We start from the raw sequence: 60,948 nt of genomic DNA, 5'->3' as shown, positions 1-60,948 counted from the left end.
AAAATAGTTTTCTCTGACAGAGTCTCATTGGATAAACAAACACTTTTTTTTTTTTTTTGGTCATTGACATCTTGCAATGTTTTTTATTAAATGTTTTCATTTATTCTACATACTAACCACAGTTTCCCATCCCTTATCTCCTCTAGTTCCATCCCCCACCTCCTATTTACCCCTCCTCATCCACTCCTCTGTCTCCGAAATGAGCAGGCCCCCCCATAGGTGTCAACAAACCATTGCATATCAAGTTGAGGCAGGACCAAGCTCCTCCCCCTGCATCAAGGCTAGGCAAGGCATCCCAGCATTGGGGAATTGGTTCACAAAAAAACAGCTCAAGTTCCAGAGATAGTGTCTGATCTCACTGCTAGGAGCCCCACAAACACAAAAAGCTACACATTGTCACCCATATGCAGAGGGCTTCAGTCAGTCTCATGTCACTTCTCTAGCTCTTGGTCCAGAGTCTGTGAGCTCCCATGAACCCAAGTCAGCTGTCTCTGTGGGTTTCCCCATCATGATCTTAACCCCCCTGACTCATACAATTCCTCTTCCCTCTCTTCAGCAGGATTCCTAAAGCTCAGCTCAGTGCTTGGCTATGGATCTCTGCATCTGCTTTCATAAATTACTAAATGAAGTCTCTCTGAGAACAGTTAGGGTAGTTGCCAATCTACAGAACAGTTCAGGTACCCTTTCCACTATTGCTAGGAGTCTTTGCTGGGGTCATCCTTGTGGATTCCTGGCAGTTCCCCTGGTACCAGGTTTCCCCTAAACCTCCAAATGGCCCACCCTTTCAAGATATCTCTTTCATTACTCTCCCCTCTTGATCCCACACCCAACCTGCCCAACCTGATCCCTTATAGTCTCACCCTTCCATCTCTCCCAACCCCCTGTTTAACTGAGTTCTCATCTATCCCCCCTTCCCAGGGAAATCCATGTATCCATCTTTGGCCCCTCCTTGTTACCTAACTTCTCTGCAGCTATGGATCATAGTCTGGTTATCCTTTACTTAACAGCTAATATCCACTTATGAGTGTGTGCATACTGTGTTTTTCTTTCTAGGTCTGAGTTACCTCACTCAGGATATTTTTTTTTCTAGTTTTATCCATTAGCCTGCAAATTTCATGTCTTTTTTTCCACTACTAAGTAATACTTCATTGTATAAATATACCACATTTTCATTATCCATTCTTTGGTTTGTTAGGGTGCATAAGAAGTTCCATAAAAGACCACCAGTCATGTAGGCAATCATCAAGAGCATTTATTAAAAAATGCCAGTATTCTGGGTTAAGCCATCTGATGGAGTGGAAAACGGCAATCCCAAGAAAAGCTAGTTGGCTCATTTTAGGCAGGATTAGGAAACTTCCAGGGAGGAGAGGTTAGTCTGGGTTCTGGTTGGTGGGTTTAAACAAATGATTACAGGTTGTTATAGAATTGATACTTGGCTCTAGTGGTTAAGGGCTTTCCAGCAACAGGGTAAGGAAAGCTATCTTTAGCTAGCAGAAGACTGTGGCACATCTGCTGATTGGTTGGCCCTGAGTTGTGGTTTTCCTGAAAACCGCTTCCTCAGCTCCAGTCAGCTCTAGTAAATCAAAACTGAGGCTTGTCCTAGAAGACTTTGATGGGCCTAGTCTGGCTCTTTTCTCAGGTTGAGGGGCATCTATATTGTTTCCAGGTTCTGGCTATTATGAATAATGCTGTTATGAACATAGTTGAGCAAGTGGCTTGTGGTACAATTGACCATCCTTTGGGTATATGCCCAAGATTAGTATAGCTGGATATATAGGTAGATTGATTCCAAATTTCCTGAGAAACCATCATACCAATTTCCAAAGTGGCCGTACGAGTTTGCACTCCCACCAGAAATAGAGTAGTGTTTCCCCTAGTCCTTATCCTCTCCAGCATAGGCTGCCATTAGTGTTTGTGATCATAGCCATTCTGACAGATAAAATGGTATCTCAGAGTCATTTTGGTTTGCAATTCAAGGCAAAGGACACTGTCAATCAGACAAAATGCAGCCTACAGAATGGGAAAAGATCTTCACCAACCCCACATCTGATAGATGGCTGATCTTCAAAATATGTATAGAACTGGAGAGACAACAAAATACCAAATAATCCAAATTAAAAATGGAGTACAGATTGAAATAGAGAATCCTCAACAGAGGAATCTCCAAAGGCCTGGATGCCCTTAAAGATGTTTTCAGTGTCCTTAGCCATCAGGGAAATGCAAATTGAAAATACTCTCAGATACCACAAACCACTCTTATGGCCAGGCCCCATGGCCAGCAGTAGAAGATCAACACAAAATGACTTCTCTGGCATTTTTGGAGGTTCTTTGTCTCATAATGCTTTCTCAGAGCTTTTGTTTTTCTAACAGGTCCTTTGCATACATATTACTGTTTCCAGCTCTGTGCTGTTATGAGATTTCTGTGTGTGCAAATGTGTCTGTCTCTGTGTCTGTATGAGTTTCTTGTGTTTTTCTTTGGCTCTTTTTATTCTGTTTATTTTGCCCCATAGTGTTTTGTTCTTTAATTTTATCTAACTTGATTTTATTATTGTTATTATTTTTTAGATGCAAGTTTGTGTCCAAAATGGAGAGAGAAGGAAAAGTGTGGTTTTGGATAGGTGAGGGAATTAGAGAGGATCTGGGAGGAGATGAGGCAAGGGAAACCACAGACAGAATAAATTGTATTAAAAATATTTATTTCCATTAAAAATGTATTCAAAATGATATTCGGTTAAGCATATGTCTCCAAAGAGTAAAGTTGTTGTAAATGCCCAGTGCATTGATGTGTAAACAGGAAGTATAGAGTAAGTGTCTGTTGTTATGATTTTTAAAAGAGAGGCGAGAACATGCTACTTTTACAGAGGATATAAGCTCAGTTTTCATAACTGTGGTAGTCACAACCTCCTGAAAGAGCAGGTCCAGGGGACTCAATTACCTCTTCTGGTCTCTCAAGTACCCATATACACATAGTATATGATAACACAGACACAGGCACACACACACACACACACACACACATACACACACACACACACACACACAGATAGACACACACAGAAACACATAAATAAAAGATACAAATAAAAAGAAAAAACATTACTTTGAGCTAAATGTGTAAGTTGAAACTTTATATTATCTAGGAAAATAGCACTGTTAGAATCTATGTGAATTTGAAATAAAGTTTTCATAATAAAGCTTATTATAGAAGCATAAAAAGTGGCCGGGCGGTGGTGGCGCACGCCTTTAATCCCAGCACTCGGGAGGCAGAGGCAGGCGGATCTCTGTGAGTTCGAGGCCAGCCTGGTCTCCAAAGCGAGTTCCAGGAAAGGCGCAAAGCTACACAGAGAAACCCTGTCTCGAAAAACCAAAAAAAAAAAAGAAAAAAAAAAAAGAAGAAGCATAAAAAGTAATAAGTCAAGCTTGAATAAAATGCCAAATTTAATACTATTGAATATCTTATTTCAGAATATGAAGACTAGACAGTAGAAAATATTTAACATATAATTTATTAAATGCCACATATACATATTATGTTGATACACAAACCTCTTACAATATTATAATTAGAGGACATCAAATCCAATAGAAGGTGAGAAAATATAAACAGACATTTGAAAAAGGAAAACATATGAGTGGCCAATAAGCACTTGATAAAAGATGGTTACTATCACTAGTTCTTAGAGAAATGTGAATTCCTTTATTCATCACAATAGTAAAAGCCCAAAGCATTGATAATATCAAGTGTTGGTGCAGATGAAGGGGCAAAGGGAGCTCTCTCATATTGCAGAGAAAGTAAGATGATATAAGCCATGTGAAACATACCAGATGTTTCTTGTTAAATGAAACTGTACTTAACACAAAGATTATAGTATCAGAGTTCCAGATGTATACAAAAAGAATTAAACATATGTTCACACAGTGACTAGCACAATTAGCATAAGAACATTTTTTAATTGTTAAAACAGATCATCTATTCACATGTGAATGCCAAAATACTATGAAACATTTGAGTAATAGAAAAGTGCTTTGTAACAAAAACAGTGAACCACTGATCTGTGAAAAAAGCTTGGGTTAGCTAAAAATGATAATGATAGTAATAATAGTAAGAGATGCAAAGAAATATGGAGTTAATCACAAATCTCTATTTAGTATATGAAACTATGGAATGTTCCTTATTAATTGACAGTAGAAGAGCATGCCGGCTTACCTGGGCTCAGGTGGGGAGTCAAAGGGGCAGAAAAGAACTTTGGAAAATTAAAAAATAATGTCTCTCAGGGTTTTATTGTTCTCTTAGTGTGTCTATTGCTGTGATGAAACACCATGATAAAACAACTTGGAGAGAAAAGTGATTGTTTTGCTAACATTCCAAATTACAGCCCATCACTGAAAGAAGTCAAGACAGGCACTAAAACCTGGCAGGAACCAGGAGGCAGAAGCTGATTCAGAGACCATGTAGGAGTACTGGTTACTGGAAGATTCCCGTGGTTTGCTCAGGCTCATTTCTTATAGAATCCAAGAACACCAGCCCAGGGATTACTCCACCCACAATAATCCAGGTCCACCCAATCAATTGTTAATTGATAAAATTCCCTATACGCTTGCCTACAGCCAGATCTTATTGATGCACTTTCTCAATTGAGGTTTCCCCTCTCAGATATATCTACCTTGTGTCAAGTTGACATAAAAATAGTCTGCACACGGTTCTTGAAGAAATGTACATAATTTTTAAAACTCATATTGCTGATGACTTAGAGTAGGTACATTTTGTTACCAACATACTACAAGGTAAAATTTTATTTTTTTAATATCAAGGTCTAAAAACAGACATCATAAGTCAATAATAATTTTAGATCTAAAGGACATTACAAGTGAATTCACTGACACTAGTGAATATGAGGAAATATTGACAGTGATATGATGCAGAAAACAAATATGAATATGGGTTATGAAATAGAGCATATTACTTAGTCAATACTAAATTTCTCAAGTTTTATAGTTTTAGTATTATACTATAAAAGAAACTGCTTGTCCCTAGGAAATATCTATAGACAGTTTAATTATTGTCATTATCATTATTATCATGCTTAATGAGATAGTATCACTCTAGCCCGCAATAACCTCAAAGTTATTATGTAGATTAGGCTACATCACAACTCATATACCTATAAGATTATAAGTTTGAGCCAAGACATCCATCTGGCTTCAAATAATATTACTGTATCTATGTGGTCTCAACTTAACAGCAAATCAATGAGACAATGGGGTATGAGAACACATATGGACTATGGATGGTTGTATGAGTTCCTTGAATTAGCCTAGGAACTATTCATCAAATCTAGAAATATATTTTATAGCAAAAGAATGCTTCTTAAAAATAAATTTCTCTACATACAAAAAATAATGAACACTAACCAAGCAACTAACAAACAGAAACCTACAGCTGTACCTTAGTCCTTAATTGTGAAGTCAGAGCAGTGGAGTACAGAAATGGCTTACTATTGAGAAGGAGATGGGTGTGCTGTTTTTTATGGTTCTGTGTTTGGATCTGTGTGTCATCCAGGAAACAAAGAGAATGATACTGCAGGCTTGGAACAAATGGCATCCATTAGCCAGACATAAGCTGCTGTGTTCACAAGAAGTAAGATGACTTCTGCTGTTTTAAGACAGGTTTCAGAAGAACATTTCTTCCCTTTGCCATTCCTTACCCTGTTTGCTTGGCTGATGGAGTCCTGTGGTTAAGACATTCAGTCATTAAGTAGACACAAATCATCCCAGGAAACCAACAAAGATGAGAAAATGTTCCATTTTTACTTTTCCTTCTTACTGCACACTGAATGAGAGAATTTATCCATTCTCTTTTCACAGATACAGGGGTGGGCTCTACCACAGTCCTCATGATGTATACCTGTAAACCTGAGATATGCACAGCCTCCAATTTCCTTCATTGATTTCACTGTCATCAAATTACTATAAAACAAAACATATAATGGACAGTTATTAAAATTTGAAGCTTATATTGATGCAAACCATGATATTAAAAAAAAGTTTATTTGCCAAAATATACAGAATATAGAACCAATTGTGTTTACTAAAGGGTTTTGTTTTCTGAACTCAAAGAAAATGATCTTTGGCCAGTGACATGGTTCAGTGGATGGAAGCCACTGCCATGAAACCTGCCAACCTGAATTTAACTCTCAGATATCACACAGTAGAAGGAGTGAAATGACTCTTTCAACTGCCCTCTAGCTACAGATATGCTGTAACATGGTCACACAAATGAGCATACATTCACAGAAAATTTTTTAAAGTAATAAAAAATAAACAGAAAAATTATTTCTTGATCACAATTTATCACTTGATAAGTTTCTTGATTAATATTTATTCCACACTGTTAATTTTTCATCATTAGGTAAAGTTTTGAGATTACTAAGGAATATTTTTACACTAAAGTTGATTTCCTATGATAATTTCTCTATAAAGACCTTAAAAAAACAAAAAAAAATGAATGTATGTGGAATACAGGGTAAGGTATCATGGCTTGGGCAATATAGAGAGTTTTAACCTGCCTAGCCTGATGAAAATCTGCATCAAAGAATAGCAGAAAGAGAATAGAATCCACAGAACTCCATGGAGCTGAGAGTACAAACAGATAAATCTTCAACAAAATATAACCTACTTTGAGCCCTGAATTTAAGTTATATGGAAATAGAGTATTCAGATTTACCCTAGGAACAGAAATGAAAGTACATGGCCCATGGATCACAGACAGATCATATAAGGTACAGCAGAAATGAGTGTACACATTGGCTAGCCATGAGATAGGATTATGAATACAAACAATAAAGCATGTGTGTTGAACATGGGCAAAGAGGAAAGCAACTGGCAGTTGGCAGCATCTCCTGACTCAGCCTTCTTGTTCCTAGAATTCTCCTCTCTGCTTGTGCAGCCTATACTATACTTCCTGCCTGGCTACTGGTCAATCAGCATTTTATTTATCAACCAAATCAAAGCAACACATTCACAGCACACAGAGCAATATCCACAGCAATTAACTATTCACAAAATATACATGAAACTCATATTCTGCATCATGAGCTCTTATCTTTACCTCCATGTTGATGCCCATCGAGTCCTCTAACCAAGAAACACAAGTTAATCTCACAGCATCTCACTAGGTTCATTAGACCCGAACATTATAAGCAAGTGTTCAAACTACTGCATTTTCCCACTGGAGAATATGCTTGTTGAATCCACAGAAAACTTCTGACTCACTTATTAAATCCTAATATCTGGCTCTAGTAATCACACCACCATTAGGAAATAGTTCTGCAGCATAGTCAAGGTCTACAAAGATCACTTAACCTGGATACAGGCATCCTCTCAGCCCTGCACCTCACTTTAAATATCACCACCTGCCTATTTCACTCTGTATATTGCTGCAGGATACAAAAAAATTTATTAACTCTGTGGTCATTCATGGTGAACACCATCAATTCCAGCCCTTGAGAGGTAGAGGCAGGAGTAGTTGAGCAAATCATTATGAAGTCATAGTACATAGAGAAAACACAGAATTAATCAGAATAATGTGTGTGCTTTGAACATATAGATATAACCCATAAGGCCTTCTGTTTTCTGACCACTTCTGTTACTGCTTGTCCACCTCTGTGACAGCCTTCTTGAGAGTGTCCTTGGACAAGAGAAAGGAAGTTATTTTCCTCAATATTTGGTACCTAGATGTCATCCTCCTGGGGCCACATTTAGAACTGAAGTGAGCCAGAATTGCATTGTTCCCAGACAGAGAATGAAAGGTTCCTGAGAAAGTTGCTACTGTAGATACTATGCTACAGATAGCTTCTGTAGCTGCTGAAGAAGAAATTCAGGAAATACCATGAAGAAAATGGCATCATGAGCAACATCCACAGAAACAGTACATTAAATCACAGAACTTCAGACATTAGGATAACCACCTAATGTGTATAAAATAAGTGTGGCTGATACCTTTCAATATAAAAGGGACAGGAGAGACTGGCCCCCAGCTCCCATCCTGCCCCAGACTTCCCTTCTGGACAAGAGGGGAGTGCCTGGGCTCAACCTAGATCCCATTCCTGGGCACCAGCCACTGCAGGAAAGATCTGCCCAACTTGGCCCCAGATTCTGGACACCGGGCAGGATCCCTTCTACCCCCACCCCTACCGGGAAGGCTCCCCTTCTCCAAGACCCCCAGCAGACCCTGCAATCTCTACGATCTGCCCCCATGCCCATCATCACCCGAGACCCACCCACTTCCTGAGACTTAAAGACCGGCCCCAAGCTCTCATACTGCCTTGGACTTCCCTTCTCGACAAGAGGTGCGTGCCTGAGCTCAGCCTAGATCCCATCCCTGGGCACCAGTGACTCCGGGGAAGACCTGCCCAACTTGGCCCCAGATTCTGGCCACCTCTCAAAGTGAGAGCTGAAATCAATAAAATAGAAACAAAGAGAACAATACAAAAAATTAATGAAACAAAGGGTTGGTTCTTTGAGAAAATCAACAAGATAGACAAGCCCTTATCCAAACTAACCAAAAGACAGAGAGAGAGAGCATCCAAATCAACAAAATCAGAAATGAAAATGGGGACATAACAACAGACATTGAGGAAATCCAGAGAATCCAGAGAATCATAAGGTCTTACTTCAAAAACCTCTACTCCACAAAATTGGAAAATCTAACAGAAATGGATAATTTTCTGGATAGGTACCACATACCTAAGTTAAATCAAGACCAGATTTAACTATTTAAATAGTCTAATAATCCCTAAGGAAATAGAAACAGTCATTAAAATTCTCCCAAGCAAAAAAAGCCCAGGACCAGATGGTTTCAGCGCAGAATTCTACCAGATCTTCAAAGAAGACTTAATAACAATACTCTCTAAATTGTTCCAAATTCCTTCTATGAGGCTACAATTATCTTGATTCCTAAACCAAACAAGAACACAACAAAGAAAGAGAACTACAGACCTATCTCCCTTATTAACATTGATGCAAAAATACTCAATAAAGTACTGGCAAACAGACTCCAAGAACACATCAAAACTATTATCCATCATGATCAAGTAGGCTTAATCCTAGGGATGCAAGGGTGGTTCAACATACGAGAGTCTGTCAATGTAATACACCATATAAACAAACTCAAAGAAAAAAAAACAACATGATCATCTCACTAGATGCAGAAAAGGCATTTGACAAAATCCAACACCCCTTCATGATAAAGGTCTTGGAGTGATCAGGAATACAGGTAACATACCTAAACATAATAAAGGCAATTTACAGCAAGCCAACAGCCAACATCAAATTAAATAGAGAGAAACTCAAATCAATTCCACTAAAATCAGGAACGAGGCAAGGCTGTCCACTTTCCCCATACTTATTCAATATAGTACTTGAAGTTCTAGCCAGAGCAATAAGACAACAAAGGGAGATTAAGGGGATACAATTTGGAAAGGAAGAAGTCAAGCTTTCCCTATTTGCAGATGACATGATAGTATACTTGCGTGACCCCAAAGATTCAACCAAGGAACTGATACAGCTTATAAACACCTTCAGCAACATAGCAGGATACAAGATCAACTCAAAAAATCAGTAGCCATCCTATATACAATTGACAAACAGGCTGAGAAGGAAATCAGAGATACATCACCCTTTACAATAGCCACAAATAACATAAAATACCTTGGGGTAACACTAACCAAGCAAGTGAAGGACCTATATGACAAGAACTTTAAGTCCCTGAAAAAAGAAATTGAAGATGTCAGAAAATGGGAAGAACTCCCATGCTCATCGATAGGCAGGACTAATATAGTAAAAATGGCAATTTTACCAAAAGCAATCTACAGATTCAATGCAATCCCCATCAAAATACTAACACAATTCTTCACAGACCTGGAAAGAATAATACTCAACTTCGTATGGAAAAACAAAAAACCAAGGATAGCCAAAAGAATCTTGTACAATAAAACAACCTCTGGAGGTATCACAATCCCTGACTTCAAGCTCTATTATAGAGCTACAGTAGTAAAAACAGCTTGGTACTGGCATAAAAACCAACATGTGGACCAATGGAATAGAATTGAAGACCCTGACATTAATCCGCACACCAATGAACATATAATTTTTGACAAAGATGCCAAAAGTGTACAAGGGAAAAAAGAAAGCATATTCAACAAATGGTGCTGGCATAACTGGATACCAACATGTAGAAGGCTGCAAATAGATTCATATCTATCACCGAGCACAAAACTTAAGTCCAAGTTGATCAAGGACCTCAACATAAATCCAGCTACTCTGAACCAGCTAGAAGAGAAAGAAGGAAGTAGTCTTGAACGCATTGGCATAGGAGATCACTTCCTAAATAGAACACCAGTCGCACAGACACTGAGGGAAACAATCAATCAATGGGACCTCTTGAAACTGAGAAGCTTTTCTAGAGCAAAGGATACGGTCAACAAGGCAAATTGACAGCCTACAGAATGGGAAAAGGTCTTCACCAACCCCACATCTGGCAGAGGACTGATATTCAGAATATATAAGGAACTCAAGAAATTAGATATCAAAATGCCCAACAGTCCAATAAAGAAATGGGCATGCCGGGCGGTGGTGGCAGAGGCAGGCGGATCTCTGTGAGTTCGAGGCCAGCCTGGTCTACCAAGTGAGTTCCAGGAAAGGCGCAAAGCTACACAGAGAAACCCTGTCTTGAAAAAAAAAAAGCAAGAAAGAAAGAAAGAAAGAAAGAAAGAAAGAAAGAAAGAAAGAAAGAAAGAAAGAAAGAAAGAGAGAGAGAGAAATGGGCTATAGAACTAAACAGAGAATTCTCAACAGAGGAAACTCAAATGGCTGAAAGACATTTAAGGAATTGCTCAACATCCCTAATCATCAGGGAAATGCAAATCAAAACAACTCTGAGATACCACCGTATGCCTGTCAGAATGGCTAAGATCAAAAACACTGAAAACACTTTATGCTGGAGAGGATGTGGAGCTAGGGTAACTCTCCTCCACTGCTGGTGGGAATGCAAGCTTGTACAACCACTTTGGAAATCAATATGGCACTTTCTTAGAAAATTAGGAATCAATCTCCCCCAAGATCCAGCTATACCACAATTGGGCATATACCCAAGGAATGTTCAATCATACCACAAGAGCACTTGCTCAGCTATGTTTATATCAGCATTGTTTGTAATAGCCAGAACCTGGAAACAACCTAGATGCCCTTCAACTGACGAATGGATAAATAAAATGTGGTATATATATACAATGGAATACTACTCAGCAGAGAAAAACAATGACATCATGAGGTTTGCAGGCAATGGATGGATCTAGAAAAAATCATCCTGAGTGAGATAACCCAGACTCAGAAAGACAAACAAGGTATGTACTCACTCATGGGAGGATACTAGATGTGGAACAAGGATGACTGGACTACTACTGATATCACCAGGGAGGCTACCTGGAAAACAGGACCCCAAGAAAGACAAGGGGATTGCCCAATGACGGAGAAACGGATGATATCTATATGAACAGCCTGGACATGAGTGGGGGTAATGAGGTGCGAGGGGCAAGGGAAAGAGAACTTGGGGTACCGGCAGATCCCAGCTGGATCAAAAACAGAGAGGGAGAACAAGGAATAGGAGACCATGGTAAATGAAGACCACATGAGAATAGGAAGAAGCAAAGTGCTAGAGAGGCCCACAGAAATCCACAAAGATACCCCCACAATAGACTGCTGGCAATGGTGGAGAGACAGCCCGAACTGACCTACTCTGGTGATGGGATGGCCAAATACACTAATTGTCGTGCTAGAAACCCCATCCAATGACTGAGGGATCTGGATGCAGAGATCCATGGCTAAGCATCCGGGTGGAGTTCCGGGAGTCCAATTAGCAAGAAAGAGGAGGGTTTATATGAGTGAGAATTGTTGAGACCAAGGTTGGATAAAGTACTGGGACAAATAGCCAAATGAATGGAAACACATGAACTATGAACCATGAGAGCCCCCCCCCCCCCCCCACTGAATCAGGCCCTCTGAATGGGTGAGACAGTTGATTGGCTTGATCTGTTTGGGAGGCATCTAGGCAGTGGGACCAGGTCCTGTGCTCATTGCATGATTTGCCTGTTTGAAACCTGGAGCTTATGCAGGGACGCTAGCCGGTCTGGGAGGAGGGGACTGGACTTGCCTGGACTAAGTCTACCAGGTTGATCCAGGTCCTCGGAGGAGGCTTTGCCCTGGAGGAGGTGGGAATGAGGGGGTGGGCTGCGGTGAAGGGGAGGGAAACAGAGGGGGGAGAACAAGGGAATCCGTGGCTGATATGTAGAACTGAATTATATTGTAAAATAAAATAAAATAAAATAAAATAAGATTGTAAGCCATGTAACAAAAAAATGATTACAAAAACCTTTAGCAATTATTATAGTTTTAAAAAGCAATCTTTAAGAAATTAAAGTAAACTAGAGAATAACCATAAAACATCTTCATTCAAATGAAGTCTCTCAAGATTTTAACTTGAAAATCAAATAAAGTACTTAAAAATGTCTACAAAAAAAAAAAGGAAAAGAAATATCAACAGTGACATGTTTCAGAAAACTGACAAAAGTTACTGATAGAACTATGTATTATGAATTAAAACATATTAATAAATCATCTACATTTATTGAGTTTAATTTTTTCATTATAATGTAAAAGAAAATGCTTGTCACTCCGAAATATTTATGGATGGCTTATTATTATTATTGTTATTGTTATTACTACCATTATTATTATTAGGCTTCATGAGACAAAATCTTACGCTGTAGCACACAATGACCTCAAACATACTATGTAGCCTAAGGTTACCCTCAGACTCATTTACTTCTGAGATTATAAGTCTTTTTTAAATTTTATTTTATAATTTAATTTACATATCAGTCACAGATTCTCTTGTGGTTCCCCCCCCGCCCCCCCCATTCCCTGCCTTCCCAGATGGGAATGGGGGGTGGACTAGAATATTATATGTCTTAGCCAAACCAAACTAGTGGGAACTCCTGTATCTGAGCTGTGGTTCAATAGCTTTGGATCCTCTGTGGGACTAGACTAGCTCCTCTGCATAGGCAAGACAGTTATGTAACTTGATGTGCTTAAGAGGCCCCCTGGCAATGGGATCAGGATCCATCCCTAGGGCATGAGTGGGTTTTTTTGGAGCCCACTGCCTATGGTGGGACACCTTACACAGCCTTGGTCCAGGGGTTGAGGCTTGGACCTGCCTCAACTGAGTATATCAGGATCTGCTGACTCCCCATGGGAGACCTTGCCTTGGAGGAGATGGAAATGGGGCTTGGGAGGTGGGGAAGACTGGGTTGTGGAATGAGGGAGGGGAGGGGATCTGTGGTTGGTATGTAAAATGAATACAAAACTTCTTAGTAAAAAAGAAAAGAAAAAAAAATTATAAGTCTTGAACATTCACATGCACCTGGCCTCAATGAAAATTAGTATATCTATGGAGGTTCAACTCATCATCAAATGGATCAAAGAGAGTGAGAGACTGAGAATACATATGGATTGTGGAAGGTTGTATGAGTGTCTTAAACTAGTCTGAAAACTATTCACTAAGTCTGAAATTATTTTTTGTAGAAATAAGTTCATTCTAAAGATGATAAGTTGATAAGTTCTTCTGTGTACAAAAAGTGTCAAACAGTAGCTAACCAACTAACAAACAAACAGAAACCCACAACTGCACCCTAGTTCTTAATTGTGCTGTCAACACCATGGATATTGAAATGGTTTGTTCTAGTAATGGTGAAATATGTGTGCTATTTATTAGAGTTCTGTATTAAGTTCCATGTGTCATTCAGGTAAAAAAGAGAGTGATTCCTCAGGGCCCTGGACCAAAGGCATCCATTCTACAGACACAAGCTGCTGTGATGTGCAAGGAAGGAAAATGGCTTCTGCTCTGTTTAGTCAGATTTCAGAAGAATGTTTCTTCCCTTTCCAGCTCATCACCCTGTTTGCACAGCCGACTGAGACCTGTGGTTAAAACATTTGGTCGTTAAGTAGTCACAAATCACCACAGGAAACCAACAAAGATGACCACATTCCATTTTTAACTTTCCTATGCACTGCACACTGAATTAGATAATTTATCCACTTTCTGTCCTCAGATACAGGAGTGAGTTCTAACACAGTCATCATCATCTACACCCGTTGAACTAAAAAATGCACTGCCTCCTGTCTTACGTGGTGATCCCATTATTGTCAAATCACTATTAAGTGAAAAATATAATGGAAAGTTATTTAAATTCAAATCTTATATTGATTCAGGCCAAAGTCTTCAAAACAAGATTTATTTACCAAAATGTACAGAATATGGCATTAATCATAAGAATATCAATAAAAGATTTCCATTTTCTCTAAATGCATACAATTGGTCTTAGGCCAATGACATGGCTCAGTGGGTGGAGGCCATTGGCATCAGACCAGGCAACCAGAGTTCAGACCTCAGATCCCACACAATAGGAGAGAAGTGATGTAGCTGGAGTTTTCTCTCTGGGTCCCGCCAATTCTCACCAGTCCAGGAGCCCACTTATAAAATAATCATACAGACACTTATATTATTTAAACTGCATGGCCATTAGCTCAGGCATATCATTGTCCAGCTCTTACTCTTATATTTAGTTCATTTCTATTAATCTGTATTTTGCCACGTGGCTCATGGGGTATTGGTACCTTACATCTTCCTTATCCTGGCAGTGGCTCTAGCAGTCTCCCCCTCTGCCTTCCTGTTCCCTCAATTCTCCTCTCTGTTAGTCCTGCCTATATTTCCTGTCTGGCTACTGACCAATCATTGTTTTATTTATATGAAGCGATATCCACAGCAAAGTGACTCTTTCAACACTCGTCTCACTGCACCTGTGCTGTGACCTGTGTGTCACAGTACATGTGAATACATGCACAAAAATAAGTGGAATGAAATGAAAAATAAAAATGGTCTTTTGATCACAACTCAGGTTCTTATCAACTTCACACTGTTAATTTTTTTGTGAGCAAGTTAAATTAATTTTCAGTATTTCCATAGAACAATTTTACACTAAAATTATTGTCCTATGATACATATTACAAAAAAGACAGTTTAAAAAGAAAAAAAAATAAATGCATGTGACACACAGGACAAGGTCTTATATGCATGCATTTTGAGGAGAAAGGGACATTTGTAAAATAGTCACAGAAGAGGGATTGTGACTGTTGTTTTGGTTGATTTTCCTTTTTCCTCCCCCTCCTCAGAGATATTGAGACTTCCCTGAAATATGGAGATCGACTGACTCCCCTGTGTCCAACACAGCTGCCATCTCTTATGGACAATGAATACTAAATCTACAACTACCTTCCTGTGAAAGATAATTCAAAATGTTAAATAAAAACTAAAACACAGTGCTGGCAGTGGTGGCACATGCCATTAATCCCAGCACTTAGGAGGCAGAGGCAGGTGGATATCTGTGATTTTGAGGCCAGCCTGATCTACAGAGTGAGTTCCAGAACAGCCAAGATTACACAGAGAAACCCTATTGAAAAATCAAAAGAAAAAAAAAAAGATGATACATGATTGTAACCTCACACTGGGGAGGCTGATTTAGAGGATTATAAACCAGAATAGAGTGGGCTATGGAGCAAGACCCTGATCAACTAAAACCAAATTCAGTTCATTTATGAACAGGCAGAAAGCAGATTCCTATACAGTCTGAGGCTTCAGTAAAGCTGAGACTCCCAAAACATCATTAAACATGACAGCCAGTCTTTCTACTACTAGGCAGGGCAAAATAAATAGTGAATCTACAGAAAATGATCATTCAAATACCAAAGAATCAGTCCAGAAGTATCAAGAGTTGGAGGCCAGTTAGGGAAATACAGTGAGTTTGAACCAGGCTAGCCTAATGAGAATCTATGTCACAGAATACCAGACAGAGAATGAAATCTACCAAAATCCATGGGACTAAAATGGCAATGGAATAAAACTTTAACAAAAGATCCCCTTCATTTAACATTGGATTTAAGCCTTGTGGAAAGAGAGGATTTAGATTTACAATAGGAACAGAAAAGGAAGATAAATAAAACTAGTGACCCATGGATCATATAAAGAAGAGGTAAGGTACAGTAGGGATGAGTATATACGTTAGTCAGCCATAAGATATGATTATGGTACAATCAGCAATGCAGGTGTATTGAACATGGGCAAAGAGGGAAAAACACAGGAGACAATAACTATCCACAAGATGCACATGGAGCACACATTCTGCATCATGAGCTCTTGACTTTCCCTCCATGGTGATGCCTTCCTAGACTTCTAACAAGAAACACAAGCTCATAGTTTCTCGCTAGGTTCCTTAGAAGCTGGCATTGTAAGCAGGTGTATAAGCTTCTGCACCTTCCCACTGGAGAAAATACTTGTGGTGGCCACAGAAACCTTCTGACCACTGGACTTCTTGACAGAAGCCTCATGTTTAGGCTCAGTAATCATACCATAATCAGGCAACAGTTCTGTAACATAGTCAAGGTCTACAAAGTTCACTTAATCTGGATGCAGACATCTTTTCAGCCACTAGAACCTCACTCTAAATGTTACCACATGCTCATTTCACTCTGTATGGTTCTGTAGGATACAAACAAGTTTATTAACTCTGTGGCCTTTCACAGTGGCAAACACCCAATTCTAGTGCTTGGGAGGTGGATGTAAAGGAGCAGAGCTAGCCTGTATGAAATAATACTTCCTATAGAAAAATCAAAATTAATAACAATAGTGATATCTGTATGATTTGTACATATTAATACATCATGTAAGGTCTTCTGTCCTCTGGCCACCTCTGTGACAGCCTGGCTGCCTCTGTGACAGCCTGCTTGAGAGTTCCCTTGGACTAAAGAGGAAGTTATCTTTCTGCAGATTTGGAATCTAACTTTTCACACTGGCAGGACCACGTTTAAATAGAAATGAGCCAGACCTGCCGTGTTCTCAGGCACCGAATGAAAGGTTCCTGAGAAAGTTACCACTGTTGATGCCTCAGATAGTTTTTATATCAGCTGAAGAAGAAATTCACTGAATACCACAAAGATAATTGCATTATGAACAAAATCCAGCAGAAAGAGTACGTTAAGCCCACAAAAGTACAGACAATAGGATTACCAACTAACACATGTAAAATAAGTCCGGTTGATATCTTTAATGGGATAAAAGATAGTCACACCTACCAGTAGTCTCAGCACTTGAGAGATGGAAATACAAGGATCAAGAGTTCAAGACCAGCCTGGGGACACAAATCTCTTTCAAAACAACAACAAAACAAAAAAAAATTAAATTTATTTTTAAATAATGATGAAAGTCAACTTGAAATGTAACTAGCTAAGAAAGTTTTTAAAGGACAAACACAGAATTATTAGGGGATTTTTTAAAATTTGTATTTCTAGAAAGATCAATAATCAGGAAAAATGATGAATATGTGATATGAAGGCAGAGAAGGGGTTCTGAGGATTAAAGGATAAAATTGGATGAGTACTGGAAAATAATGGACAGGAGAAGATAAAGGAAGGGTCAACCAAAACTAAGGATGTATAAAAGGCCTATGGAGACACACTAGCTGACCTACACAAAACAGACTCCTTTGTGTGTGTGTGTGTGTGTGTGTGTGTGTGTGTGTGTGAGTTTTGGGAACTTTTGTGTGTTGCTTTTTTTTATTATTTATTTTACAATACTATTCAGTTCCACATAATAGCCACAGATTCCCTTGCTCTCCCCCCCACCCCCGCCCCTCCCCTTCCCCCCAGCACACCCCCCACTCCCACCTCCTCCAGATCAAGGTCTCCCCCGAGGACTCAGATCGACCTGACAGACTCAGTCCAGGCAGGTCCAGCCCCTCCTCCCAGATTGAGCAAGTGTCCCTGCATTATGTGTGTTGCTTTTTTGTTTGTTTTAGCCAATTTTTGTCTTGCTGTATTTTTTTTTAGTTTGATATTATTTTCCCTTTTTTGTTTTGTTTTTGTTTTGGGGAGAGAGAGAGAAAAATAACAAAAAATTGAGTGCATAGGAAGGGAGATGGGGAGGAACTGGGTATTAAGGGGGAGAGGAAAACCTGATCAAAATATATTCTATGGAAACATAATTTAAAATATCAAAATATAATTTAAAAAAAGTTAGATCCACAGAAAATATGAATTATTAAGTGAAAATCAAAGTGCAAGGCAAAGGATACCTCCAAAGGAATCACCAGTCAGGGAGACCACAGATGCCTCCAAACAACCAGGCTGCTGCTGTGCCCTTGGTTTTCCACCATAACTACATGGAAACACCCTTTTTCTGAAGACACCACACATTTGGTGTGAGGACATAGAGAAATCAATCTCAAACCAATGAGGAAATATCTTCCCTTGGGCTATCTTTCAATTGGTCAGAAGGTCCTGTGCAGGTTACTAGGGGAGTGCCTTAGCTAGGGTTTTTACTGCTGTGAAAAGACACTATGATCTCAGCAACTCTTATGAAGAAAACATCTAACTGGGGTGCCTCCCTTACAGTTTCAGAGCTTCAGTCCATTATCATCATGGTGGGGAACATGGCAGTGTGCTGGCAGACTTGGTGCTGGCTACCTCTTGATATGCAGGCTACAGGAATTCTGCTGACACACTCAGTGGTCTCCAGAGCACAGGAAACCTCAAAACCCACTCCCACAGTGACACATTTCTTCCAATACACTCCCACAGTGACATATTTCCTCCAATAAGACCCCACCCACTCCAACAAAGCCACACCTACTAATAGTTCCACTCCCTATGAGATCATGTGGGCCAATTACATTCACAGTTCCAAAGGGAGAAAAGATTTGAATGGTCTTACTCAGCACTGAACCCTGCATGCCCCAATACTGACCTGCTGGGCAATATGTCATGTTTGATATTATAATCCAAATCAAAAGCCCACGATTGCAGAGGTCATGGGCTCTAGTATGGAACCTACTACTCTCATTTTGCTAAGTGGTCACATGGTCAAGTTTCATTTTTTTTTTTTTTTTTTTTTTTTTTTTTTTTGGTTTTTCGAGACAGGGTTTCTCTGGGTAGCTTTGCGCCTTTCCTGGAGCTCACTTGGTAGCCCAGGCTGGCCTCGAACTCACAGAGATCCGCCTGCCTCTGCCTCCCGAGTGCTGGGATTAAAGGCGTGCGCCACCAACGCCCGGCTCAAGTTTCATTTTTAATATTTATGTTTATGGTCTGTACCTGCATTGCTCCCAACCTCCATCAGAGAAGTTTTTTTGGCAGTAGTCAGTGGTCATTGCAGAGAAGCAGAACTGGTCAAAGTGCTTAGGAGAAGTGCATATGTGCTCAGCCTTAAAGGGGTCATCTTCATAAACCCCTTTTCCCCCAAACCACCACTACCATGCAGGAAATAGGAAGGAAGAGGAAACAGAAAGGATGTAAGAACCAGAGAAAGAAAAAATACTGTGAAAAGCATGTTCTGGACATGACAAAATTCCTGCACAGATGAGGAGGCATATACTACCACATAAGGAAGGACTATTGTTAGGTGATGGCAGCTGGAAAAGGGAGATTCACTCTTTTGGGGGTGTGTGGCCACCGGTATGTATCCTTGCTGCAGTGGATGCCCTACCATGCACCTAGGGACAGCAGCAATTAAGAAAACAGGAGTTAGAGAGGCACATGTTAAACAGAATCAGAGGAAGCTTGGGGGTTTAGGGAAGGATATGATCATATTTTATTTTGTGTATATGAGATATATTCAAGAAAAAGGAATATTTTAATAAAAATAATCAATGAATAGTTTTCTACCAGAGTATAAATTAACATAAAACTTGGAGTTTACAATATGACAACTTGAAATGGAAGGTAGATATACATATATACATATAGATATGCAAAAATGTTCTATTTATACATAAGAAGCAATTTATATAAACTAACTCCTGAAACAAATGAACTGAATGTTTCAAATATTCATACTTATACTACCTATCAGGATGATCTAGTCTCTTTCAAATGATCTTAAAATGTTGATTTGCTTGTGTTCTCTGCATCTTAGAACACACAACCCTTAGCTGTGTTCATTATTACATCACTAGCAGTCAGCTTCTAGGCTGTTCCTCTTCCCTGTCTAATGCTTGCTCACACACTGCCTTGTGCATCTTATCCTTAGCTGTGAGTTCCATTGACAAAGAAAAGCATTTTGAAATGAGAACAAAGCCTTTGCACACAATCCTCCCAATTCTGCACCAAGTTAGAGTGTGAGGACTCAGGAAACTCACAGTTTAGATGGGCCATTGTCACTCCATTGCCATTTCTTTGTTCTTGTGTCATATGATAACCCAATCCAGTAAGTGTTCGGCTTAATTTGGAGCTGAAGGAACTTCTGTAAGAGAAAAAAAAAAAAAAAAAAGAACTCATCTGATGATAAAATTTCCCTGTGGCTGATGAAAAAAGAACAATATAACAGGTCTCTGCTATTCTGTGTCAGTTCTCTGCTGTCCGGTCCTCCAGTGCTTCCTTCCCTCCAAGCTCTTTTTTTTTTTTTTTTTTTTTTTTTTTTTTGGTTTTTCGAGACAAGGTTTGTCTGTGTAGCTTTGCACCTTTCCTGGGACTCACTTGGTAGTCCAGGCTGACCTCGAACTCACAGAGATCCTCCTGCCTCTGCCTCCGGAGTGCTGGGATTAAAGGCGTGTGCCACTACCGCCCGGCCCAATCTCATTTTTAAAGTTATTTCCCAGGAGTAGCTCATTTATGTCAAAACCAATGTCTGTTATATAAGTTATTTAAAACCTCAGGTGTCTAGGGATACTAGGTTCATGAAATGATTTAGGTCTTTAGACCAAGTCTCACTATATAACCAAGGTTGACCCTGAATTCACAATATTACTGCTGTGACTCCTATAAACCAGCACACTGCATACATGGCTCATTAAATAATTTCTGACACTCTATGAAATTATTCAAATGTGCATTCCCAAAGACCACAGAGGCATGTGGGAAGTGTTCATATGGTAAGTAACACTCTGTCTTAATAGCAAAATCATTAAGATGAAAAGTACTGTGTGAAAAGCTGTACATTAAGTTCCATGCTCCAGAGAGGAAGTCATTCTGAAGTTCAGACCTGGAAGTGACAGAAATTGAGGAGGAAAGGGACAGATATTTGGAAAACCTTAATGCCTTACATGAGACATCCAAGTGGCATGATGTCTACTTAAATTTTTGAACATATTTAAAATATGGGTTAAATTTAATTATAAATTTAATTATGATTAATATATCAAATGGCAAATCACATTATTTGACATTAAAAATTATTTGTTGTAATTTTTATATATGTATTAAATTGGTGTACAAATTTTGTAAAATGTTCTAAATGACAAAGTTTTCAAGCTGATCCTGCAAGCATTTCTCTAGAAAAATATTGTCTTCATATTGGAAGAGATTTTGTTAGGAATAATTTAAATAGAAAATGTCCACATCTTGGTACTTTTTTTTTTCATTTAATTACTCATTTCTAAAAATAGACATCTTTTAAAGAAAACAAAAAAAAATAGTATGAAGTAAAGTTTATGGAGAGTTTCGCTGACAATCACATTGGAACTACCTGGTAAAACTACTTGCTTCCACAGTTCTCATATAATTTCCATTTTGCAAATTGCCCCAGAGGTCAGTTACTTTCTCTATTGTCATCCAATTACTCATCTCAGACAGTCTCACATCTGGGTTCCAAAGAGCAAGCCCTAGACCAAGACGTCACTGGGTGTAGCTGGCACTCTATGGAGATACATAACTGTCACTCACAGGGTGTACTGTACCAAAGGTTTTAGCTTATTTTGGGAAAACATGCTCCTCTGAGGGACCCTCTTGCAGACTCCTAAGAGAGAGGAGATTACAAAGACATGGCTGTTTCTTTAATGAGTCTTCTCATAACAGACCCTGTGTCCTGACACTAAGCCAGGAGCAGGAAGGAGTAGCTTAGGATACTCTTACTGCACAGTTTTTGCTCACGTTACAGGGAAACCATGTACAACACTTAGAGGTTTCTCTTTCAATAAACCTGCCTGGGCTCAGTATCTCACTATCCAAGGGTTAGAGACAGAGTCTAAGAGAAGAAATTGACATGTTAATAGTCTACTGTACCAGTTCATCACCATCATCTATCTTCAAAAGGGATAAGCTGCAGTCCCGGCAGGTCTGTGCACATCCACTCCAGCGTTTATTGTCCATGATGAAATAATAACATTTTATGCCACAGCAGAACCAGTGTCCTTCAACACGTTTGCCTACAACAGAGAAGGTAGATGGTGAAAATTCTTATTTTCTAATATTCCGATATTAGATCATTGTTTTAATTAAACATCAATAACTAAGTAAAATTTCAGAGCTCTAAGAAATTTAAATTCCAGAATGTTAAGAGACCCCTTTACACCCATGCTCTATGGGTTTTTTTTTATAACAGTAGATATATAGAAACAAATGATGTGTCCACTGTGGATAAATCAGTAGAAAAAAATGTGGCACATGCACACAAAGAAATACTATTTATCCTTTAAATTGGGCTGGGCATGAAGACTTATGTCTATAACCTGAGCACTACAGAGTGAGACAGGAGGATCACCACCAGTTTGAGGCCAGCCTAGGCTAAGTAGTGACTTCCATGTCAACCTTGGCTATAAAGTAGATTCTAATACAGCCTGGGCTACAGATTGAAACCATGCCTCACACCTAAACACCTTAAAACAGAGGTGCTCAACCAAATGACAAACATGGGTGAACTGGAGGATGGAGTGCAAAGTGAAAAAGTCAGGCCCAGGACCATACTTTATGGCTCAACTCAGATGAGGTTTTAACACAGCCCAACTATCCGAAGCAGAGGCTTGTGAGAGCTGGAGTATGGGGAACAAACACTTAATGCACAGAGGCATTTACAAGGATGATGGAATTCTAGACCTGTGGTAATGTACTGTGGTCCCAGTTCATCCTCACATACTGTGCACTTAAGGTTGTGCTGTGGTCTGTGTTAAATGTTCTTGCCTTAAGAGCAATAAGAGACACATGAGGGAGCTTTTGAAGGTGTTGGTCAACTTTCCTGATTGTGTTGATGCCTTCAGTGAAATGCCCAAATACCCAAACATGTCAAGTTGAATACATTAAAATGTGTGCGATTTGTGTAGCAATAATACCTCAATATGATTATTTTGTTTAGTGAGGGACTGAGGGTGGCCATGCTCTAATATAAACTTTATCTACAACCTTTGTTTTCCTGTGAAGAGGTATCATTGTGTAGCTCAGGCTACCCTGGAATTTGCTGAGCTATCCAGATTGTCATTAAAATTATAATCCTCTTGTCTCAGCCTCCTAAGGACAGGGACTACAGCAATATGTTACTATTTATAGCAGACAAAGTTATTTTTTAAAATGCAACATAATATTTTTCATGGGTCTGAAATATTTCAAAAATTTTTGGCACTTTTTTCCTATCATATTTTATAACGTAGCAATTTGAAAGATATTATTATTCCTTACATAGTAATGATCCCTACCATGCGAGATCATAAGCAAAAGCTCTTTGTAAACTCTAAATTCTGAAAGTAATATTTAATAATGAATGATAAACTGTGTCAATTAAAATTAACCAGTCACAATACAAGGTAAGAAAGGTTGCTTGTAAAGCTTGATATTTTCATCTTTCTGGCCTCATTCACTGTGTCACTGACAGTTACACAATGTGGACACCATTCAGAAGTTCCATAATGTGCTGCAGTGAGCTTCACTATGGTCACAAACAGGCCAACTCTCTCATACCAAGGCAGAAGGAAAACAAACACACCATTATTTTTATGACTGCATCCATAAAAATTCTCTGAGTCCGTTTCACCCTAAGAATTTGGTGAATGCACTCTTAATGGAAACTTCCATGTTCTGTCAGCAACAAAGCTGGAGATTCAAACTTGCCCACATACAAAAAGATCCTGAATTGTCAACTGTGGGGACTTACAATTACATCCTCTTAGAGCAGTAGAAGCCAGAACAGCCACTGAGTTTCTAGAGGCTATAAGATTCTCCAAATTCAAACACAGATATCTGGGGTTCCAGTCCCCTCCATGAGATTACAAAACCCCAAGCCATTAACCCCAAGCATTTTAAGCTGCTAATTGGACTTCAAATCTTCTGGGGAGGAAACATTAGAGAATAAAGCATTTTTTTATTCAAGATCCTCTCCTTACCTCTATGCTCTTTGGAATCTAAAACAAATTTAGTTTCCTGGTAGCATCTGTTCAGTGTTCTGTTGAGTGTGTCCAGATCGTGTTTGAGGGCATCATAATCTATAGACTTATTTTTCAACATTTCTTCCATTAAGTACGTGTCATTTTTCATGGTGCTGTTCTCTTGATGGGTATTATTTAGAGTTTTCTGCAATTCATGTTCTTCTTGACTATACTGAAAAACTAAAATTAGTAGCAGTTATAACACCAAAAATGCTTATAAGGAGTAAATATTGAAATTAAGATAACAGAGAAAGCCCAAATTGACAGCTAACACATATTATTACTGGAACTGGTTCTGTGACATTTAGACAGTAACACCTCAATTAATTCACTATAGGAATGGAAACACAAGTTTCTCTCTATCAGGGTAACATTAATGTAAAGCAAACAATACAGCTGAATAAAATTATGGTGGATGTACCACAGCTTCCAGTTGTTTAGTTTTTCACAGCAAAAACTTTCAAAAACATACATAAGTAAAATATTCAGTGAATACTTAACCCAGCATGAGAATGTGAACTTAGAAACATTAAGAAATGGCACAATTCTCATTGGACTGGAGGGAAAACAAAATATCCAGATAGGTTTCCATGTCCTAGCACAGCATGGGAGTCATTTCCTCGAAAAATATGAAGGAATCCAATAAAGCTTAAGTTTTAATATCTCTGTACATATGAAGTCTTTTCACTTAACCATGTCCTTAATATACACCAAAGAAAATGAAAAGAACATCATCATTTGTTTTATGCAGCTGTTTCTTGCAGAATTTTTACATAAAATTCACAATCACCTAAGCTCAGAAAGCAGACTACCATTATGTCCTCAAAAGGAACAATACCAATAATGAGACAGAAAAAGGCAGTTCCCAACATCCCCAATAGAATATGTATGTATGGTAACAAGACACTACAGTGTGTCAGCACCCCTCCAAAAAAAAAAAAAAACATAAACAAAGTCCAGAGCTATCTGGCACATCCCCTGATTATAGGCAGAACAATGGACAGAGAGTGTTAACTGTATAATTAGTATCTAAAGTTATTACTTAGGTAGATGTATACCAGTTACTTAGGTGTATACCAGTTACTCACTGTGTGTCACCAATACTGCAACTGTCACCAGCAGAATGGAACAAAGGACTCCAAGAGGTATTGCAATGAGGTGCCAGGGGACTGAACACTCTTAATCAAAACAAACAAACAAACAAACAAAAAGCAAAGCAAGAAAATAATCACTATGAAAAGAGCACGTCACAATACTGGTAATAATTTTGTGTAGCACAGAAATGAGGAGATATTGGTCTCTAACAGATTTACAGAAGTCCATCATACAAGCTGACTAAACATGTGCTTTCAAAATTTGTAGCACATCTAACTAAAATGCACCCACTGTAGAAATCCTACATGTGTGAAGTTTCACAGGATTACAAACTTCTTTTAACTTTGGTCTTATATTATCAGTCCTCCTACTTCAGCCTAGAGAAGCTAGATGACAGGCACCTGCCCTTTCACCCAGTTCTCCAGGATCAAAAGTGCATCCTTCAGAAAGCACTGGAGGCACAGACACAGTCCAGGTAGATGATTCCAAACTAGAGCATACAGTCAACCAAGGATGCATAAGTGAGGATGAGAGGAAGGATGGAGGGATGGATGTTCTTGAGAACTGTAGGGACCCTAGTTGTTATGGAGTGGACCTGTATACAGATCCATCCTTTCTGGGGCCAGAAGTCAACTCTTTTTTTTCCCATAAGTTCCATATTTTTTAGACAACCCTATTTTTCTTTGTGTGTCTGAGGTGTTGGGAATCTGAAAGCCAAGCCTTTGATTATCACTGTATCAAAGATGTTAAAGTTATCAGCTTGGAGTTCAGCTGTTACAGTTCATTCAGGGAAAGCAGAAAAAGAGAACAGAAAAGTCGATTTCCTCTTTTTTGTTAATAAACTTATTTATTCTTTAACATTTCTGCAGATGCATAATGTGGTTTAGTCATCCTCATCCCCACTACCCTCTCTCATCCCCTCTCTTCCTTTGCAGCTTCTCCTCAGAATACACTTCATCATCTGATGAGGTATTTTTCTGCTTCATTTCATTAGATATTGGGAATATTTAAGATGATTAAAACACCCTCTGCTAAAGGGAAAATATTGTTTCTAATGCATACTTTGCATTTCTTTAAGATTTCATTTCTCTAGGACATTTGGTGTTTCTTCAGACCCTAGTTTTTCAGTTTTAAAGGTTTCAGAATTCTTCTTGACTAGACTAAATAATAAAAACCTCCTAACTATTTCTCAAATTTGATGAAATGTATTCCCTTCTCACTTGTAAATTTTCAAGAACTGTTTACTCAGAGATGTCTATTGATCTCCTCTATCCATCTGGCTTTCTCTGTTATCAGCTAACAGTTAAAAATAGAGTTATAGTTTTCTTTTAAAATTATTACTTAATTTTTAAACTTATTTTTGAACAATTTTCTACATGATTACTCCCCCACTCATACTCATTTATCTTATCCCTCCCACGTGCATCACCAAGCCCAGTTAAAAAGGAGGGTTTTTGTTTTCCATAGAAGCCAGTAGGATATTGTTTTCAAATGTCAAAAGTTAGAATGCATAAAACAGGTGAATTTAGACACTTAAAACACTTACCCCTGTGGCCAGCTTCTCTGGGCCCTTGTGTCTCATCAGCCCTTTCTCGATTCTGCAAGTCTGAAGACTTATGGAATTTCACAGTTGTGTAAGTGATCTCCTCATCACTCATCTTGGGAGTAAGTGAAGTACAGTACAGAAGTACATCTGTCTTGAGTGATTTCGAAAGAAAAAGTTAAAATGTCCACCTTTAGGAAGGTACCTGGATCTGATTCTGCAGTGGGGTGGGAAGGGACAGGGTCTGATTCATTCCCCTAATGATCCTAAATCACATGTGTTTATCCTGACTTCCACTAGACATGAGAAGTCTTTGAAGTTTTCTGTCATGTATACTTCTAATGTTCACAGCACTTATTATTAGGAAATAAAAAAGAATTAAAAATTTACTACTAAGTTATTGTAATATTGGCACAGCCTATTTGTTTAAAATAGTTAACATATAAAATACACTAGGCATAATTGGCACACCTGCAAATCTTTGAAGTATTTTTAAACTATCAATTCAACAACAGTCAGAGATTTCTGAATATATAAAAATTTATACATTTTTTTTTGAGACAGGGTTTCTCTGTGTAGTTTTGGTGCCTACACCACCTCCAAAACAGTATAGGAAGGTTAATAGTGCAGGTAATTACCATTTTGGGCTCCATAAACAGAAATACTTCTTGGGTTAGTCCAAGCACCCCAGCTATCCAACCTCTCCACCCAGATTTAGACTACGCATTCTTCTCCAGGGTCAAGCTGGGTAAATGCATGGAACTAGGAAAGATCCTACTGCATGGGAAAATCCATATACAGAAAGAAGATGCCACATGTTCTCTCACATCTGAGGCTCCTGGCCCCAAAACTTCAGACATGCTACATAACTGGGAGTGATTGCAGCAACCAGGAAAACAAAAGGGGATTGTAGGGGTGGGGTGGGGGAGCAATAAAGAGGGACATAGCAAGAAAAGTCCTGAAATTTTAATCTTAAATCATTCCATGTACATGATTATTTCATATATTATATTCTAGTATATGATGTTTCCATAGGCCCCTGTGTAAAAATGCATTTTGTCACTGTAAAGAATTAGCTAATGCCCATGAAGGATTCAATCTGATTACAGATATCAATAATTATTAAATAGTAAATAAGTGTAACTCACCTTGCCCTTTACATTCATAACTGAGATGGTACCGAAAAGATAATAGGGAACACAAATAGTACATGGATTGATTCCTCTCTAGTTTTTTTAATTTATGAAGTTTTCTGAAATTATTCAAATTTTCCCTTATTTGCTGTGAAAAAGGAAACTTTCTATTACAGAATTCTTTTTCACAATCTTTATTTATTATTATTGTGGGTTTTTTTTGGGGGGAAGGGGATGCTTGAGCTGAGGTTCATGTGTCCAGAGGACAACTTTACCAAGTGAGTCCACTTATTCCACCTTTTCGTGAGTGCCAAAGATCAAACTCAGATGGTCAGTCAGGCTTGTGTAGCATGTAGTGAGTACTTTACACACTAAGCCATCATACCCGGTTCCTGTTATGACTTCTTTAAGATGGATAATATATAAACATTTGACCCAGCTAAAGAGTAATGAATTCCATAGAACCCTCTACCTAACTCTCTTAGCACACAGCAGAAGTCATAGCCCACTCAAAAATAAAATAACCAGTGCTAAACTCCAGTTTTCACATACTGCCATAGTCAACCAGATCTAACACAACCAACACGGTTTCCCCAGCAATTTCAGTCTGATGTCACAACATCTGAAATTCTCTCGAGTGATAGAAGAACAATAAAAGTAGCTGTTACCTGTGTCTCGACCCAGAAATGATTTTGTTGCAGGGAATTTATCCCCCAGGTGGGGGAACAAGTTGGCCTTTCCTGGACTGATCCTCTCAGAGACTCCAAGAGAAAAGGCAGAACTGAATCGCCTCTGGGTGATACTTAAGCTCAGGACTTTTTGCCCCTTCTCTTAACCAAACTGAAAAGAGGAAATTGCATGATGAAAGCAGATTCTGATGTCAAAGGAAAGGAACAACATATCATGTCAATTGCTGCAATCACGTTCATAATTGATATTTGAATACTAAAATATAACACATCTGCAGAGAAAGTGAAATCAGTGTGTTAGCAAAAAACACTAGTAAAAAGAAGTGACTGACATCCCTCCCCTCCTAATTTTCTAACAGACTGTTAAAATTTTTCCCAAATGTTACCAATAGGAAAGAAAAGTTATTTCCTGTTTTTTGAATTATGCTTATTACACCTGTGTATTTTACGATGTCTTTATGCACTCACATTTCCACTGTGAAACTTATTGTATACACTTCTGGCTTTTTATTCATATATAATGTTTACTGTGAACACTGATTTCATTCTATATGGAGTAGTCTATTGCTGATATTTTCATGGTGCTTGGAAATCAAATCTAAGACACTGAGAATGCTCTGCAAATACTTTATCAGTGAGCTACAGACTTAAGCTTTGATTCTGGTTTTTGCTTTTTGTTTGTTTGTTTTTGTGTTTGTTTTGTTTTTGTTTGTTTATTTTGAGACAATTGTTGTATCATACTTACTATGTAGCCCAGGCCTGCCTCAAACTCACAGGACTCTTGATTCAGTTTCTTCACTGCTGGGATTACAGCTATATACCACCACATGGATTTACACCATGATTCTTGTTGATAGTTCTTATTAAAGAAAAGCATTTCTATGTTTTATAAGTACTGATCTATGAGCTTTTTAAAAATAATTATAACTATTAGTCACTTGTATACAGCACATAATAATCCTCTACTGCTGAACGTCTAAGTTGTTTTACAAAATTTTGTTGTTAGTTTAAAAACTACATGGAATATACATTAGAATATACTTAGAAAGACATTTTATGCCTTGAAGTCACAAGATTATCACAATCCCTCTAGTTCACTTATAGTCTACCAATTGTGTGTGACAATATTCATAATTCACTTTTTTAAAGATGAGATAAGGTTAATTTTCGTCTATGTGAATTCTGCCCATATGTTTGTGAATGAGAATTACTGGAAGAAAAATAAACTGTGTCAGCAAAGACTGATTTACTGATTAAAACCACAATGCTGGGGAGAGGTTGGAATGTTGTAGATCTAGACCCATTAGCTTACCAAAAAATATCTCTAGCCCTTTAAATAGCCATTTATTGCTCACCTATGTCAGAACTAATGTCCTGTGACAAAAAGATAAAGACTTCTTGAAATCTATTAACAGACCACTAAGTTCCACCAACCTGAAAGCTAAGAATGTCATCTGATGGCCTATACATCTTCCTCCATCTTTCTATAACCACCACTCTGATGTACCCACAAATATATGTTAAATTTGCTTTGATTTAGAACTTTCTCAGTTCTGTAAAACTACAAAACGCCATGAAACTGTTTCCACCTCGATCACTTAAAATGGCTCCAGAATAAACTACTGTTATTCCCTCTAAGGTGAAAACTGTTTTTATATCAGCAGATCTCCATTCAAAGCTCTTGCTGTGCATATTTCCAGTGAGGTCTCACACTGAATGATGAAGACTTTAGAAACTTCACTGAGACTGGAGATACAGTACAGAGGAGGTCCTTACATGGCATTTGCAAAGGCCCAGGCTTGAATACAAATATCTCCCGGCATTCTTCCTTTTGTAGACTTACAAAAAATTAATTATATATCATGATGATAATAAAACAATTATAATAACAACAACAATGATAGTAAAATCAACAAAAAATAATAATGGGGGAAAGGGAGAAAGTAAAAGACTATTTAATTTCTAGTCTGATGCCATGAGCTAACCCTTGGCAGAATACCTTGAAATCTCTCACTAAGCTTTACTTTCATTTTATTGTAGCTTTTCCATCTTGCTGCTTGTTTTTGATGACACCAATTTAAATTGTTATTTCAACAAGTGACAGAGGTTAATGGAGCACTGGGGGATGGGGAATGAGCTGAAGAAGAGAAGAGGAACTGAGGATGCAGTGGCAAGGGTGAGCTCCACTGGACAAGGCCAGAGGAGAACTTCCTGCTTCTCCCTTCCTTTACTAACTTCTAGCCAGCCTTTAATCATCACTCTTAGCCTTCCTTCACTCCCATCTCCAAAGTTTCCTCCTAACTGTTTCACAGTCTACCCATGATCTCATCACTAGCTTGTGCAGCTTGTGTCTTATATGACCAGGTTCTATCTTCTATATTGTCCTTGTTTGAACTTAAAAAAAACTTTCATATTTTTTTCTCTGCTGAGTAGTATTCCATTGTGTATATGTGCCACAATTTATTTATCCATTCTTCAGTTGAAGGGCATCTAGGTTGTTTCCAGGTTTTGGCTATTACAAACAATGCTGATATGAACATAGCTGTGCAAGTGCTCTTGTGGTATGATTGAGCATTCCTTGTGTATATGCCCAGGAGTGGTATAGCTGGATCTTGGGGGAGATTGATTCCCAATTTTCTAAGAAAGCGCCATATTGATTTCCAAAGTGGTTGTACAAGCTTGCATTCCCACCAGCAGTGGAGGAGAGTTCCCCTAGTTCCACATCCTCTCCAGCATAAAGTGTCTTCAGTGTTTTTGATCTTAGCCACTCTGACAGGCATAAGGTGGTACCTCAGAGTTGTTTTGATTTGCATTTCCCTGATGATTAGGGATGTTGAGCAATTCCTTAAACGTCTTTCAGCCATTTGGGTTTCCTCTGTTGAGAATTCTCTGTTTAGTTCTAAAGCCCATTTCTCAATTGGACTGTTGGTCGTTTTGATGTCTAATTTCTTGAGTTCCTTATATATTCTGGATATCAGTCCTCTGTCACATGTGGGGTTGGTAAAGATCTTTTCCCATTCTGTAGGGTGTCGCTTTGCCTTGTTGACCGTATCCTTTGCTCTACAAAAGCTTCTCAGTTTCTAGAGGTCCCATTGATTGATTGTTTGTCTCAGTGCGGTTTGCAGGCAAATGGATGGATCTAGAAAAAATCATCCTGAGTGAGGTAACCCAGACTCAGAAAGACAAATATGGTATGTACTCACTCATAGGAAGATGCTAGATGTGGAACAAGGATGACTGGACTGCTACTCACATCACCAGTGAGGCTACCTGGAAAACGGGACCCCAAAAAAGACACGGAGAAATGGATGAGATCTACATGAACAGCCTGGTCATGAGTGGGAACAATGAAGAGCAACGGTCGAGGGAAAGAGAGTGGGAGATCCTAGCTGGATCAAGAAAAGAGAGGGAGAACAAGGAATAAGAGACCATGGTAAATAAAGACCACATGAGAAGGGGAGGAAGCAGAGAGCTAGGGAGGCCCACGGAGATCCACAAAGATACCCCGGCAAAAGACTGCTGGCAATGGTCGAGAGATGGCAGGAACTGACCTACTCTGGTGATGGGATGGCCAGACACCCTAATAGTTGTGCCATAAACCCCATCCAGGACTGAGGAATCTGGATGCAGATATCCACGGCTGGGCCCCTGGTGGAGCACTGGGAGTCTAATTAGTGAGAAAGAAGAGGGTTTATATGAGCGAGAATTGCTGAAGCCAAGGTTGGATAAAGCACAGGGACAAATAACCAAATGAATGGAAGCACAGGATCTATGAACCAAAGGCTGAGGGGCCCCCAACTGGATCAGGCCCCCTGAATGGATGAGACAGTATTTTGGCTTGATCTGTTTGGGAGGCAGCTGTGTGTTGGTGCCGGGTCCTGAGCTCGTTGCATGAGTTGGCTGTTTGAATCCTGGGACTTACGCAGGGACGCTTGGCTTGGTCTGGGAGGGGGGGGTGTGGACCTGCCTGGACTGAGGCTACCAGGTCGACCCAGGTCCTCGGGGAGACCTTGATCTGGAGGAGGTGGGAATGGGGGGTGGGCTGGGGGAGGGGGAGCGGGGCGAGAGGGGGAGAACAGGGGAATCTGTGCCTATTATGTTGAACTGAATGGTGTTGTAAAATAAATTAAAAAAAATGGTTTAATAAAAAATGCATAAATAAGCAACTCAAAAAAAAACTTTCATATTTATTATTATTGTGTCGTGTGTGTGTGTGTGTGTGTGTGTGTGTGTGTGTGTGTGTGTGTCTGTGTGTAAGAATTCGACTCCTGTCTCCGTGTACACTAGTGGTGGTAGAAGGCAAAAAGATATATAAGGCACGAGGACCAAAACCTAGAAGCTTTTGGCTGGTTAGTCATTTGGCTGGTTAAGCATGTGGCTGGTTAAACTTCAGGCTTTTGAGCAACACAGTTCAGCTGAGACCCATTCCGGATGAGGAGACAAGACCAGCTGAGGATCCGGCGAGGTGAGATAACTATGGCTTGTTCTGTCTCTCTGATCTACCAGCATTGACCCCAATAACTGGCCTCGAGTTTGATTTTATTAATAAGAACTTTTAAGATTCCTGCTACATCTGGCGCCCAACGTTCATGTTACGAATTCATGAAAAAGCTGTTTGCCTGTGGCCTTGTGAGCCCCAGTTTCAGGCCCAAGCTACACTCAGGCAGTTGTGGTGGCACACGCCGGTAGGATTTGCTGAAGGAGACAGAGGCAGGAAGATCCCGAGTTTGAGGCTGGCCTAGGAGGCTTGGGAGAAGCTTTGACCTGGACTGAGCCACAAACAGTGGTGGGACCATGGAAGCAATGGCTACTGCTCCACGTTGCCAGCTCCTCCTCATCGTGTTGGTGACTGCAGTGATGCTGCTACCAGGGACGAACGGTTTACTGCTGCTGGTTCAGAGAAGAATTGCCAGGACCATCGTGTTACAAGAAAGCATCGGCAAAGGTCAGTTTGGAAAAGTTTGGCAAGACAAATGGTGGGGAGAAATTATTGTGAAGATTTTCTGTTCTAGGGAAGAATGTTCATGGTTCCGAGAGACAGACATTTATCAGACTATGATTGCTCCAAACCACAGAGGAGGCAAACAAAAAAAAAAAAACAAAAAAAAAAAAGTCTGCAGGAAACCATGACCATGCCTAACAGTGACTTTGAAATCTTCAAAAAGATGACAGGATCCTACAACGATGATTCCACATGGACTATGATAAAGCCATTAAGCCGATTAACACCATGGAAAAATCGACTTTGGACTACAAACTGGTCAGGACAATTTTGAGAGGACTAGCTGAGATGATCCAGCCTGACAGACTACTTGAACAAGGACTTGAAACAAGCCCTGAACTTTCCTATTATGCAGAGACTGGACAAATGATACAGGACTTAATGATTAACCCAAAAATTTTCTTTTCAAGATTCCGTAAAGATATCTTCACCCCTAGAAAGCAAAAAGAAAAAGAGAATATAGATATGAGATAGATCATCGAATCTACTCTGAGAAAAAAGATAAAGAAATAATAGGATAAATAGGTAGATCATTGAATCTACACTGAAGAAAAAGGGGAAGATATAAAAATGACAAAAGGTAGACTAATGAATCTATTATGAAAAGAAAAAAGAGAAAATATGGATATGATAAGATAAAAAGGGAGATTATGGAATCTACTTTTTAAAAGGAACTACTTGTTTTAAATAAGATAAGTAATGAAAATTTTTTGGTCTGAGTTTATCAGATGTTACTGGACTGGACATTGTTAATATATATAATGGAGTTTTTATCTGAATCTGTCAAATGTTAATGGACTAGACATCATTAATGTAATTTTTGGCTGTATATATTGTATATACTTATTGGATAGTTTTTCTTGTATTAGTTATAAGCTTTCTTTAATTTTAGACAAAAAGAGAGGAAATGTGGTGGTATTGTGTTCCCCAAAATATTGTGTACCTTAATAAATTTATCTGGGGTCAGAGAACAGACAGCCACTAGATACAAAGGCTAGAAAATGGTGGCACTCACACCTTTAATCCTAGCATTCCAGAGATAGAAATCCCTCTGGATCTCTGTGAGTTCAAGGCCACATTGGAAACAGCCAAGCATGGTGACATGCCTTTAATCCCAGAAAGCCAACCTTTAATCCCAGGGAGTGGTGGTAGAAGGCAAAATGATATATAAGGTGCGAGGACCAAAAACTAGAAGCTTTTGGCTGGTTAGGCATTTGGCTGGTTAAGCATGTGGCTGGTTAAGCTTCAGGCTTTTGAGCAACACAGTTCAGCTGAGACCCATTCCGGATGAGGAGACAAGACCAGCTGAGGATCCGGCGAGGTGAGATAACTATGGCTTGTTCTGTCTCTCTGATCTACCAGCATTGACCCCAATAACTGGCCTCGAGTTTGATTTTATTAATAAGAACTTTTAAGATTCCTGCTACAGATGCATATATAACTCACTGAGGCTATGGGATCAGGCAAAGTCCCTGAACAGGTCTGGCCCTCATGGGATCCCAGTACCAAAAGGAGAAGTGGACACAAGCTCCTATCCCTAGCAAAAAGCTCTCTCCATTTGAAAACCACTTGTAAATGAAAAAATAGTTTTCTCTGACAGAGTCTTATTGGATAAACAAACACTTTTTTTTTTGGTCATTGACATCATGCAATGTTTTTTATTAAATGTTTTCATTTATTCTACATACTAACCACAGTTTCCCATCCCTCATCTCCTCTAGTTCCATCGCTCACCCCCCATTTACCCCTCCTCATCCACTCCTCTGTCTCAGAAATCAGCAGGCCCCTCATAGGTGTCAACAAACCATGGCATATCAAGTTAAGGCAGGACCAAGCTCCTCCCCCTGCATCAAGGCTAGGCAAGGCATCCCAGCATTGGGGAATTGGTTCACAAAAAACAGCTCAAGTGCCAGAGATAGTCTGATCTCACTGCTAGGAGCCCCACAAACACAAAAAGCTACACATTGTCACCCATATGCAGAGGACTTCAGTCAGTCTCATGCCAGTTCTCTAGCTCTTGGTCCAGAGTCCGTGAGCTCCCATGAACCCGTCAGCTGTCTCTGTGGGTTTCCCCATCATGATCTTAACCCCCCTGACTCATACAATTCCTCTTTCCTCTCTTCAACAGGATTCCTAAAGGTCAGCTGAGTGCTTGGCTATGAATCTCTGCATCTGCTTTCATAAGTTACTAAATGAAGTCCCTCTGAGAACAATTAGGGTAGTTGCCAATCTACAGAACAGTTCAGGTACCCTTTCCACTATTGCTAGGAGTCTTTGCTGGGGTCATCCTTGTGGATTCCTGGCAGTTCCCCTGGTACCAGGTTTCTCCTAAACCTCCAAATGGCCCACCCTTTCAAGATGTCTCTTTCATTACTCTCCCTTCTTGATCCCACACCCAACCTGCCCAATCTGATCCCTTATAGTCTCATCCTTCCATCTCTCCCAACCCCCAGTTTAACTGAGTTCTCATCTATCCCCCCTTCCCAGGGAAATCTATGCATCCATCTTTGGCCCCTCCTTGTTACCTAACTTCTCTGCGGCTATGGATCATAGTCTGGTTATCCTTTTCTTAACAGCTAATATCCACTTATGAGTGCATGCATAGTGTGTTTTTCTTTCTAGGTCTGAGTTAACTCACTCAGGATATTTTTTTTTTCTAGTTTTATTCATTAGCCTACAAACTTCATGTCTTTTTTTCACTACTAAGTAATACTTCATTGTACAAATATAACACATTTTCATTATCCATTCTTTGGGTTGTTAGGGTGCATAAGAAGTTCCATAAAAGACCACCAGTCATGTAGGCAATCAACAAGAGCATTTATTAAAAAATGCCAGTATTCTGGGTCAAGCCATTTGATAGAGTGGCAAATGACACTCCCAAGAAAAGCTAGTAGGCTCATTTTAGGCAGGATTAGGAAACTTCCAGGGAGGAGAGGTTAGTCTGGGTTCTGATTGGTGGGTTTAAACAAAATGTTTACGGGTTGTTATAGAATTGATACTTGGATCTAGTGGTTAAGGGCTTTCCAGCAACAGGGTAGAGAAAGCTATTTTTAGCTAGCAGAAGACTGTGGCACATCTGCTAATTGGTCGGCCCTGAGTTGTGGTTTTCCTGAAAACTGCTTCCTCAGCTCCAGTCAACTCTAGTAAATCAAAACTGAGGCCTTGTCCTAGAAGAGTTTGATGGGCCTAGTCTGGCTCCCTTCTCAGGTTGAGGGACATCTATATTGTTTCTAGGTTCTGGCTATTATGAATAATGCTGTTATGAACATAGTTGGGCAAGTGGCTTGTGTAGATGTAAACAATTGTCTTATTAAAATAATAAACACAGAGCCTATGTAAAAGAGAAAGCTGAGAGGTCAGAGCTCAGAGCTAAAATCTTACCTCCTGCAGTGCTTCTAGCTTCCCCGAGAGAGAGCTACTTCCTGTTTGTCTGTCTTTAAATAGTCTTTCAGTTCTGCCTTCTCATTGGTTGTAAACCCAAACACATGACTGCCTCGTCACTGCCTGTAAGTACCACCCTCCAGGTCTTAAAGGTGTCTGTCTCCAATACTGGCTGTATCCCTGAACACACAGAAATCTACCTAGCTCTTCTAACCACCATGCTCTTGCTATGGCTCTAATAGCTCTGACCCAGGCCAACTTTATTTATTAACATACAATTAAAATCACATTTCAGTACAAATAAAATACCACCATAGGCTTGTGGTACAATTGACCATCCTTTGGGTATATGCCCAAGATTGGTATAGCTGGATCTCTTGAGGTAGATTGACTCCCAATTTCCTGAGAAACCATCATACCAATTTCCAAAGTGGCCATACGAGTTTGCACTCCCACCAGAAATAGAGGAGTGATTCCCTTAGTCCTTATCCTCTCCAGCATAGGCTGCCATTAGTGTTTGTGATCTTAGCCATTCTGACAGGTAAAATGGTATCTCAGAGTCATTTTGGTTTGCAATTCAAGGCAAAGGACACTGTCAATAAGACAAAATGCAGCCTACAGAATGGGAAAAGATCTTCACCAACACCACATCTGACAGAAGGCTGATCTTCAAAATATGTATAGAACTGGAGAGACAACAAAATACCAAATAATCCGATTTAAAAAATGGAGTACAGATTGAAATAGAGAATTCTCAACAGAGGAATCTCCAAAGGCCTGGATGCCCTTAAAGATGTTTTCAGTGTCCTTAGCCATCAGGGAAATGCAAATCAAATATACTCTCAGATACCACAAACCACTCTTATGGCCAGGCCCCATGGCCAGCAGTAGAAGATCAACACAAAATGACTTTTCTGGCATTTTTGGAGGTTCTTTGTCTCATAATGCTTTCTCAGAGCTTTTGTCTTTCTTACAGGTCCTTTGCATACATATTACTGTTTCCAGTTCTGTGATGTTATGAGATTTCTGTGTGTGCAAATGTGTCTGTCTCTGTGTCTATATGAGTTTCTTGTGCTTTTTCTTTGGCTCTTTTTATTCTGTTTATTTTGCCCCATTGTGGTTTGTTCTTTAATTTTATCTAACTTGATTTTATTATTGTTATTATTATTTAGATGCAACTTTGTATCCAAAATGGAGAGAGAAGACTGTGATTTTGGATAGGTGAGGGAATTAGAGAGGATCTGGGAGGAGATGAGGGAAGGAAAACCACAGACAGAATAAATTATATTAAAAATATTTATTTCCACTAAAAATGTATTCAAAATGATATTCAGTTAAGCATATGTCTCCAAAGAGTAAAGTTGTTGTAAATGCCCAGTGCATTGACGTGTAAACAGGAAGTATACAGTAAGTGTCTGTTCTTATGATTTTTAAAAGGGAGGAGGGAACATGCTACTTTTACAGAGTATATAAGTTCAGTATTCATAACTGTGGTAGTCACAACCACCTGAAAGAACAGGTCCAGGGGACTCAGTGAACTCTTCTGGTCTCTCAAGTACCCATATACACATAGTATATGATAACACAGACACACACACACAGGCACACACACACAGAGACACACACACACACACACACACACACAGATAGACACACACAGAAACACATAAATAAAAGATACAAATAAAAAGAAAAAACATTACTTTGAGCTAAATGTGTAAGTTGAAACTTTATATTATCTAGGAAAATAGCACTGTTAGAATCTATGTGAATTTAAAATAAAGTTTTCATAATAAAGCTTATTATGCTTGGTACTTGCTCAGCTGTGTTCATATCAGCATTGTTTGTAATAGCCAAAACCTGGAAACAACCTAGATGCCCTTCAACTGAAGAATGGATAAATAAATTGTGGCACATATACACAATGGAATACTACTCAGCAGAGAAAAACAATGACATCATGAGGTTTGCAGGCAAATGGATGGATCTAGAAAAAATCATCCTGAGTGAGGTAACCCAGACTCAGAAAGACAAATGTGGTATGTACTCACTCATGAGGATGCTAGATGTGGAACAAGGATGACTGGACTGCTACTCACATCACCAGTGAGGCTACCTGGAAAACGGGACCCCAAGAAAGACACGGAGAAATGAATGAGATCTACATGAACAGCCTGGACATGAGTGGGAGCAATGAAGAGCAACGGTCGAGGGAAAGAGAGTGGGAGATCCTAGCTGGATCAAGAAAAGAGAGGGAGAACAAGGAATAAGAGACCATGGTAAATGAAGACCACATGAGAAAAGGAAGAAACAAAGAGCTAAAGAGGCCCACAGAAATCCACAAAGATACCCCCACAAAAGACTGCTGGCAATGGTCGAGAGACAGCTGGGACTGACCTACTCTGGTGATGGGATGGCCAAACACACTAATAGTTGGGCCAGAAACCCCATCCAAGGACTGAGGAATCTGGATGCAGACATCCACGGCTAGGCCCCGGGTGGAGCGCTGGGAGTCTAATTAGTAATAAAGAGGAGGGTTTATATGAGCGAGAATTGTTGAAACCAAGGTTGGATAAAGCACAGGGACAAATAACCAAATGAATGGAAACACATGAACTATGAACCAAAGGCTGAGGGGCCCCCAACTGGATCAGGCCCTCTGAATAGGTGAGACAGTCGATTGGCTTGATCTGTTTGGGAGGCATCTAGGCAGTGGTACCAGGTCCTGGGCTCGTTGCATGAGTTAGCTGTTTGAAACCTGGGACTTATGCAGGGACGCTTGGCTCAATCTGGGAGGAGGGGTTTGGACCTGCCTGGACTGAGTCTATCAGGTTGATACCAGTCCTCAGGGGAGACCTTGATCTGGAAGAGGTAGGAATGGGGGGTGGGCTGGGGGGAAGGGGAGGGGGGCAGGAAGGGAGAGAAAAAGGGAATCTGTGGCTATTATGTAGAACTGAATAGTATTATAAAATAAAAAAAAAGAGAAAAAAATAAATCTTATTATAGAAGCATAAAAAGTAATAAGTCAAGTTTGAATAAAATGACAAATTTAATACTGTTGAATGACTTATTTCAGAATATGAAGACTAGACAGTAGAAAATATTTAACATATAATTTATCAAATACAACATATACATATTATGTTGATACACAAACCTCTTACAATATTATAGTTAGAGGACAACAAATCCAATAGAAGGTGAGAAAATATAAACCGATATTTGAAAAAGGAAAACATATGAGTGGCCAATAAGTACTTGATAAAAGATGGTTACTATCACTAGTTCTTAGAGAAATGTGAATTCCTTTATTCATCACAATAGTAAAAGCCCAAAGCATTGATAATATCAAGTGTTGGTACAGATGAAGGGGCAAAGGGAGCTCTCTCATATTGTAGAGAAAGTAAGATGATACAAGCCATGTGAAACATACCAGATGTTTCTTGTTAAATGAAACTGTACTTAACACAAAGATTATAGTATCAGAGTTCCAGATGTGTACAAAAAGAATTAAACATATGTTCACACAGTGACTAACACAATTAGCATAAGAACATTTTTTAATTGTTAAAACAGATCATCTATTCACATGTGAATGCCAAAATATTATGAAACATTTGAGTAATAGAAAAGTGCTTTGTAACAAAAACAGTGAACCACTGATCTGTGAAAAAAGCTTGGGCTAGCTAAAAATGATAATGATAGTAATAATAGTAAGAGATGCAAAGAAATATGGAGTTAATCACAAATCTCTATTTAGTATATGAAACTATGGAATGTTCCTTATTAATTGACAGTAGAAGAGCATGCTGGCTTACCTGGGCTCAGGTGGGGAGGCAAAGGGGCAGAAAAGAACTTTGGGTAGTTAAAAAATAATGTCCCTCAGGGTTTTATTGTTCTCTTAGTGTGTCTATTGCTGTGATGAAACACCATGACAAAACAACTTGGAGAGAAAAGTGATTGGTTTGCTAATATTCCAAATAACAGCCCATCACTGAAAGAAGTCAGGGCAGGCACTAAAACCTGGGAGGAACCAGGAGGCAGAAGCTGATTCAGAGACCATGTAGGAGTACTGGTTACTAGAAGATTCCCATGGTTTGCTCAGGCTCATTTCTTATGGAACCCAAGAACACCAGCCCAGAGCTTACTCCACCAACAATAATCCGGGTCCACTCAATCAATTGTTAAATGATAAAATTCCCTATATGCTTGCCTACAGCCAGATCTTATTGATGCACTTTTTAAATTGAGGTTCCCCCTCTCAGATGTATCTAACTTGTGTCAAGTTAACATAAAAATAATCTGCACATGGTTCTTGAAGAAATGTACATAGTTTTTAAAACTCATATTGCTGATGACTTAGAGTAGGTACATTTTGTTACCTACATACTACAAGGTAATATTTTATTTTTTTTAATATCAAGGTCCCAAAACAGACATCATAAGTCAATAACAATTTTAGATCTAAAGGACATTACAAGTGAATTCACTGACACTAGTGAATATGAGGAAATATTGACAGTGATATGATGCAGAAAACTGACAAATATGAATATAGGTTATGGAGTAGAGTAGATTACTTAGTCAATACTAAATTTATTGAGTTTTACAGTTTTAGTATGATGCTATAAAAGAAACTGCTTGTCCCTAGGAAATATCTATAGACAGTTTAATTATTGTCATTATCATTATTATCATGCTTAATGAGATAGTATCACACTAGCTCACAATAACCTCAAAGTTATTATGTAGATTAGGCTACATCACAACTCATATACCTATAAGATTATAAGTTTGAGCCAAGACATCCATCTAGCTTCAAATAATATTACTGTATCTATATGGTCTCAACAGCAAATCAATGAGACAACAGGGTATGAGAACACATATGGACTATGGATGGTTGTATGAGTTCCTTGAATTAGCCTAGGAACTATTCATCAAATCTAGAAATATATTTTATAGTAAAAGAATGCTTCTTAAAAATAAATTTCTCTACATACAAAAAGTAATGAACACTAACCAACCAACTAACAAACAGAAACCTACAGCTGTACCTTAGTCCTTATTTGTGAAGTCAGAGCAATGGAGTACAGAAATGGCTTATCCTAGTGAGAAGGAGATGGGTGTGCTGTTTTTCGTGGTTCTGTTTTTGGATCTGTGTGTCATCCAGGAAACAAAGAGAATGATACTGCAGGCTTGGAACAAATGGTATCCATTCTCCAGATATAAGCTGCTGTGTTCACAAGAAGTAAGATGACTTCTGCTGTTTTAAGACAGGTTTCAGAAGAATGTTTCTTCCCTTTGCCATTCCTTACCCTGTTTGCTTGGCTGATGGAGTCCTGTGGTTAAGACATTCAGTCATTAAGTAGACACAAATCATCCCAGGAAACCAACAAGGATGAGAAAATGTTCCATTTTTACTTTTCCTTCTTACTGCACACTGAATGAGGGAATTTATCCATTCTCTTTTCACAGATACAGGGGTGGGTTCTACCACAGTCATCATGATGTATACCTGTAAACCTGAGATATGCACAGCCTCCAATTTCCTTCAATGATTTCACTGTCATCAAATTACTATAAAACCAAACATATAATGGACAGTTATTAAAATTTGAAGCTTTTATTGATGCAAACCATGATTTTAGAAACAAAGATTATTTGCCAAAATATACAGAATATAGAACCAATTATGTTTTACTAAAGGGTTTTGTTTTCTCTGAACTCAAAGAAAATGGTCTTGGGCCAGTGACATGGCTCAGTGGATAGAAGCCATTGCCATGAAAGCTGACACCCTGAATTTAACTCTCAGATATCACACAGTAGAAGGAGTGAAATGACTCTTTCAACTGCCCTCTAGATACAGATATGCTGTAACATGGTCACACAAATGAGCATACATTCACAGAAAATTTTTTAAAGTAATAAAAAATAAACAGAAAAATTATTTGTTGATCACAATTTATCACTTGATAAGTTTCTTGATTAATATTTATTCCACACTGTTAATTTTTCATCATTAGGTAAAGTTTTGAGATTACTAAGGAATATTTTTACACTAAAGTTGATTTCCTATGATACTTTCTCTATAAAGACCTTAAAAAAAAAACAAAAAAATAATGAATGTATGTGGCATACAAGGTAAGGTATTATGGCTTGGGCAATATAGAGAGTTTTAACTGGGCTAGCCTGATGAGAATCTGCATCAAAGAATAGCAGAAAGAGAATAGAATCCACAGAACTCCATGGGGCTGAGAGTACAAACAGATAAATCTTCAACAAAATATAACCTACTTTGAGCCCTGAATTTAAGTTATATGGAAATAGAGTATTCAGATTTACCCTGGGAACAGAAAAGAAAGATAAATGAAAGTACATGGCCCATGGATCACAGACAGAACAGATAAGGTACAGCAGAAATGAGTATACACATTGGCTAGCCATGAGATAGGATTATGGATACAAGCAATAAAGCCTGTTGAACATGGGCAAAGAGGAAAGGACCCAGTAGGCGGCAGCTGGCAGCATCTCCTGACTCAGCCTTCCTGTTCCTAGAATTCTCCTCTCTTTGTCCTGCCTATACTATACTTCCTGCCTGGCTACTGGCCAATCAGCATTTTATTTATCAACCAAATCAAAGCAACACATTCACAGCACACAGAGCAATATCCACAGCAATTAACTATTCACAAAATATACATGAAACTCATATTCTGCATCATGAGCTCTTATCTTTACCTCCATGTTGATGCCCATCTAGTCCTCTAACCAAGAAACACAAGTTAATCTCACAGTATCTCACTAGGTTCATTAGACGCTAACATTATAAGCAAGTGTCCAAGCTACTGCATTTTCCCACTGGAGAATATGCTTGTTGAATCCACAGAAACCTTCTGACTCACTTACTGAATCCTCATGTCTGGTTCTAGTAATCACACCACCATCAGGGAACAGTTCTGCAGCATAGTCAAGGTCCACAAAGATCACTTAACCTGGATGCAGGCATCCTCTCAGCCCTGCACCTCACTTTAAATATCACCACCTGCCCATTTCACTCTGCATAGTGCTGTAGGATGCAAACAAATTTAACTCTGTGGTCATTCATGGTGAACACCATCAATTCTAGCCCTTGAGAGGTAGAGGCAGGAGTAGTTGAGCAAACCATTATGAAGTGATAGTACATAGAGAAAACACAGAATTAATCATAATAATGTGTGTGCTTTGGACATATAGATATAACCCATAAGGCCTTCTGTTTTCTGACCACTGCTGTTACAGTTTGGCCACCTCTGTGACAGCCTGCTTGAGAGTGTCCTTGGAGAAGACAAAGGAAGTTATTTTCCTGAATATTTGGTACCTAGCTGTCATCCTCCTGGGGCCACATTTAGAACTGAAGTGAGCCAGAATTGCATTGTTCCCATACTGAGAATGAAAGGTTCCTGAGAAAGTTGCTACTGTAGATACTATGCTACAGATAGTTTCTGTAGCTGCTGAAAAAGAAATTCAGGAAATACCATGAAGAAAATGGCATCATGAGCAACATCCACAGAAATAGTACATTAAATCACAGAACTTCAGACATTAGGATAACCACCTAATGTGTGTAAAACAAGTGTGGTTGATATCTTTCAATAGAAAAGGGACAGGAGAGACTGGCCCCCACCTCCCATCCTGCCCCAGACTTCCCTTCTGGACAAGAGGGGAGTGCCTGGGCTCAGCCTAGATCCCATCCCTGGGCACCAGCCACTGCAGGGAAGACCTGCCCAACTTGGCCCCAGATTCTGGACACCGGGCAGGATCCCTTCTACCCCCACCCCTACAGGGAAGGCTCCCCTTCTCCAAGACCCCCAGCAGACCCTGCAATCTCCACAACCTGCCCCCACGCCCATCATGACCTGAGACGCCACCCACTTCCTGAGACTTAGAGACTGGCCCCCAGCTCCCATACTGCCTTGGACTTCCCATCTAGACAAGAGATGCATGCCTGGGCTCAGCCTAGATCCCATCCCTGGGCACCAGTCACTCCAGGGAAGACCTGCCCAACTTGGCCCCAGATTCTGGCCACCTCTCAAAGTGAGAGCTGAAATCAATAAAATAGAAACAAAGAGAACAATACAAAAAACTAATGAAACAAAGAGTTGGTTCTTTGAGAAAATCAACATAATAGACAAGCCCTTATCCAAACTAACCAAAAGACAGAGAGAGAGAGCATCCAAATCAACAAAATCAGAAATGAAAAGGGGGACATAACAACAGACATAGAGGAAATCCAGAGAATTAAGAGAATCATCAGGTCATACTTCAAAAACCTCTACCCTACAAAATTGGAAAACTAAAAGAAATGGATAATTTTCTGGATAGGTACCACATACCTAAGTTAAATCAAGACCGGATTTAACTATTTAAATAGTCCAATAATCCCTAAGGAAATAGAAACAGTCATTAAAATTCTCCCAACCAAAAAAAGCCCAGGACCAGATGGTTTCAGCGCAGAATTCTACCAGATCTTCAAAGAACAGTTAATACCAATACTCTCTAAATTGTTCCAAATTCCTTCTATGAGGCTACAATTACCTTGATTCCTAAACCAAACAAGGATACAACAAAAAAAGAGAACTAAAGACTGATCTCCCTTATTAACATTGATGCAAAAATACTCAATAAAATACTGGCAAACAGACTCCAAGAACACATCAAAACAATTATCCACCATGATCAAGTAGGCTTCATCCTAGGGATGCAAGGGTGGTTCAACATACGACAGTCTGTCAATGTAATACACCATATAAACAAACTCAAAGAAAAAAAAACCACATGATCATCTCACTAGATGCAGAAAAGGCATTTGACAAAATCCAACACTCCTTCATGATAAAGGTCGTGGAGTGATCAGGAATACAGGTAACATACCTAAACATAATAAAGGCAATTTACAGCAAGCCAACAGCCAACATCAAATTAAATAGAGAGAAACTCAAATCAATTCCACTAAAATCAGGAACAAGGCAAGGCTGTCCACTCTCCCCATACTTGTTCAATATAGTACTTGAAGTTCTAGCCAGAGCAATAAGACAACATAAGGAGATTAAGAGGGTACAAATTGGAAAGGAAGAAGTCAAGCTTTCCCTATTTGCAGATGACATGATAGTATACTTGTGTGACCCCAAAGATTCAACCAAGGAACTGATACAGCTTATAAACACCTTCAGCAACATAGCAGGATACAAGATCAACTTAAAAAAATCAGTAGCCCTCCTATATACAATTGACAAACAGGCTGAGAAGGAAATCAGAGATACATCACCCTTTACAATAGCCACAAATGACATAAAATACCTTGGGGTAACACTAACCAAGCAAGTGAAGGACCTATATGACAAGAACTTTAAGTCCCTGAAAAAAGAAATTGAAGATGTCAGAAAATGGAAAGATCTCCCATGCTCATGGATAGACAGGACTAACATAGTAAAAATGACAATTTTACCAAAAGCAATCTACAAATTCAATGCAATCCCCATCAAAATACCAACACAATTCTTCACAGACCTGGAAAGAATAATACTCAACTTCATATGGAAAAACAAAAAACCAAGGATAGCCAAAAGAATCTTGTACAATAAAACAACCTCTGGAGGTATCACAATCCATGACTTCAAGCTCTATTATAGAGCTACAGTAGTAAAAACAGCTTGGTACTGGCATAAAAACTGATATGTGGACCAATGGAATTGAATTGAAGATGCTGACATTAATCCGAACACCAATGAACATATAATTTTTGACAAAGATGCCAAAAGTGTACAAGGGAAAAAAGAAAGCATCTTCAACAAACGGTGCTGGCATAACTGGATATCAACGTGTAGAAGGCTGCAAATAGATCCATATCTATCACCATGCATAAAACTTAAGTCCAAGTTGATCAAGGACCTCAACATAAATCCAGCTACTCTGAACCTGCTAGAAGAGAAAGTAGTAAGTAGTCTTGAACACATTGGCATAGGAGATGACTTCCTAAATATAACGCCAGTCGCACAGACACTGAGAGAAACAATCAATCAGTGGGACCTCTTGAAACTAAGAAGCTTTTGTAGAGCAAAGGATACGGTCAACAAGGCAAATCAACAGCCTACAGAATGGGAAAAGTTCTTCACCAACCCCACATCTGGCAGAGGACTGATACCCAGAATATATAAGCAACTCAAGAAATTAGACATCAAAATGCCCAACAGTCCAATTAAGAAATGGGCTATAGAACTAAGAGAATTCTCAACAGAGGAAACTCAAATGGCTGAAAGACATTTAAGGAATTGCTCAACATCCCTAATTATCAGGGAAATGCAAATCAAAACAACTCTGAGATACCACCTTATGCCTGTCAGAATGGCTAAGATCAAAAACACTGAAGACACTTTATGCTGGAGAGGATGTGGAACTAGTGGAACTCTCCTCCACTGCTGGTGGGAATGCAAGCTTGTACAACCTCTTTGGAAATCAATATGGCGCTTTCTTAGAAAATTGAGAATAAATCTCCCCCAAGATCCAGCTATACCACTCTTGGGCATATACCCAAGGAATGTTCAATCATACCACAAGAGCACTTGCTCAGCTATGTTTATATCAGCATTGTTTGTAATAGCCAGAACCTGGAAACAACCTAGATGCCCTTCAACTGAAGAATGGATAAATAAAATGTGGTACATATATACAATGGTATACTGTTCAGCAGAGAAAAACAATGACATCATGAGGTTTGCAGGCAAATGGATGGATCTAGAAAAAAATCATCCTGAGTGAGATAACCCAGACTCAGAAAGACAAACATGGTATGTACTCATTCATGGGAGGATACTAGATGTGGAACAAGGATGACTGGACTACTACTGATATCACCAGGGAGGCTACCTGGAAAACAGGACCCCAAGAAAGACAAGGGGATTGCCCAATGACGGAGAAATGGATGATATCTATATGAACAGCCTGGACATGAGTTGGGGTAATGAGGTGCGAGGGGCGAGGGAAAGAGAGCTTGGGGGAGCGGGAGATCCCACCTGGATCAAGAACAGAGAGGGAGAACAAGGAATAGGAGACCATGGTAAATGAAGACCACATGAGAATAGGAAGAAGCAAAGTGCTAGAGAGGCCCACAGAAATCCACAAAGATACCCCCACAATAGACTGCTGGCAATGGTCGAGAGATAGCCGGGACTGACCTACTCTGGTGATGGGATGGCCAAATACACTAATTGTCGTGCTAGAAACCCCATCCAATGACTGAGGAATCTGGATGCAGAGATCCACAGCTAGGCATCTGGGTGGAGCTCAGGGAGTCTAATTAGCGAGAAAGAGGAGGGTTTATATGAGTGAGAATTGTTGAGACCAAGGTTGGATAAAGTACAGGGATAAATAGCCAAATGAATGGAAACACATGAACTACGAACCAATGGCTGAGGAGCCCCCAACTGTATCAGGCCCTCTGAATGGGTGAGACAGTTGATTGGCTTTATCTGTTTGGGAGGCATCTAGGCAGTGATACCGGGTCCTGTGCTCATTGTATGAGTTGGCTGTTTGAAAGCTGGGGCTTATGCAGGGTCACTTGGCTCGGCCTGGGAGGAGGGGACTGGACCTGCCTTGACTGAGTCTACCAGGTTGATCTCAGTCCTCGGAGGAGGCTTTGCCCTGGAAGAGGTAGGAATGGGGGGCAGACTGGGGGGAAGGGGAGGGAGTGGACAGGGGAGAACAAGGGAATCCGTGGCTGATATGTAGAACTGAATTATATTGTAAAATAAAATAAAATAAAAAAGATTTTAAGCTATGTAACAAAAAAAGATTACAAAAAAACCTTTAGCAATTATTATAGTTTTAAAAATAAATATTTAAGAAATTAAAATAAACTAGAGAATAACCATAAAACATCTTCATTCAAATGAAGTCTCTCAAGATTTTAACTTGAAAATCAAATAAAGTACTTAAAAATGTCTACAAAAAAAAAAAAAGGAAAAGAAATATCAACAGTGACATGTTCCAGAAAACTGACAAAAGTTACTGATAGGACTATGGATTATGAATTAAAACATATTAATAAATCATCTACATTTATTAAGTTTAATTTTTTCAGTATAATGTAAAAGAAAATGCTTGTCACTACGAAATATTTATGGATGGCTTATTATTGTTATTGTTATTACTACCATTATTATTATTAGGCTTAAAGAGACAGAATCTTACTATGTAGCACACAATGACCTCAAATATACTATGTAGCCTAAGGTTACCTCAGACTTATTTACTTCTGAGATTATAAGTCTTTTTTAAATTTTATTTTATAATTTAATTTTACATATCAGCCACAGATTCTCTTGTGGTTCCCCCCCCCCCCCGCCTTCCCAGATGGGAATGGGGGGTGGACTGGGAGATTATATGTCTTAGCCAAACCAAACTAGTGGGAACTCATGAGCTGTGGTTCAATAGCTTTGGAGCCTCTGTGGGACTGGACTAGCTCCTCTGCATAGGTAAGACAGTTATGTAACTTGATGTGCTTAAGAGGCCCCCTGGCAATGGGATCAGGATCCATCCCTAGGGCATGAGTGGGTTTTTTTGGAGCCCACTGCCTATGGTGGGACACCTTACACAGCCTTGGTCCAGGGGTTGAGGCTTGGACCTGCCTCAACTGAGTTTATCAGGCCCTGCTGACTCCCCACAGGAGGGAGGAGATGGAAATGGGGCTTGGGAGGTGGGGAAGACTGGGTTGTGGAATGAGGGAGGGGAGGGGATCTGTGGTTGGTATGTAAAATGAATACAAAAGTTCTTAGTAAAAAAGAAAAGAAAAAAAAATTATAAGTCTTGAACATTCACATGCACCTGACCTCAATGAAAATTAGTGTATCTATGGAGGTTCAACTCATCATCAAAAGGATCAAAGAGAGTGAGAGACTGAGAATACATATGGATTGTGGAAGGTTGTATGAGTGTGTTAAACTAGTCTGAAAATTATTCACTAAGTCTGAAATTATTTTTTGTAGAAATAAGTTCATTCTAAAGATGATAAGTTCTTCTGTGTACAAAAAGTGTCAAACAGTAGCTAACCAACTAACAAACAAACAGAAACCCACAACTGCACCCTAGTGCTTAACTGTGCTGTCAACGCCATGGATATTGGAACGGTTTCTTCTAGTGATGAAGAAATATGTGTGTTATTTATTAGAGTTCTGTATTAAGTTCTGTGTGTCATTCAGGTAAAAAAGAGAGTGATTCCTCAGGGCCCTGGACCAAAGGCATCCATTCTACAGACACAAGCTGCTGTGTTGTGCAAGGAAGGAAAATGGCTTCTGCTCTGTTTAGTCAGATTTCAGAAGAATGTTTCTTCCCTTTCCAGCTCATCACCCTGTTTGCACAGCCGACTGAGACCTGTGGTTAAAACATTTGGTCGTTAAGTAGTCACAAATCACCACGGGAAACCAACAAAGATGACCACATTCCATTTTTAACTTTCCTATGCACTGCACACCGAATTAGATAATTTATCCACTTTCTGTCCTCAGATACAGGAGTGAGTTCTAACACAGTCATCATTATCTACATGAACTGACAAATGCACTGCCTCCTGTCTTATGTGGTGATCCCATTACTGTCAAATCACTATTAAGTGAAAAATATAATGGAAAGTTATTTAAATTCAAATCTTATATTGATTCAAGCCAAAGTCTTCAAAACAAGATTTATTTACCAAAATGTACAGAACATGGCATCAATCATAAAAATATCAATAAAAGATTTCAATCTTCTCTAAATGCATACAAATGGTCTTAGGCCAATGACATGGCTCAGTGGGTGGAGGCCATTGGCATCAGACCAGGCAACCAGAGTTCAGACCTCAGATCCCACACAATAGGAGAGAAGTGATGTAGCTGGAGTTTTCTCTCTGGGTCCCGCCAATTCTCACCAGTCCAGGAGCCCACTTATAAAATAATCATAGATGCTTATATTATTTAAACTGCTTGGCCATTAGCTCAGGCATATCATTGTCTAGCTCTTACTATTATATATAGTTCATTTCTATTAATCTGTATTTTGCCATGTGGCTCATGGGGTATTGGTACCTTACTTCTTCCTTGTCCTGGCAGTGGCTCTAGCAGTCTCCCCCTCTGCCTTCCTGTTCCCTCAATTCTCCTCTCTGTTAGTCCTGCCTATATTTCCTGTCTGGCTACTGACCAATCATTGTTTTATTTATATGAAGCAATATCCACAGCAAAGTGACTCTTTCAACACTCCTCTCACTGCACCTGTGCTGTGACCTGTGTGTCACAATACATGTGAATACATGCACAAAAATAAGTGGAATGAAATGAAAAATAAAAATGGTCTTTTGATCACAACTCAGGTTCTTATCAACTTCACATTGTTAATATTTTTGTGAGCAAGTTAAATTAATTTTCAGTATTTCCATAGAACAATTTTACACTAAAATTGTTGTCCTATGATACATATTACAATAAAGACAGTTTAAAAAGAAAAAAATAAATGCATGTGACACACAGGACAAGGTCTTATATGCATGCATTTTGAGGAGAAAGGGACATTTGTAAAATAGTCACAGAAGAGGGATTGTGACTGTTGTTTTGGTTGATTTTCCTTTTTCCTCCCCCTCTTCAGAGCTATTGAGACTTCCCTGAAATATGGTGATCAACTGACTCCCCTGTGTCCAACACAGCTGCCATCTCTTATGGACAATGAATACTAAATCCACAACTACCTTCCTGTGAAAGATAATTAAAATGTTAAATAAAAACTAAAACACAGTGCCGGCAGTGGTGGCACATGCCATTAATCCCAGCACTTAGGAGGCAGAGGCAGGTGGATATCTGTAATTTTGAGGCCAGCCTGATCTACAGAGTGAGTTCCAGAACAGCCAAGATTACACAGAGAAACCCTATTGAAAAATCAAAAGAAAAAAAAAGAAAGATGATACATGATTATAACCTCGCACTAGGGAGGCTGATTTAGAGGACTAAAAACCAGAATAGAGTGGGCTATGGAGCAAGACCCTGATCAACAAAAACCAAATTCAGTTCATTTATGAACAGGCAGAAAGCAGATTCCTATACAGTCTGAGGCTTCAGTAAAGCTAAGACTCCAAAAACATCATTAAACATGACAGCCAGTCTTTCTACTACTAGGCAGGGCAAAATAAATAGTGAATCTACAGAAAATGATCATTCATATACCAAAGAATCAATCCAGAAGTATCAAGAGTTGGAGGCCAGTTAGGGAAATACAGTGAGTTTGAACCAGGCTAGCCTAATGGGAATCTATGTCACAGAATACCAGACAGAGAATGAAATCCACCAAAATCCATGGGAATAAAATGGCAATGGAATAAAACTTTAACCAAAGATCCCCTTCATTTGACATTGGATTTAAGCCTTGTGGAAAGAGAGGATTTTGATTTACAATAGGAACAGAAAAGGAAGATAAATAAAACTAGTGACCATGGATCATATAAAGAAGAGGTAAGGTACAGTAGGGATGAGTATATACATTAGCCAGCCATAAGATATGATTATGGTACATTCAGCAAGGCAGGTGTATTGAACATGGGCAAAGCAGAAAAGATACAGGAGACAATAACCATCCACAAGATGCACATGGAGCACACATTCTGCATCATGAGCTCTTGACTTTCCCTCCATGGTGATGCATTCCTAGACTTCTACCAAGAAACACAAGCTCATAGTTTATCACTAGGTTCCTTAGAAGCTGGCATTGTAAGCAGGTGTATAAGCTTCTGTACCTTCCCACCGGAGAAAATACTTGTGGTGGCCACAGAAAGTTTCTGACCACTGGACTTCCTCACAGAAGCCTCATGTTTAGGCCCAGTAATCATACCATAATCTGGGAACAGTTCTGTAACATAGTCAAGGTCTACAAAGATCACTTAATCTTGATGCAGACATCCTTTCAGCCGCTAGAACCTGACTCTAAATGTTACCACATGCTCATTTCACTCTGTATGGTGCTGTAGGATACAAACAAATTCATTAACTCTGTGGCCTTTCACAGTGGCAAACACCAACAATTCTAGTGCTTGGGAGGTGGATGTAAAGGAGCAGAGCCTGACTGTATGAAATGATACTTCCTATAGAAAAAAACAAAATTAATAACAATAGTGATAATCTGTATTATTTGTACATATTAATACATCATGTAAGGTCTTCTGTCCTCTGGCCACCTCTGTGACAGCCTGCTTGAGAGTTCCCTTGGACTAAAGAGGAAGTTATCTTTCTGCAGATTTGGAATCTAACTGTCCACACTGGCAGGACCATGTTTAAACAGAAGTGAGCCAGACCTGCCATGTTCTCAGGCACCGAATGAAAGGTTCCTGAGAAAGTTACCACTGTCGATGCCTCAGATAGTTTTTGTAGCAGCTGAAGAAGAAATTCACTGAATACCACAAAGATAATAGCATTATGAAGAAAATTCAGCACAAAGAGTATGTTAATCCCACAAAAACAGACAATAGGATTACCAACTAACTCATGTAAAATAAGTACAGTTGATATCTTTAATGGGATTAAAGATAGTCACACCTACCTGTAGTCTCAGCACTTGAGAGACGGAAATGCAAGGATCAAGAGTTCAAGACCAGCCTGGGGACACAAATCTCTTTCAAAACAACAACAACAACAAAAAAATTAAATTTATTTTTAAATAATTATAAAAGTCAACTTGAAATGTAACTAGCTAAGAAAGTTTTTAAAGGACAAACACAGAATTATTAGGGGATTTTTTAAAATTTGTATTTCTAAAAAGATCAATAATCAGGAAAAATGATGAATATGTGATATGAAGGCAGAGAAGGGGTTCTGAGGATTAAAGGATAAAATTGGATGAGTACTGGAAAATAATGGACAGGAGAGAATAAAGGGTCAACCAAAACTAAGGATGTATAAAAGGCCTATGGAGATCCGCTAGCTGACCTACACAAAACATACTTCTTTGTGTGTGTGTGTGTGTGTGTGTGTGTGTGTGTGGCTTGTTTGTTTTAGGCAATTTTTGTCTTGCTGGATTTTTTTTTAGTTTGATTTTATTTTCCCTTTTTTGTTTGGTTTTTGTTTTGGGGAGAGAGAAAAATAACAAAAAATTGAGTGCATAGGAAGGGAGGAGGGGAGGAACTGGGTATTAAGGGGGAGAGGAAAACCTGATCAAAATATTTTCTATGGAAGCATAATTTAAAATATCAAAATATAATATAAAAAAGAGTTAGATCCACAGAAAATATGAATTATTAAGTGAAAATCAAAGTGCAAGGCAAAGGATACCTCCAAAGGAATTACTGGTCAGTGAGGCCACAGATGCCTCCAAACAACCAGGCTGCTTCTGTGCCCTTGGTTTTCCACCATAACTACATGGAAACACCCTATTTCTGAAGACACCACACATTTGGTGTCAGGACATGAAGAAATCAATCTCAAACCAATGAGGAAATATCTTCCCTTAGGCTATCTTTCAATTGGTCAAAAGGTGCTTTTCAGGTTACTATGGGAGTGCCTTAGCTACGGTTTTTATTGCTGTGAAAAGACACTACGACCTCGGCAACTCTTATAAAGAAAACACCTAACTGGGGTGTCTCCCTTACAGTTTCAGAGCTTCAGTCAATTATCATCATGGTGGGGAACATGGCAGTGTGCTGGCAGACTTGGTGCTCGCTACCTCTTGATATGCAGGCTACAGGAATTCTGCTGACACACTCAGTGGTCTTTAGAGCATAGGAAACCTCAAAGCCCACTCCCACAGTGACACATTTCTTCCAGTACACTCCCACAGTGACATATTTCCTCCAATAAGATCCCACCCACTCCAACAAAGCCACTCCTACTAATAGTTCCACTCCCTATGAGATTAAGTGGGCCAATTACATTCTAACTTCCAAAGGGAGAAAAGATTTGAATGGTCTTACCCAGCACTGGAGCCTGCATGCCACAATACTGACCTGCTGGGCAATATGTCATGTTTGATATTATCATCCAGATCAAAAGCCCATGATTGCAGAGGTCATGGCCTCTAGCATGAAACCTGCTACTATCATTTTGCTAAGTTCTCACATAATCAAGTTTGATTTTTAATATTTATGTTTATGGCCTGGACCTACATTGCTCTCAACCTCCATCAGAGATGTTTCTTTTGTCAGTGGTCAGTGGTCATTGCAGAGAAGCAGAACTGGTAAAATTGCTTAGGAGAAGTGCACATGTGCTCAGCCTTAAAGGGGTCATCTTCATAAACCCCTTTTCCCCCAAACCACCACTACCATGCAGGAAATAGGAAGGAAGAGGAAACAGAAAGGATGTCAGAACTAGAGAAGGAAAAAGTACTGTGAAAAGCATGTTCTGGACATGACAAAATTCCTGCACAGATGAGGAGGCATATACTACCACGTAAGGAATGACTATTGTTAGGTGATGGCTGCTGGAAAAGGGAGATTGACTCTTTTAGGTGGGGGTGGCCACCGGTATGTATCCTTGCTGCAGTGGATGCCCTACCATGCACCTAGGGACAGCAGCAAATAAGGAAACACGAGTTAGAGAGGCACATGTTAAACAGAAGCAGAGGAATCTTGGGGGTTTAGGGAAGGATACGATCATATTTTATTTTATGTATATGAGATATATTCAAGAAAAAGAAATATTTCTAATAAAGATAATCAATGAATAGTTTTCTACCAGATTATAAATTAACATAAAATTTGGAGTCAACAATATGACATCTTGAAATGGAAGGTAGATATACATATATACATATATAGATATGCAAAAATGTTCTTATATTTATAAATAAGAAACAATTTATATAAACTACCAAAACAAATGAAGTGAATGTTTCAAGAATTCATACTCATAGTATCTATCAGTAAGATCTAGTCACTTTCAAGTGATCTTAAGTTGTTGATTTGCTTGTGTTCTCTGCATCTTAGAACACACAACCCTTAGCTGTGTTCATTATTACATCACTAGCAGTCAGCTTCTAGGCTGTTCCTCTTCCCTGTCTAATGCTTGCTCAAACACTGCCTTGTGCATCTTATCCTTAGCTGTTAGTTCCATTGACAAAGAGAAAAGCTTTGCGAAATGAGAGAAAAGCCTTTGCACACAATCCTCCCAATTCTGCACCAAGTTACAGTGTGAGGACTCGGGAAACTCACAGTTTAGATGGGCCACCGTCACTCCATTGCCATTTCCTTGTTGTTGTTTTATATAATAACCCAATCCAATAACTTTTTGGCTTAATTTGGAGCTGAAGGAACTTCTGTAAGGGAAAAAAATCTTATCTGATGATAAAATTTTCCACTAGCTGAGAAAAGAACAGGATAACAGGTCCCAGCTATTCTTATGTTAGATCTCTGCTGTCCTGTCCTCCAGCCCTTGAGTACCTCCAAGCTCATTTTTAAAGTGATTTCCCACTAGTAGCTCATTTATGTCAAAACCAATGTTAGTTACATAAGTTATTTAAAATAAAAACTTCAGGTATCTAGGAATACTAGGTTTGTGAAATGATTTATGTCTTTAGACCAAGTCTCACTATATAACCAAGGTTGACCCTGAACTCACAACATTATTGCTTGTGCCTCCTATAAACTAACACACTGCATACATGGTTCATTAAATAATTTCTGACACTCTATGATTATTCAAATGTGCATTCCCAAAGACCACAGAGGCATGTGTGATGTGTTCATATGGTAAGTAACACCCTGTCTTCATAGCAAATTAATTAAGATGAAAAGTACTGTGTGAAAAGCTGTGCATTAAGCTCCATGTTCCAGAGAGGAAGCCATTCTCAAGTTTACACCTGGAAGTGACAGAAATTGAGGAGGAAAGAGACAGGTATTTGGAAAAATTTATTGTCTTACATGTGACATGCAAGTGACATGATGTCTAATTAAATTTTGGAACATATCTTAAAATATGGGTTTAAATTTAATTATAAATTTAATTATGATTAGTATATCAAATGGAAAATTACATAATTATTTGACATTAAAATTATTTTGCTGTTAATTTTATACATGTATTAAATTGGTGGACAAATTTTGTAAAATGTTTTTAATGGCAAAGTTTTCAAGCCGACCCTGCAAGCATTTCTCTAGAAAAATATCGTCTTCATATTAGAAGAGATTTTGTTAGGAATCATTTAAATAGAAAATGTCTGCACCTTGGCACCTTTTTTTTCTTTTAATTACTCATTTCTGAAAATAGACATCTTTAAAAAAACCAAAAAATTAGTATGAAGTAAAGATTATGGAGAGTTTCACTGACAATCACATTGGAGCTACCTGGTAAAACTACTGAGTCTCACAGTTCTAATATAATTTCCATTTTGCAACTAGCTCCAGAGGTCAGTTACTTTCTCTATTGTCATCCAATTACACATCTCAGTCAGTCTCACATCTGGGTTCCAAAGAGCAAGCAATAGACCAAGACGTCACTGGGTGTAGTTGGGACTCTATGGAGATACATAACTGTCACTCACAGGGTGTACTGTACCAAAGGTTTAAATTTATTTTGGGAAAACATGCTCCTCTGTGGGACTCTCTTGCAGACACCTAAGAGAGAGGAGATTACAAAGACATGGCTGTTTCTTTAATGAGTCTTCTCATAACAGACCCTGTGTCCTGACACTAAGCCAGGAGCAGGAAGGAGTAGCCTAGGATACTCTTACTGCACAGTTTTTGCTCACATTACAGGCAAAACTTTCACAACACTTAGAGGTTTCTCTTTCAATAGACCTGCCTGGGCTCAGTATCTCACTATCCAAGGGTTAGAGACAGAGTCTAAGAGAAGAAATTGACATGTTAATAGTCTACTGTACCAGTTCATCATCATCATCTATCCTCAAAAGTGATAAGCTGCAGCTCCGGCATTTCTGTTCACATTCATTCCAGCGTTTATTGTCGATGATGAAATAATAACATTTTATGCCATAGCAGAACCAGTGTCCTTCAACCTGTTTGCCTATAACAGAGAAGGTAGATGGTGAAAATTATTATTTTCTAATATTCTGTTATTAGAGCATTGTTTTAATTGAACATCAATAACTAAGTAAAATTTCAGAGCTCTAAGAAATTTAAATTCCAGAATGTTAAGAGACCCCTTTTACACCCATGCTCTATGGGGTGGTTTTTATAGCAGTAGATATATAGAAACAGCTGATGTGTCCACTTTGGATAAATCAGTTAAAAAAAAAAAAAGGTAGCACATGCACACAAAAGAGTAGTATTTATCCTTTAAATGGCTTGGCATGAAGACTTATGCCTATAACCTGAGCACTACACAGAATGAAACAGGAGGATCACCACCAGTTTGAGGCCAGCTTAGGCTAAGTAGGGACTTCCATGTCAGCCTTGGCCATAAAGTAGATTCTAAGACAGCCTGAGCTACAAAATTAAACCATGTCTCACACCTATACACCTAGAAAGAGTGATGCTCAACCAATTTCTGAACACAGATGTACTCCAGGATGGTCTGAGAAGTTAAAAGGTCAGGCACAAGATAATACTTTATGACTTAACTCAGATGAGATTTTAACACAGCCCAACTCTAAGAAGCAGAGATTTGTGAGAGCTGGAGTATGGGGAACAAACACTTTGCTGCACAGAGGCAGTTACAAGGATGACTGAATTCTAGACCTGCAGTTCATCCTCACATACTGTGAACTTAAGGTTGTGCTGTGGTCCGTGTTAAATGTTCTTGCCTTAAGAGCAATAAAAGACACATGAGGGAGCTTTTGAAGGTGTTGGTCTACTCTCCTGATTATGTTGATGCCTTCAGTGATATGCCCACATACCCAAACATGTCAAGTTGAATACATTAAAATGTGTGTGATTTGTGTAGCAATAATACCTCAATATGATTATTTTGTTTAGTGAGGGACTGAGGATGACCATGCTCTATTATCAAACTTTATCTACAACCTTTGTTTTCCTGTGAAGAGGTATCACTGTGTAGCTCAGGCTAGCCTGGAATTTGCTGAGCTGTCCAGATTGTCATTAAATTTATAATCCTCCTGTCTCAGACTCCTAAGGACAGGGACTACAGCAATATGCTACTATTTACAGCAGACAAAGTTATTTTTTAAAATGCAACATAATATTTTTCATGGGTCTGAAATATTTCAAAAATTTTTGGCACTTTTTTCCTATCATATTTTATAATGTGTCAGTTTGAAAGATATTATTATTCCTTGCATAGTAATGATTTTAACCCCTACCATGGTGAAGTGAGATCATATGCAAAAGCTCTTTGTAAACTATAATTCTGGACACAATATTTAATAATGAATGATAAACTGTGTCAATTAAAGTTAACCAGTCACAATACAAGGTAAGAAAGGTTGCTTGTAAAGCTTGATATTTTCATCTTTCTGGCCTCATTCACTGTGTCACTGACAGTTACACAATGATGGACACCATTCAGAAGTTCCATAATGTGCTGCAGTGAGCTTCACTATGGTCACAAACAGGCCAACTCTCTCATACCAAGGCAGAAGGAAAACAAACACACCATTATTTTTATGACTGCATCCATAAAAATTCTCTGAGTCCGTTTCACCCTAAGAATTTGGTGAATGCACTCTTAATGGAAACTTCCATGTTCTGTCAGCAACAAAGCTGGAGATTCAAACTTGCCCACATACAAAAAGATCCTGAATTGTCAACTGTGGGGACTTACAATTATATCCTCTTAGAGCAGTAGAAGCCAGAACAGCCACTGAGTTTCTAGAGGCTATAAGATTCTCCAAATTCAAACACAGATATCTGGGGTTCCAGGCCCCTCCATGAGATTACAAAACCCCAAGCCATTAACCCCAAGCATTTAACTGCTAATTGGACTTCAAATCTTCTGGGGAGGAAACATTAGAGAATAAAGCATTTTTTTATTCAAGATCCTCTCCTTACCTCTTTGCTGTTTGGAATCTAAAACAAATTTAGTTTCCTGGTAGCATCTGTTCAGTGTTCTGTTGAGTATGTCCAGATCGTGTTTGAGGGCATTGTAATCTATAGACTTATTTTTCAACATTTCTTCTATTAAGTAACTCTCATTTTGCATGGTGCTGTTCTCTTGATGGGAATTATTTAGAATTTTCTGCAATTCATGTTTTTCTTGACTATACTGAAAAACTAAAATTAGTAGCAGTTATAACACAAAAATGCTTATAAGGAGTAAATATTAAAATTTAAGATAACAGAGAAAGTCCAAATTGACAACTAACACATATTATTACTGGAACTGGTACTTTGACATTTAGAAAGTAACACCTCAATTAACTCACTATAGGAATGGAAATACAAATTTCTCTCTATCAGGGTAACATTAATGTAAAGCAAACAATATAGCTGAATAAAATTATTTAGCTTTTCGCAGCAAAACTTTCAAAAACATACCTAAGTAAAATATTCAGTGAATACTTAACATAGCATGAGAATGTGAACTTAGAAATATTAAGAAATGGCACAATTCTCATTGGACTGGAGGGAAAGCAAAATATCCAGCATGTTGCCATGTCTTAGTACAGCCTGGGAGTGATTTCCTCTAAAAATCTGAAGGAATCCAATAAAGCTTAAGTTTTAATGTCTCTGTACAGATGAAGTCTTTTCATTTAACCATGTCCTTAATATATGCCGAAAAAAAGGAAAAGAACATCATCATTTCTTTTGCATAGCTGTTTCTCACAAAATTTTTACATACAATTCACAATCACCTAAGCTCAGAAAGCAGACTACCATTAAGTCTTCAAGGAACAATACCAATAATGAGACAGAAAAAGG

The 60,948-nt window shown here is 38.9% G+C and overlaps 2 protein-coding genes across 5 annotated transcripts in view; both read right to left on the bottom strand.

Moving 5' to 3' along the window:
* Positions 1 to 3,520: 3,520 nt before the first annotated feature.
* Positions 3,521 to 29,085, bottom strand: LOC114701455 (killer cell lectin-like receptor 2). 2 transcript variants are annotated; one of them, XM_037204072.1, is made up of 7 exons: positions 28,727 to 29,085; positions 26,929 to 27,079; positions 25,376 to 25,465; positions 24,246 to 24,467; positions 22,159 to 22,301; positions 20,298 to 20,401; positions 3,521 to 5,967 (listed from the first exon to the last, which is right to left on the bottom strand). In XM_037204072.1, the coding sequence occupies exons 2-7, from the start codon at positions 27,038 to 27,040 to the stop codon at positions 5,808 to 5,810; spliced, it is 831 nt and encodes a 276-aa protein (XP_037059967.1). In that variant the 5' UTR covers positions 27,041 to 27,079; positions 28,727 to 29,085; the 3' UTR covers positions 3,521 to 5,807. The 2 variants fall into 2 exon arrangements, with proteins under 2 accessions (XP_037059967.1, XP_028737397.2); XM_028881564.2 differs by having other exon boundaries at positions 26,929 to 27,040.
* Positions 29,086 to 40,418: 11,333 nt separating this feature from the next.
* Positions 40,419 to 60,948, bottom strand: part of LOC114701453 (killer cell lectin-like receptor 2) — a 24,477-nt gene continuing 3,947 nt past the window's right edge. For 2 of the 3 annotated variants that reach the window (XM_028881563.2, XM_037204070.1), the window contains 4 exons: positions 60,079 to 60,300; positions 57,993 to 58,135; positions 56,326 to 56,429; positions 40,419 to 42,713 (listed from right to left, as the gene is read on the bottom strand). In XM_028881563.2, the coding sequence (XP_028737396.2) occupies positions 42,554 to 42,713; positions 56,326 to 56,429; positions 57,993 to 58,135; positions 60,079 to 60,300 (629 nt within the window). In that variant the 3' untranslated portion in view covers positions 40,419 to 42,553. The remainder of the gene's footprint in view (positions 42,714 to 56,325; positions 56,430 to 57,992; positions 58,136 to 60,078; positions 60,301 to 60,948) is intronic. The other variant, XM_037204071.1, reaches the window with a different exon arrangement.

This window comes from Peromyscus leucopus, chromosome 3 (genome assembly GCF_004664715.2).
Source record: "Peromyscus leucopus breed LL Stock chromosome 3, UCI_PerLeu_2.1, whole genome shotgun sequence".
NCBI lineage: Eukaryota > Metazoa > Chordata > Mammalia > Rodentia > Cricetidae > Peromyscus > Peromyscus leucopus.
The sequence above is the reverse complement of the archived record's forward strand: the minus strand, read 5'-3'. Positions and strand labels throughout refer to the sequence as shown.

Coding starts and splice junctions, on each gene's coding strand:
- LOC114701455 (XM_037204072.1), bottom strand. CDS start 27,040: ATGAGTGATGAGGAGATCACTTACACAACTGTGAAATTCCATAAGTCT. Junction 24,468..25,375: donor TGCAGTATTGGTGACACACA/GTGAGTAACTGG, acceptor TACTAATTTTAG/TTTTTCAGTATAGTCAAGAA. Junction 5,968..20,297: donor GACAATGGCCCATCTAAACT/GTGAGTTTCCTG, acceptor TTTGTTTTATAG/TAATTTGATGACAGTGAAAT.